The sequence below is a fragment of the Monodelphis domestica genome, chromosome 3 (assembly GCF_027887165.1).
Source record: "Monodelphis domestica isolate mMonDom1 chromosome 3, mMonDom1.pri, whole genome shotgun sequence".
Taxonomy (NCBI): domain Eukaryota; kingdom Metazoa; phylum Chordata; class Mammalia; order Didelphimorphia; family Didelphidae; genus Monodelphis; species Monodelphis domestica.
The window spans coordinates 335924011-335996099 of NC_077229.1; the positions used below are offsets into that span (position 1 = coordinate 335924011).

Sequence of the window (72089 nt, forward strand, 5' to 3'; positions counted from 1 at the left end):
TCTATCCATGGGCAGCTACCTTCCATTTCATCCCTATTTCTTTTAGTTATACCATCTTTTATGATATATTCTCAGAATAAGGTATAAGAATGGTGAGTATTGTGAAGATTTATGGTGGGTAGGTTTGTGTTGGCACAATAAAATTCCCTTTTCTAGTAACAGTGAAACCACATTGAGGGCTTCCTTTATAACTTTTTTGACTCCTCTTCCCCACATAACTATCGCAGCCAATAAATGCACTACCATGTGCCAGGAAATGCCTGTGGCCAGATAAATGTGATCACTGAGCAGTCAAACTTCTAGTAATCAGCATCTCCTTAGATGAAAGACATATCTCCCATTGCTGGCCATTTACTCTGAGATTTTCCACCTTGGTAGAACCTCCCAGGGCTTGTACTTTGTAAAACAGCCTATGAAAATCCTCGGGGGAAATAATACTACGAACGACATAAAAGTATAGTTCTATTGGTTGGAGAAATGACCAATGAAATCATGGACTTTTGAAGGATATGTGAAATGTGACTCTCTCCCTCAAGGAGCTTATAGAATAGGATCTCATTTTACACAACCAATACATTCCAAGACCTTTCTTGTAAGATACAAATCATGCTTAATAGCTAACCCCATTCTTTAATGTATACATGCAAACCTAGTTATTTTATGGCTTTTCTTAGACTTATCGGAGCTGCCAGCACCTCTACTCTTGTCCTCTGGAACCATCTGTAATAATAACTAGCTTTAATGAAACATAGAGAAGCATTGCTCTGATAAAGATACAATTTATTACAAGTAGGAATTCAAAAGACTGATGCAGGAGCTGATGTTTGGTGCAAAGCAATATATTGACTCACAGTAACACTTCTCAGAGAGAGAATGAGTAAACTGCTGGGAAACTTTATGCTGCTTGGGAAAATGGCACAGACTTAACATGTTAACTAAAATTTTTTTATTTTACATATTTTTATGCCTATATTATTTTTAAGGGCAATTGTATACACATAGTTTTGTGTGTGTTAAGGACACATAAAATGAGGTCCTACTGCATTCTAAGTGAAATGTTAGGTTATTATGTGGTTAGGTAGAGTAGCTTGGAGTTAGGAAGATCTGAGTTCAAATCCAGAATTACTTAGTAGCTTTGTGACCATAGGCAAGTCATTTAACTCTATTTGCCTCCATTTCATCATCTATAATCTTCTTCATCATCATAAAATTAGTTTAAGTTTAGGTAGTGGCAAACCACTCTAGTATCTTTGCCAAGAATAGGATCACAGAGTCAGACACAACTAAAATGACTAAACAACAACAGCAATAGGATAATCATTAAATCCATGAGAGCTTCCAGAGAGTATGTACTTATGTAAGAGGAGAAGAATAAGAGGCCACAAAAGAAAGCATTCATTTTTACATGTAATTGGTCATTTTAATTTATAATCATATGTCCTATTATTACTGGTCAGTGAAGATATAATTTGTTGCTCTTTTGAGAATCTGGATATTAATTTTCTCATGGAACTCAAGAACTCAAAGCTAATTTGAGTCATAAACTCAAAAGTATTGTTGTATATAGATTTTAAGTGAAAATTATACCTTAATTTAAATTTTGAAAAATTAGTAAAGTAACACCAGGGAAATATATTCCAACAAGTCTCTCTGAGGTATGGATATATGGTTCTGTGATGTGTAGAGAAAAGATTATCACTCTATGTCTCTCTCTGACTATCTACCTTATATTAGTCAGGTTTAGTCTTTCCTAGACACTCTCTTGCCTCTTCTTTTTCAGGGACTGGTATTCACTTTCAACCAGCTGAAGGGGAAATAGTGTAATGGGAAAGAGAAGCATTCAAAATCCCACATCTTCCAATAATCTCAGCTTGTCAGAGCCTCCTCTAACCAAAGTTACTAATTCATTTGTCTAGAAATATCTGGGTCTAAAATTTACTCTTTTCTCTAGAAAGTTGTAAAGTTGAATTCACATTTCTTCTTTGTTACCTCCAAGTCACATGCCAGGAAATACTTTGACAGTTGTAGTTCTTTCTTTTTTCTCCCACTGCATGACTTCTTTATTCTCTCTTTCCCACATTTATGCAAGGACAAACAAAATTTTAAGAAATGGAAATTCAAGGAATAGGTTCCTATTTCCTGGGGAGACAAAGGAAGGGAGAAGGGAATGAACAATCATCAAAACTGTGTCTATTCCTTTAAAAAAAAAAATTTTAGACACATGATTGGAGAGGGTTGAGAGTGAAAGAATTTTGGTGATAATTGGTGAAGAAAGTAGTATAATTTTGTTGAAGATAAATCCATTTAGGAGTAGAGAAGAGCAATCTATCTTTCTATATTCCAGTTGTTTAACTTCATACCCTTTGGGGACAATCCATGCCCCTCCCTGCTCAAGTCTTAAGTTTCTGCTTTGGATGTGCTATTCTAAGAGAATGTTGGAAATCATGCCTGAGTGGTTTTAGGAAATCAGAAATAATTACTTTACAATTTCAAAACACAAATTAAACTGAAAATTGAAAATATATATATACTCTGGCACATAGTTTGGTACACACACACACACACACACACACACACACACACACACAAATATACATCACAATGCCTAGTCAAGAAATTTCACAAAAAAAAGAAGATTGAACTCTCAAGCCAGGGAATGATATAATGGGTAATCCAAGGTAGAGAGACTAGGGCAGCATTGGTGAACCTTTTCAAGTTTGAGTACCCAAACTACAATTTCAAGCTGTCTGTGAGCCCCTTGCATTATTACCCCAGGGAGTGGAGGAAGGAAGTGCTCACCTTGGGTGACTGGACAGAGAGATAGGGCATGCAAAAAGTGTCCTCTGTAAAAAATAGACTCGAATACAGGACTACAATCCCCACGAGACTTTGCTCTACTTCCCCAGAATGCCTTGTAATCTCACCTGCGCCGAGATCGAGAAGGGATTTAAGGTGATTCAAAGGCTTTTGAAGGGCTCTCTTAGCTCTTTTTGGACTTCTGTTTTGGAGCAGGCGGCCTCTTGCGTGATGTGAGGTTATTTTGTCTAGGCCTCTGGCCTAGGCACATGTTTCTTACTTGTATATTCTTTAATCTTTAACCTTTAATAAACCTCTAAAAAATATAATACTCCTTGCAGAGAGAAACTAATTTCTACCTGCCTCAGTCTCCCCATCTCCCCTAAATTTTAATCTTTACACCTCTGGCACTGGAAAAATGGAAAACAGGGAAGTGCTCCATACTGGCCAATATTTCACCAACTCTGGAGTAGGGTAAAGGAAGTAAATTTTCACCTTTACAAGTCTTACCTTTACCACCAGGAGTACTCAAGCAATTCCCAAGACACTTCACAAAGAGCAGGAACTGTCTTTTGCCTCTTTTTGCAAACTTTACATTTATAAGAATACCTGGGACATAGTAGGCATTTAAAAAGTATTTATTGATTGATGTTATAAGTTTGCTCATTTTCTAAGAATCAATTTCAATACTTGTAGGAATTTTTAATTTATGTTTAAAGAAAGGCATTCTACTGACTTCATGTAATTATTTTTTTACCCTTAAAGATTTTCTGCCATTCATCAAGTTGACTATGATCCTGTTTTTGCAGGTTCTAAAAGGAAAGTTTAAATGGATTAGTTTTGTGCCTTGTCAGCACCTATTCAGGAAATAATATAAAGTATTATTTTAAATGGCTAGTTTTTGTTTAATTATCTCTTTAAAACACACAAAGAGTTATCCTCTAAACTTTCAAGTTGATGCTAGACAAATCATTCTATGAAACTGGCTGAGTAACACTCATGTAGTTGTTACTGGATACATTCAAAAAGCTTTTAAGTAAATAGAAAAGGCTGCCTTGTGAAATAAGCTTTGTGATACTCATAAAATATTGGAAAAGCTAGGTTACCTTTGAGACCTGGAATTCTATTTATGGCTAGCTTATTAGAACTTCACCAAGTTCTGCTTTAATGGAAATTTATTTAATTAAAGGAGAGAGAGAGAGAGAGAGAGAGAGAGAGAGAGAGAGAGAGAGAGAGAGAGAGAGAGAGAGAGAGAGAGAGAAGAAAACAAGGAGAGAGAGAAAAAATTTAAGCCAAAAATTTCATCCTTTAAAGTATATCAGCACCCACTTCCCTTCAATCCCACTCCCTGTTCCCCATATACTTTCTAGGTAACTTCTTGCCAAGAGGCAACATGCCATAGTGGTTAGTACAGTTCTTCTGTGAACCCCAGAAACCTGGATTCACATCCCACCTCTGATGATCACCTTCTTGAGCCTCAGCTTTCTCATTTGTAAAATTAAAGGGTTAGATTAGATGACTTTCACAGCCCTTTGGAGCTCAGCATCTGTGTTCCCGTGCTATTGTTGGATTTTGTTTATTTGTTGGGGCGAGTTGGTTACTGTTATTGAGTAGCAGTTCATGAAACCATGATCATAGAATCCTCTGCTACTCTTTCCAGTAGCTCATACTGTTTCTCTTAAAGGCTTAGATGGATGGGGATAAAAGATTAATACAGAAATCAGTTGGAAAATGACTGCTACGTGAACAAGCTTCAAGACTAGGGAGACATAGACCAGATACCAGTGAGAGTCTTCTGCTGGGGCTTGGATGTGAGCTCAGCCTAGCACATTAGACTACAAATATTTTCACCCCCCCTGAAATTCAGAATCTTGGGGTACAGTTCTGCATGTGGTTCTCCTAACTATAGATTCAAGGGGAGAAGAGAAAGATTAGTGTGAGGTAGAGCTGTCAGAGTGAACTTTGTACAGAGGACAAGGCTTAAGCTGAGCCTTGGAAGAGAGCTGGGGACAGGTAGCTTGGAGGGGATAAAAAGGTTGCTGTGGAATCAAGAAAACCTGAGTTCAAGTGCCACCTCTGACACATAATGTCTCAGAGAAGAGGGTGAAGTCATTTAGATTCCTGATGTTGTAGGCAACTCTCTAAGCAGAAAAATGTAAGTGAAACGAGTACCAGACTACACTGGTGGAAGAAATGTCCTCAGAGGGATTTATAATCCTCATTCTCTCTCTCTGTCTGTCTCTGTCTTTGTCTCTTTCTCTGAAAACCATTAACTACTGTCTTAGTATTGATTCTAAAAAGGAAGAGTGGCAAGGGCTAGGCAACTGGGGCTAAATGACTTGCCCAGGGTAACAAAGCTGATAAGGGTCTGAAACAAGATTTGAATCTACTCCACACCTGGCACTCTACACTGTGCAAATGACTGCCCTTGAGATTCTTTTTCTCAATAGCCTCAAAAAGAAAAATTCTTTTTATTAAAAAACAGAATTAAGCAAATAGCAGCAGATAAAAAGATGCAAGAATGAAATAGTGAGGAAATGGTTTTGTACAACATTGAAGAAGCTGGAATTGGAGTATCTTTCTAAAGAGGCAATTAATTATCTCAGTGGATAGAGGACCAGGCCTGCAATCTGAAAGACTTGAGTTCAAATGAGGTCTCAGATACTAATTTTGTGACCCTGGTCAAGTCACTTCACCCAGTTTGCCTCAGTCTCTTCATTTATGGAAGAGACAAGGGCAAACCATTTCAGTTTCTTTGCCAAGAAAACTGAAAATAGGATCATAAAGTGTTAGACATGACTGAAATGACTGGACAACATGTGGTTAATGTGGCTAGAGGAGTAAGATGGTGGTAGGGACAGTAGGAGGATACAGTAAAAGTAGCTGAAGTTTGGAGAACCCAGGGTCAAATCCCAAATGCCCCTTAGTACTGTGAGGTAAACTGATTAATCTCTACATATCAGTTTCCTCTTCTGTAAAAAGAGATAATTAGAACAGAAGTCCTTTTAAGTCCCTTCTGATTCTGAAGTTATGATCCTAGGAAATAGTTGTTGCAAACTCTTGAGTAGTGTTACAAGGGAATCACTTTAAAAGACTGATATATATTAATTTAAGGTCGCCAAGGAATCAGCTATGTAATTCCTAAATGAAAAACTCAAGTCAGCCGTCAGCCTTTTTTGGAGTTTAATTACAATAGGAGCAAGAAAGGAATTAGAGATATATATAGAGAGAGAAAGGGGAGAGAAGGGAATAGGGCTTAAATACCCCTTCTGTTTAGGCTGGGCCAAAAGGCCCAAGCCCTTAGATAGCTGGGGCAAAGAAAAGAGATCAGTCCCTTTCACTCACGTGTCCAAAATGGAGAAACAGTCTCAGAGGCCCCCACCTTCAGCTTCCTTCAGAGCAAGCTTCCTCAGAACCCAGGAACCACACCGACCAAAAACTCAATCCTCCCTCAAGTCTCCAGACCCTCCTATCTTTAAGGAAACCATCCAAGTTGCCTCCCCTCAGTCCTCACATCTACCAATCACTCTTCATCAATTTCCCTGTCAATGGAGGCTCTCGCTTAACCCAGGACCGCCCAGAGGTTTCTGGCTTTTGCACATGTCTGTTGAAGGTCATATTTTTCAAATGATTAAATCTTTACTCTTTTGTTACAGCCCTTTCTAAATCCTGTTAACTTGAGTATGGTAGAGATTGGAATAATTAAATTTTGATCTAGGCTGCAGCCCTTACTCAATCCTATTAGGACTGAATAGGGTGGAGATTTATTCCAAGTATCTCCATTGTATCAATTCTAAAATCAATCAAGACTCAAAGAAATTCCTGTTCTATGCTTAAGCATAGGTCAAAGTCCTTTCCATTGTTCAGCAAAGGGTTTCTGTCCTAAAGTAATCTTAAGAAGGGAAGAGAAGGAACCTCCCATGCCAATGGAGTTCCCATTCCAATAGACTATCAGTAAGAAATTTTCCAAGTATGAAATATCCCAATGGTGAAATTTCCAACATTTATAAGTCTAAGGAATTTTGAGGTTTACAGTAGCCACGATTTGATGAAAACAGTTTTCCAGGCAGATCATCTTGGCAATGACAAAGAGGATGGGCAGATGTAGGAAGGAGTCCATTGGTACTTATAGTCAGAGAATTATGAGAGAACCTACATTGGGTGGGTGAGGCTGTTGCGAAGGGAGTGAAACATTCTTACACACACACACATACATCCACACATGCACACATATACATATATATATATATATACACAAATACACATCCAGACACATATGCACACAACCATGGCACTCCATGTTGAATGGAGTAGGAAAAGAAGAGCTTAAAATAACTCCAAGGTTTCTAGGTTGGGAGGCTGGACCTCCACCCAGATATCACAGTATGGTATGAATTTGATACATAGTTAAAGCTAAATCCAAAGGTATTTGTTGTGTCGCCAGAAAACCACCAGTTTTCAACAGAATTCAGCTGCATGTTATCTTCTAATTAATCTTTGTGGCTAGACCCACCTGAGAATCTCATTCTTCACTTTTTGACATCTCACCTATCAGAATAGAAACGATTATCCATCATGCCCAGCCCTAAGGAAAGTTTATCCCTTCAAGTCTTTAATTAACGTCAGAAAGAAAAGGGTGTGGCAGTAGGTAAATCTCCTTTGGGAAGCCCGTTGAAACTGAACAATGCTAGACCTGACTTGGCATCTTAGCAAAGAAACATTTTTTTCCTCTTCTGCTTTTGAGTTCTGATTCAGCTCATCACCAGCTTCTCATTATAACTCTTTCAGGGTCACAGAATTGTGCAACATTTCATATGATTGTGCATTGACTGCTTACATTTAATTTTATTTTATCTGCTTCTAATAAAGTCTGATTGAAAGCCAGATGCAAAAATGTCAAGATCTGGGTACTTTCCTAACAAACTCCAAATGAAAGCTTTGGGAAATGTGTCTCTAGAACCCATTCCCACATATCAACCTCTACACTGTGTTTTCATGAATGCAGTATCCACACATGGAATACATGTGAAAACTTTATGAACTAAAATATCATAGAATTAGATCCAAAAGGGATATTAGAGACCACCAAGCATTTGTTTTACAGATGAGGAAACTGAGGCACAGGGAAGTTAAATAACTTCTATAGTTTCACACAATTAATAAGTATCTGAGGCCAGATTTAAGCCTGACTAGGTCTTTTTGACTCCAAGACATTTAACCTGTGCAAAGAGAAACATAATTTCTGAGTAACAGGCTTATGTCCATGGTATGAGTGTGCTTCTCAGATACAGCTGCAAGAAGAAAACATCTTTGCAGAGAGAGTCATTAATTTGGACCCATCGGCATTACATCCTCCTCCTCCTCTTCCTCCTACTCCAGATTGGAACTCAGAGACCTGATTCCAAAATGTAGAATATTTTGGTTCATAGAGCAGACATCCACCTCAACTCTGAGACAAAGCCCAGTTATCATTAATAACCTGATCTCCTGGGCATCATTTATGGGGATAAGACTATTCCTGAAGAAAGTATTACCTTTAAGATATAAATGATGTTTGGAATGATAGTCAAAACATCTGAGATCATATTTTCACCATTTCTAAGGCATTGTCCTCATAGAGGGAACCCCTAGGCCTTCAGAGTAAATATCTTAGATTTGTTATAGTTTGTTTTTCCACAGTATTTTGGACTAAGTAGAATATAGGATGAGTAGAAGAGTTTTGAGCTTGAGGAAAAAATATTACCTTATTTATTTATTTGTTTAACCCTTACTTTCTATCTTAATATTGACTCTAAGAAAGAAAAGCTTCAAAGGTTTGGCAATTGGGGTTAAGTAACTTGCCCAGGGTCACAGAGATAGAAAGTATCTGAGGCTGGATTTGAACCATGATCCTTCCAACTCTAGGCCTGACACTATATCTACTGTACTAGCTGTGTCAAAAAATATTACTTTAGAGTTATGCGGTACCTATGCCCATGTGATAAGATATAAAACTAACAGCATGCATGATTTCATGAAACAGCATGATTTAATGGTTGAACTGTATTAAGAATTGGGATAGAGGAATTCTATTTCTAGTTGGGCCCCTAAGTTTTTGTATAATGTTATTTCGATATTTCCATGATGAAAAACATAGTCTGGATTAAAATGAAAGAGACCAAAAACTTTTTGATTTCCCAGAAGCCCCATATTAGTAGATCATGAATATTTCTTCAAGAAGAGAGAATCTGTGGGACAGCCTCTCCATCCATGCTGTCCTCCCAAGGAACTGCTCCCCATCTTGCTGTTCCACCTTGCTATCCCTCTGGCCACTTTCAACATTACTTTCTAAATTAATAAATCTCTTTTTGTTTTTAAGCTAAAAAAAAAAAAGAAGAGAGAATCTAGACAAAGAAAGCACTTGGAACACCACACACACACACACACACACACACACACACACACACACAATTTAGCTATATCTTAACAGGCAGGAAATGACTAGGATTCTGTGGTTACCAACATAGAAGTCACTTCCAAATCCAGTAGCTGTCCATGTACAGTCAGACCTTTGGTGAGTTAAAAGTTCAAATCAACATCAAATTAAGAAAAAGGAGAAATATGAGAAGACATTGTACAATCTGAAATTTCATGAAGAAAGTAACCAAAATGTCCCTACATTTTGACTATATATACTTCAAGGAGGTCAAAGACAGAAAGCAAAGCCTCTATTATACTCACATTTATAGCAGCACTTCCAGCAGTAGTAATTAATTACAAATAATTACTTGTTCATTAAGTAGGGAATGGCTAACAAATTATTATAAATGTATGTAATGGAATATTATTGAGCCATGGATGGCATCAGTGGTGATGTCTTTTGATTCAAGCAGAAATTGGATTTAAATGAGGTAGAGTCGGAAAGAATTGTCAGCCTTACTCTCTCTTCCAAAGCCTTTGGAGTCCAGTGGCAGGACAAAAGTCAAGATGATTAGTGATGGCCTGGGACACAGGGACAACGTTAGGATTTTTAATGTCCAAACAGGCTTTTAGCACTCTAAAGCTGGTACGTCAACTGCCTTCATGTTCATAGGAACAAATTCTTCTCATGCACCCATTCTGCCAGGGGATCTTCACATGCCAGGGATAGACAACCTCCCTAAGTCACTGATGGGTTTGAAGCCTGCATTAAGTTACCCTGAACCTGGTTTAGTCCACCTACTGAGATGAGAACCAAGAAACAGCCAATGCTTCATCTCTTCAATAATCAATCAATATACAAGAATTTGTTAAGGACATATAATGTGTCCTATACTCTATAAGATAATCACAACCTGAGTCAAAATCTTTCCTCAGATACTTCTATCTGTGTGTCCCTGTCCAAGTCACTTAACCTCTATGGTTTAGCCCTCACTCCTCTTTTGCCTCAAAATGAATAATTAATTTCTATTCTGAGATAGAAGATAAGGGGTTAAAAATCAATCAAGTTGTTCCTGCCCTCAAAGAGCTTACATTCTATGGAAAGAGATAACACCTTTGCAACATATCATTCAGATAGATAGATAGATAGATAGATGGATGGATGGATAGACAGTTCTATATACATATATATGAAAAACATATGTATTATATACACACTGATGAAAATTCACACACATTATTATTCAAAGCTAATACAAGACTAAAAAATCTAGATTATCTCCAAAAAGATTTGATTATGATAAAGTTGTTTTGTATAGCATATCCAGATGGCATTTAAAGTTTGCTACATTAGCTCACATCCAACTGAACACCCACTGGTATTAATCAGCCAGCTAAGTTTTCCTTGATTCCCTGTCTCCATGTTTTAAACCCAAAGAAATCTGTAAATAATTCATAATTCTTTTGATACATATACCCCAATCCCCATAGACCTTAATCTTGTATCTTTACTCAATGTATTTCCAAAATGATAAATTTATTTGCCATATATGATAAAATGTATTTACTATAGTGAAAATGGCATTGAAATGTAACATAGATCATCTCTCCCAGCTCCATATAAGCTACATCTTTTCCTTAGGATTCTCAGGTGCCTTGAGGGAGACTGAGTCTCATTTTTCTATTCCATTTGCTCAACCCCCTTCCTCCCAACTTGGTTATATTCTCAACCTTGTTGGGAGGGGCAGTGACTAACACTCCAATTCTATCTAACCACTTAGATCCATTTTTACAAAAAAGATATGTACTTCAAAGATATAGCCAGAAAAATCTTAGAAATATTTTCCCCAACACTTCTCTGGCATATTCTTCTCTATACCATCATTCTCTTCCAGCTTTTATAGATGGAGGATACTCCTTGCTTCTCAGGCCATCAGTCCTGGGGGCACTGAAACATTTTGCCTGAGTTTTGATTCCCAAATTCCTGGAGCTTGCTCTTTAAGTCTTTTGAAAATTCTAGAGTCAGAGACTCAATTCTTCTCACTAGACATAATGAGTAAAGACATAATCAAGATCCCCAAGAAGCTATTAAGGCAAAGAGGAGATACCTCCATAACTGATCAAAAAAATTTCCTCTACAACTTATGACTAGCTGACTAGAACCAGTACAGAATGTCTACACATGTTTCACAATCTTCCCAGGGAACTTCCCTTACACCATTGATTCTTCTAGAAGAGAGCTTCCCAAGTTCACCTTAAAGAGAAACATAATGGCAGATGATCTGCACATACACCACTCATATTACAAAACTATCCCGACGTTTACATCTAAGTAGTTTTAGTCAAATTGTTCATATTTTGGTAGAGTCAAAATTGTCAGTTTCTGAGGGCAGCTGGGTGGCCCAGTGGATTGAGAGCCAGACCCACAGATGGGAAGTCCTGGGTTCAAATCTGACCTCAGACACTACCCAGCTGTGTGACCCCGGACAAGTCACTTGATCCCCTTTGTCTAGCCCTTACCATTCTTCTGCCTTACATAGTAGTGATTCTAAGACAGAAGATAAGAGTTTAAAAAAAGAACTGTCAGTTTCTTCTACCCTATATTTGTATGGAGCAGATGTATCCAAAGTTTGCTTTATTGAGAATTCTTGAGCTCATAATCAAAATGGAAAACATCTCATGAAGTCTCACTGACTGCTCAGCTTTTGTCTCTAATTCTCCTTCTTGTATCTCAGCTGTACTCCTTGGAAACCAGAGAAACAACCATTTGAAACTTCTGTGAGCAGCCCAAGGGAAATTCTCAACAGGGAGAAGGGAGCCAGTTTTAGGGTTGCCAGAAAAGAAAAAAAGTAAGGTCATTGAAGTATTTTTTATAAATTCATAGAAGAGGAAGGCCATAAGAAAACAGAGAAAAATAGGACATCTTTGAAAGTCATATGATGAATTTTTGTAAACATAAAAGGAAAAGTAAACTATACAGATTCATAGTTTTATATACAGATCATCCTTTTCTGCTCTGCTTTGTGAATGGAAATGCTCTTTTATTTTTTCTTTGTTAAATTCAGAATAAGACAACAACATAAAATTGGATGGAAAATAAAGAAGTCTCGCCTGGGAATTCCATGTCCAGGTCTTCTCCCAGCCTTGCAGCTGCACACCAGGAATATGACCCAATCAGTAACATAAAACTTAAAAAATATATTTTAAAAGTTCCTCTACAGCATGTGACACCAGCACAATCTCTGACAAATACCCTTTGCCACAGTCCCTCATAGGTTACTCAACCCCATACAATCATTTCTCTTTGGTGCCCAAGATACAGAAAATTTTAGGAGAAAAAAGATACCAGCTGCCAGTTGAGAAGATACTCCAGCAAAGCCACAGGTAAAATTGGATACAGAAGGTATTGCAGGATGTGGCAACTGTTTGGTTGAATAGGATGAAGGAGAAGAAAGACCCAAAGATGACCTAAAATTATGAGACTTGGTGATGAGGAAAGTGGTAAGATTTTAGAAAGATTGGCAGCTAAGTGGTGTAGTGGATAGAGCTCTGGGCTTAAAATCAGGAAATCCTACATTCAAATTCAGTCTCAGGCATTAGCTATCTGGCCTTGGACAAGTCACTTATCTTCTGTCACTGGAGATGGAAATAGCAAATCACACTCCAGTATCTTTGCCAAGAAAATCCCATGGACCTCTGTTGTGTCACAAAGAAACAGACACAACTGAAATAACTGAAAAACAATAGGACTTTAAAAAGATGAGAGGCAGATTTGTGAGAGAAGATTTTTAATGCAAATTTAGACACTTTTGAGACAATCACAGAAGAGGTACAAGAGAAGATCAAGACTAGGAGGGCCACCTCCTTCTCTAAAACTGAAGTAAAGAAAGTAATGCAAAATGGAGGGTGAATACATAGAATGAATTATACTAGAAAGGGGGAATATGAAGAATTCATACCAAATGATTTCCATTTAAAAAAATAAACTGAAAGGAAGCCTGAGGTAGGCAGGGGGCTAATGCAACATTGCTTTGCTCTCTTCTGTTCTATTCTCTAAGGATATTTCTTACTGTCTATTAGAAGTACAGGCAATGAGTAAGAAACCACCTGAAATATATGTGAGGTAACAAGAATTTCCAGTTAGAAAATGTGATTTTTATTCCAAGAAATGACTAAGAAAGTGGAGCCATAAAGAGATTAACAGTAGCAGTAAAGGCACAGAACCAATCAAATGCCCCTTATTCAGCATAAATAATGAAGGTAATAATAGTAACTGTCATCATTTCCACTAATGTAGCACATTTTTGTGAAGTGGCTCTAGGGTTAAAAGGATTAACTGCACTTGGGATTTTTGTTTTAGTCAAATAATTTAAATGCTATGCATTGTTATTTATTAGTTAAGCAATAAAAGATATAGATGAGATGCAAAATGTTGTGGTTTTTTTAAAGTGTGTGTATATTCATATATTCATACACACATACATAAACATTGTAATCATCACAGAAATAGCTAAAAATTCATAAATGCAAAAGACGTTATAAAAAGCTTATTTTCTTGAATTTAGGGTGTTCTGGTAGTAACAGTTTTTCACTTTATACTGTTAGAAAATATTTCCCATCCATCTGTCTGATATGCTACTTCTGCCACACCTAGCTGGGGATATGTTTATAGCAGGACAAGGAAGAATTACCCATTCTTTTTTCTGCTCGATCTAAATCAGGATTGTTTTGTCCACCTTGAGCAGAGGGCTACATTCCAGTTTGAGTCCCCAAGGTATCATTCTCACATGTATCTGGAAAAGCCATCATGTAAGTCACATTGGTGTGGCGTCAGGACATCCGTGTTTTCAAAACTCTCCTCTGCTCCCAGACCCAGAAGCTTGGGATATTGTTTGCCAATTTTCTTGTCCCTTTTGTGTGCTGACCCTTTTCCTAAATATTGAAGAAAACACTTTGGATGCTGTACAAAAAGGAAAAAAACTCATTCCCAAACCTTCTCAGTAATTTCCTGCATTGCAAAATAAACTTAACTTTCACCCTAAAATTCCTGAAGCCTAATCCAAATGATGAAATTTATCATTTATTTCAAAATGGTCTTGTTGGACCACTAGTAGGTGAGCTGCCAATAACTGGTATGTTCAGTCTTGTAGGGCCATTTTGAACAAGGTGTGACTGTGCCCAGGTGTGGAACTTTTATCTTTGCCCTTGATTGGTATACAGATTTGCATGGTGGGGCATGTCCCTGTAGAGGAAAGGATTGAGAAGTACATGATAGAGTGTTGATGGGCTAGCAATGTGATTCTGTCATTTAAGAAAGGTTTCTGTTGGTGGATAAAATCTGACCTTGCATCCCTTGCTTTTAAACAGAACAAAGAGCTGCATTTTCCAATGAGTTTTGCTTTGAGTAGAATAGTATATGGGCAAATGTGATTTTTTGAAATGAGAAGTCTTATAGTATAGTAAAAGAGTGTTGCATTTAAATTCAAAGGACCTGAGTTCAAAACCTCTCCCTGCTGTTTACTGTTTATGAGCCTAAAGTCCCATAACCTTTCTGGACCTCAGTTTTCCTGTTAGCAAAATGAAGGAGTTGGACTAGATGGGCCCCTCTACCTCTAAATCTATTATTCTGTGAGTTTCTCAAGTCATAGTTGGCTAATTTGAGGGGCACATTAGAATAGAAGGAATGTATCCCTGAACACTTTCCAGAGATACTGATAATAGATGACAACTCTAACACATCAACTACTTGTTGAATGCCCTGGCATAATATGACCTAACTCTATTAGTTATGATCCTAAAAGAAAATATCTTCCTTATTAATCTCCAACTAGTCACTGACTCAGTGGCCTCCCTTCACAGTTCTGAAGGCTGGAAAGTGTTCATCATCAACCAGTTACTTAAATTAACTATAAAGCAAAATCACAGAATTTTAGCTTTAGAAGGAAACTAAGAGACAACCCAATGCAACCTTGAGGAAAACAGGAATTTCCCTTCAATATCCATTGGATTGTGAGCTCCTCAAAGGCAGGGACTGTCTTTTGCCTATCTGTTTGTCTCCAGAGCTTAACACACTACCTGGCACATAATATATTTATTGATGATAAATATTTATTGACTGATTGACATCTCTGATACCTTATCATCTTCCCTCAACTTGCAGAAGTCCTATGACTGGGAACTCCTACAGTCTGAGGCAACCCCATTATATTGTGTTGTTGTTCAGTACTTTTGTCCTGCTCTTTGTGATCCTGTTTGGGATTTTCTTGGCAAAGATCCTAGAGTGGTCTACCATTTCCTTCTCCAGATCATTTTACAGATGAAGGGCTGAGGCAAAGAGGATTAAGTGATTTGTTTAGGGCACATAGCTATTGTCTGAGACCAGATTTGAACTCGGGAAACTCATCATCCTGATTCTAGGTTTCACATAGTGCCATCTAGCTGCTCCCTCTCCACCATTTTATTTTACTACAGCTCTAATCATTAGGTAGTAGTTCTTTCATGGAGCTGAAATCTACTTCTCTGTAACTTCTATTCATTGCTACTGTACTCATTTTGCCTTCTGGGCAAGGAGAAAACAAATCTAAATCCTCTTCTATATGACACCTTTGAACTCTTAAAGACATCTAATAGGTACGTTCCTGCCCCCTTTATTCTTTTTATTCTAAGTACTTCCATTTCCTTCAACTGATTCCTAAATGGTGTTTTCTCCAATCGCGTCTCCATGCTGGTTACTTTCCTCCACATATGCTTCTGCTTGATATCTTTCCCCAAATGCACCACCCATAAGTAAATACAGTATTCCAGATGTGGTTCAGAGAGGACAGGGTGATCATTACTTCTTTCTTCCTAGGCACCATGTCATTTGATGAAGGCAAAGATAACAGCAAAACTATATGATGAAGGCAAAGATAACAGCAAAACTATATAAAATATGAAGCAATTTAATGAGCCAAAGCCACTTTCTGATAAAGAATCTCTATACAAATTTTATTCCAACTAATGCTATATGGCTGCAAGTTCTGGAAAAATCAATCATTCAAAACAATTATGTGCTTGGTCCAAAAAAAGGGACAGCCCCTACCCTCAAGAAGCTTCAAGTTGAATGGAGGAGGCAACATGTAAATAATAGATCCAGTACTAATAGAAAGCCATGAAGGGAGGAGTTCAGAACACATTGTCACGTGTGAGATATAGCAAGTAAAGATAAGACTCTAGGTTGTGAAAATCTTAAATGCCAAATAAAGGAATTTATATTTGATTCCTGGGGTAATAGGGCACCAATGGAGTTTACTGAGTAAGGGGTAAAATGTTCAGAACTGTTCTTTTGGAAAATCATTTTGGCAACTCTGTGGATGATGGATTGGAGTAGGGACGGATTAGAGGAAACCAGACCAATTAGAAGACTAGTGCAATAATCCAAGAGTGAGACTAAGAGAACCAATGTCAGTGTTGTGGCTGTGGGAACAGAAGGAAGTGAATGTATCCTAGATGTGTTATAGAGAAAGAAACAATGCAGTTTGGCAACTGAGTGGCTATGCGGACTGACTGAGAGGGGAGCAAAGAGGAGGGGAGGGGAGGAAGGTCTGGATTAGCCTCTATGATGAAAGAGATAGAAAACTGATTAAAGGGAATAAAAAGATTTCCTTGCTGCTGTGAGGACCCAGTCAAAATTACTTGGCTGGGTTAAATAACTTCTCTAGTGACAATGAGAAGCCCTGAGCCCCCCAAAAACAGGTTCGTGACTGAGGAGTCCACATTACATAGACCATTGCTACACTTTGTAGGCTTATAGCTAGCTCTATTGGTAAAACCTAAAGCCAAGTCACATATGGAAATGCAGCTGCCCTCTAATTTTACTGAATGTCATTTGAATTAATTATGTATATTACTGGATAAAATGGAGAGAAAAATCTTCCTTCCAAACCTTAATTCTCTTCTGCATTTTTAGGAATGGCAAAGACTTGGGGTAAATGTATTTAGTGACAAGGCCCAAATTGACTCAGTGGTACAGTGGAGAGTATCAGGCCTGGAGTGAGGAAGACTCATTTCTGTGACTACAAATCCAGTTTCAGACACTTTCTAGCTGTGTCATCTTGGCCAAGTCACTTAACTGTCTGCATGTGATCTATAAAATGAGCTGGAGAAGGAAATGGCAAACCACTCCAGTATCTTTGCCAAGAAAACCCCAAATGGGGTGGAGAGTCAGATGAAACTGAATAGCGACAGCCAGAATGACTGGCAGACCAGCAGTTTTTCTATTTGTATCCACTGTTCTTAGCCCACTGTTTTGCACATAGTAATCACCTAAAAAATATTGATTCATTCATTGATTCAGGCTCAGTCAGTGGTCATGGGAGTCTTTTTGCCTAGCTTGTAGAATAATTCTGAGGGAGCCAACTAGTTTAGTACTTGAAGAGAGCTAGCACTTGTACAATGGTGATATCCTTGACCCTAGGTCCAGGGAACAAAAGTCCCCTCATTGTTCAGGTGTCTTCATCTCCACCTCCAATCCCAGGTAGATCTGTGGAAATATAATTATATGCTCATGTCTTAGGTTAGGATAAGTAGAAAGAATAGAACTTATTAACTTCTAGGGCATTGGGGGGAGTGACATCAGTGAAGTATAATAATAATAATAAAAACAGTTAACTACTAAATAATCACTAATTAAGATGTATGGCATTTTATAGTTTCCAAAGTGCTATACAGGTATTATTTTATTCAGTCCTTACAATATCAAGAAGCCTTTCCCTACTCCTCTAAATTCTAGTGCCCTCCCTCTGTTGAAGCTCTCAAATTTAGCCAGTATACAATTTGATTGTACATAATTGTTCACGTCTCCTCCATTAACTCCTTGAAAGCAAGGACTGTCTTTTACCTTTCTTTGCATCCCCAGTACAGTGCCTGCACATAATAGGAGCTTAATAGATGTGTATTGATTGATTGACAGTAACCCTGTGAAGTAGGTGCTATTATCATCCTCATTTTACAGATGGGGAAACTGAGCCTGAAAGAAGTAAAATACCTTACCCAGAATCATAGTGCTGGCAAGTGTCTGAGGCAGTGTTGAACTCAGGTCTGTCTGATTCCAATTCCAGGACTCTCTCCTCTCTGTGACCTGACTCACTGTCAAAGAGGGACAGCATACCTACCTTCCCACAGTACCCTGGCACTTGACAACTGGAATGTGAAACATGAATGAATGGCTATGTTAGAGTTAGAGGCTATATCTGAGGCCATCTATTCCAATACACACCAGATTAAGAAATCCCACTAAAAGAGCCCTGATGAGTGGGCATCTAGCCCTTGCTTGAATCTTCCAGTGAGGTGGATCCCAGCACCTGCTATGTATGGAAATTGGGTATTCCTGGACAAAACAGGAGCAGGATGAATGCCCGATACATCATTAACTTGTTTGAAGGAATCTGGTGCTTGTTCCTATGTTGTTGGTTATCTGAAAATCAAATGGCTTTTGTAACTGGCCATTTGTCACGGTGATTGACTCGACACTGGAAGCATTTCATGACAGAATAAAGGAAACTAGCTTTGGAGACTTCCAGCTTTGAGCGTGATCTCTTACCTTCATGTTGTCAACTAGAGCAATTTGGCTTCAAAACGGGACAACTTGTTCTCTGCCAACTGGGAACTAAACCAAGAAGGATCAGATCATTTGCGCATGTGACTTTATGACTGTTTAAGCTGTGTCCTCCAGGGGACCCTAGTATGACCTGCTTTAACAGGAGATCAGAAGCTTTGTCCTTGTCATTCACATTTAGCTCCTGGTATCTTTACACAGATTTTTGGTAGGCTGCCACAGTTTTATGTATTGTTCAAAATAATTTCCCATATTTTTTAGATTGTTTCTTGATTTTGTTGATTTATAGCTACTTAAAACACCAGAGAATACCAGAACTTCTGGTATGAGGGCTTACTGAGCTCTTTTCAAGGCTGCTTCTTCCTTTGATGATCACCTGCCACCCAGCTCTCATTTGTAGACCCAGGAAACTGTTGAATGTGTCCTGGCCATACCCCAGGAATGAAATGAGAAGCATCACCTCAGTGCTACAGTTCCAATTCTAATTTGTAATCATACTACTATAGTTATTCACCCTAATTCAATAAGTTGCTTTTAAGCAATATTGAGATAAAAAACTTTGCTGAAGCAACCTTAGTAATCAAAAGAATCCAATCCTATGGAAATGCATTGAACCTATGAAAAGTATATTGATGTGACTTTTTAAGAGACTTTCAAGGGATCCGCTGGGTGGCTCAGTGGATTGAGAGCCAGGCCTAGGGAGGTCCTAGGTTCAAATCTGACCTTAGATACTTCCCAGCTATATGACCCTAGAAAAGTCACTTAACCCCCATTGCCTAGCCCTTACCATTATTCTGCCTTGGAACTAATACATAGTATTGATTCTAAGACAGAAGTTAAGGGTTTAAATAAAGGGGAAAAAATCAAATTGAGTGCTCTGTTGCCACACCAAATTAATTTATTTGAATCCTCCTCCATCTCTGACACTTCATAGCTTTGTGAAAATGTACAAGTCCCTGAAGCTCAACAAACTTTAGTTTTCTTATCTGTAAAGTACAAGATTCAAAAGGCAGCATAGCATAGTAGAAAGAAGACTGACTTTGGAGTAGGAAAGATCTGAGATCAAATCTTCCCTCTGATACATACTAATTGTTTTACCTGAGCAAGCAATTTATCCTTTAAATTGTATTCCCCCATATAAATAGTGGTACACTGGGAAATGTTTAATAACCAGCTTTCCCAAAAATAATGCAGGACACACTTTTAAGTTTAATCTACATTAACATTTCTCCTTCACTTTCTCAAGTCTAGACAGTCAACAGAGCGATAAATCACACCCTGATTTGTATTCTGTCCTAACTTCCAGGTTATAAGTACTCATACTGAAAATCTAACAATTGGCTCTCATGAGTCAGTAGGCTCCAGCACACCCCTGATTTTAAACTATAGACAAATTGCAAATTAACATTAGCTTGAGAGTAGTGAAGGAGTTTCCATATTGGTAGTTACCTGTACTAAAGAAATTACAAGTACAGACTAAAAACCAAAGTAAAAAAAAAAATAGGCTGACAATATGGGAGTAAGTTCTACCTCAAAGAACCATAGAATTTTAAAAAAGGATTTAAATATCATCATGTTGCCATGGGAAAAAAAAACACTGAATTTGCTGTCATGAGACCAAGGTTCTAATCTAAGTTCCCCTACTTACAAACTTTGAGATTTAGGGCAAGTCAATTAAATTTTCTGGGACTGAATTATTTTAATCTTGGTTCCTGAAATACAAGTCCTAAGCTTTCTTAATGTACAGATCCCATTACATCACTCCCTGGCTTGAAAATCTTGAGTTCCACAATTCCTATTACCTCTCAGTTGAAACTGAGTCTTTACAATCCAGTCACATTGCTCCTCTCTCCTTTTTCCCATCTGGAATACTTTGAATGGCCCCAAGGGAAGGTAAAAGTAGCAAGAGTATGATTGACAGGCCTGGCTTCCAAGAGCCACTGGGTCAGGATTCTAAGCTGTTGAAAGAAGCAGGTTTCCAGCTATCAGTCTGGAGCTTAAAGTGAAGCCTGAAAGGTGAAGATCTGGTATCTCCTGGACCCTCCTGGGCATCTAGCAAGCAGCATCTCTGAATACCATCAAATAAGGGTGAGAGGAAATTCCCCACACCCTCTGGTGGACAGAGTGGAAACTTGGAGGAGCCTCTCTTTCCTGGGACATCTGAGGACTTAGCTGGATTCCTGTAGCTGACCCCCCAAGGACTCTCTGTGTGTGAGAAATCTGGTTCCCTGTTGGACTTACCCTTAGGAAACTTAGGTATTTAGTTAGGGTAGTTAGATAGTGGGTTTAATAACTGGGATAAGAGTCAGATGCAAAACCCCTTTCCCCTTATCCTCCCTTACCTTTCCCTTCTTTGTTAATAAATTCATTTTATTTATATATGCCTTCTTTCCTTGTGTATAACCTTCCTCTCCCCTTTCCTTAAAATCAAAATAACACCTTTTAGCCCATCTGTGCACTTGTTCAAGATAGAAGTAAGGTTCTTCCTCTGATGAAATCTTCCCTCTTTCCTTCAATCACTAAGAGAAATCTGTTGGACCTCTCCTATGTACCAGTCTAATTTGTATTATAACTTTATGATACTATGTCTTTGTTCCTTTCATCCCATCAACAGATTGGCAAGGAAACCCTGTTAGAGAAGGAACCTGTCTGTAGTCATCTTCATATCCTCTATCTATTATTGTCCTTTGGACCTCATGAGTGCTTAATAAGGGCTTGTTAAATTGAATTAAAGGAGCATCTAGGTGGCACAGGAGATTAGAGCACCAGCCTTGAATGGTGCTCTAGGAAGATGAATCTTCCTAAGTTCAAACAGCCTCAGACACTTACTAGCTCTATGACATTGGGAATGTCACTTAAACCTGTATGCTGCCACTGCTTCTTCTGTAAAATGAACTGGAAAAGGAAACGGCCAACTGCTCCAGTATCTTTACCAAGAAAACCCCAATGAAGTCACAAAGAGTCAGACATGACTGATACAACTAAACAGTAATAAAAATGGAATATGGAATTCCAAAAATTGCTTTGGTCTCTCTTTCTTTGAGGGCTGAATGCCAACAGAAAAAAAAAAAAGCTGAATTCGCTCTTGACCTTTAGTTGCTTCCTAGGCTAACGTGCTTTTAGACAAAAACCATCAGAACTTTGCTGACTGTGAAAGTCTTACTTTTGTTTTGCCAAAATTAGGAAGTGACAAACGTAAATTTCTAATCAGTGGGAAGTTTTTAACATGTACTAATATTACTAACTGATGGGACTAAACTGATTCATTCGTTGCTTAGATCAGAATGCCAACCTTAGTGGATAATCTTAGTATGTAACAATGAATTTATTAATGGTGGATAAAATGTCCAGGGCATACTTAAGTACTCCAACAGGGTTCCTTTTCCTTCATATGGTGGAGTCAGGTGGGCATCTTTTGGCAGGCACATCCTAGGGAATATAGCACAGTTCTAACTTAGGTCAGTCAGTTTATATATTTCCTTGATCACAGGCACCTGGCAAGAAATGCAGGCCTTTGTGGTTTAGCTCTTCCATTCTGTTAAAGTTATAGATAGGAGTTATCCAGAGGGGAAACAAGTCAGCTTTTTTCTGCCTTCTCAAATTATTTTCTTTTTAAATTATGAACAGTAAAAAAATTAACAAGCAAGCATTTCAATATATAAAGAAGGAATATATGTGAAACTCTGAACTTCTGTTCTAATGTCTTCTGATAATATCATTGCAGGACCAACCGTCTCTTCAAAATATGACATTGCATTCCCGGGAGCTGTTCCCCTCTGGATATGGTGCATCCAACAGAATGCAGTGATCTGCTAGCCCTGGGACTCTTCTGGTAGCCTTTTGACATGGTGACATCTGCAGTACATTGCATTACTGGCAATACAGCCAGCATTTCTCTGCTGGCTTCAGGTCACCTCCTGGTGGCTGATGGTTGCTAGGCAATACTGGGCATGGCTCCTTGAAACATGCTTTTGGACTCCTTGTTTAAGGGACATCTGCAGGTCATCATGGCTTCCATCTGTTAAGGTATTATGACTACAACATCTCCCTGAAAATGGATTAAGAGCTTTGTAGTCATAGATACACCAATTGACAAAATGCCAGAGAGAATACCCTAAGGTAAAGGGTATGAGCTTTTTTATTTTTTTAACCCTTATCTTCCATCTTAGAATCAATAGTTTATTGGTTCTAAGGCAGAAGAATGGTAAGGGCTAAGCAATGGGGGTTAACTGACTTGCCCAGGGTCACACAGGTAGGAAGTGTCTGAGACCAAATTTGAACCCAGGACCTTCTAGTTCTGGGCCTGGTTCTCAATTCATTGAACCACTCAGCTTCCCCCTATTTCCTTTCTTAACTCTCTCTTGAGCATGAATGTCATTTCATTTCCAAATAGATATCTCCCCATTCCTCTCTGCTTTAGCATATACTAAACAACACAAGAAGTCATTGCTCTCCTCTCACATTACTGCTGTTTTCCTGTCTTTATTGTGCATGCATGTATGTTAAAAGTAAAACCCAAACTACTTTAGTACCATATTTTGAACAGGAAAAACCCTACTTATCTATTTATATCTAAATAAGGTCACTTAATAGTCATGTGACCAATCATGGGGATTAAATAAAAGGATTGTTCTAAGTGGCTTTAGGGTTCATTCCAGAACTTCATTTTTTAAAAATAAAGTGTGTGTGAAAGTTGTTCAGCAAAGCTTAAAGCATTGTTAGCAATTCTAAGAAATTTCACAGTTTCTTTTCATAAACTACAAAATGTAAGGAATTTTGCTGTCTTTATAGAACCAGACTTGCAAGAAAGACAAATGGAAAGGTCCATAGGGGACTCCGAGAGACAGCCCCAGAAAGCTAGAACCCAGATCTTCTGATTTCCTCTGATGCCAAATGAAGTGCTATTTCCATTATATTCCTCTGTTTCCTAACAATCACCCATTAATTTAGCTTTTTAAATTTTTTAAAATCAGAATAAGTTTGGATTTGCTTAAAGCCAGTCATACTTGAATTTCAACGGAGCTTGGAATTTGCTTAGAACCTAGTAATATATAATAAATGGACAATCCCTAGGCTATGCTTACTTGTCTCTACCAAAAACTAATGCCAAGAGCTGCTTTCTTTTCTTCCACTACCTTTCCTTCTACCCTATAAATGGGTGAGCAAGATAAGATGAGACCCATTCTCGAGCATGATCTGAGCTTTGGCCTTGGTATCACAGCCCTGGCAATCATAATGCCAATAAGGATGCTGACTCTTTAATGCTAGGACAGATGCCATATATTCTAGGGTTTCCTAATTTCTGTTCTTACTCACTTTGCCTCTCAGGAAATTTTCCTAATCCCTCTTTTCATTATGAAGTGAAATAAATTATAGTGCTTGGAATGTATATGCACATAAGAAATAAGATAGATTAATTCATTTAAATAGGACAATACAGTCTTAAAAAAAAATACTGTATTTTGGTTCCAAGAGAGAAAAGTAGTAATGGTTAGACAATGGGGGTTGAGTGACTGCCCAGGGTCACACAGCTAGAAAGTGTCTGAGGTATAATATTTATTGGGAAAAGATGTGGGTGGATAAATGGGAGATAATGGAAGGCTTGTAGCAGGGTATGGAGGAGTTGAGGGGAGAGAGGGAATATTGCTCAGTGAGGCAAAGGAGAGAGATGCCCCCTGCAGAGAGGAAGCAGCAGGGGTCCGAAAAGGACTGTTTGTCGTTGAATGACTGAATTGATGTTCAGATCCCTCTATGCCCCAGAAAAGATAATCCACTCATCTGACTGAGAATTCAAATAAGATAAAGTTTAATAACCAGTTTGGATTTTAGAGGTATCAAGAAAGAGGGGTGAGGGATGTCCCTAAATAAGGTTGGAGTCTTCCTCAGCTTGGAGCTAAGGCCAGGCCTCACAGGCTGGTGGAGGGTTTCTCCCACTCCCATCCTCTGTACTAGTTTTGTCAATTTCAGAATCTTAGCAGTAGACAGAAAGCAACAAGAACAGTTCTAATCTTCAGAGATGATTGGGCCTAAATCTTCGGGCTGGAGTAAGTAGAGGTACTCCACTCCAAACTGGGATGCACAACCTCCTCCCACTTCCAACACCAGAAAGGAAGTCCTCCCTGGCAGGCAGGAAGTGCTAGTCATAAGACCCAACTGCCACTCCCATTTGCACCTTCCCCCACCAACTGTCAGTCTTGACAATTTCTTCTCTCTTGATATTCCCACTGTTGCTTATTTCAACACAGTGACAGAATGTTCAGAACTTATTTCTAGTTTCCTTTCCACAGAGGCCAGATTTGAACTTAGTACCTCCCATATCTAGGCCTAGTTCTCAATCCATTGAGCTACCCAGCTGCCCCCAACAATATAGTTTTTGTTTTTAATCGCCCATAGTTGGCCTGACAAACTTGTCCATAGTTTCCTGACAAACTTTTATTTCCTTCTAATTGTATGTGTACCCCAAGTTGAGATTCCCATCCCTAGTCACTTCACATAAAGCAAAATTGTGCCACATTCACCAAATTATAAATATTTCCAGAATTCCAAACTAGAAATTTAAGAACTGAAAATTTTGTATTTCAGGGCTGATTTTCTAAGTCATTCTCTCTCGTAAGTACATTTTTGTTTGTTTAGTTTTTAAAATGAACAGTATGGGAAAGAGACACCCGAATATGAGTCTTATCCTAAAATTACAAAACTATTTTATTTGATTTTCCAAATCCAACATTAGTATAATTTATGGTAGGCCTGGCTTTGGTAGAATTTATATTTTTGAATTTCATTTTCCCTATTAGTCTACATTTTGTTATTTTTAAAACCTCATTTCCCCATCTGTTGGGCTATGGCTAGCAGCCAATTTTGATGCCTGTCATAGAAACAGTAAGGATATGTAGTAATGAGCTACTTCCCTAACAGAGCCCTGATTGCATCTCTGCTCCTGGCTAGGGCTAGGTGCTTCTGGTGGCACTGACATTTGATTTCAGGACAAGAACACTCGGTTCCTTTTTACTCAGATGACCTCTCATTAGTTGACCACAAGGAAGAAAATGACACTGATCATGACCCTCATCACAATTTTTTTGATGCAAGAAGGCTTCTGGCCAGAGGAAATCATACTAATCATGTTAGTAGCAAAGAACTTTTTGAAATAATAAAATTAAGTGATCCTCAAATAAAAAACAACAGTTATTACAAGGAAGGGTGGGATCCTCCTTAATAAAGTTTAGGGTGTGTAGAGCATGTTGAAGAGAGCAAAAAAGGTTGGGAGTTGAGACCTTTGTTCTAATTCCTAACATACCACCAACTAGATTAGGAACTTTGGGTCCTTCCCTAGACCTCAGTTTCTTCATTCATAAAATGAAAGGATATAGATTATGCAATGATCTATAAATTGAGATTCCCATACTTATTTATTTCACATAAAGCAAAATTGTGCTACATTCACCAAATTACAAATATTTCCAGAATTCCAACCTAGAAATTTGAGAACTAAAAATTTTGCATTTCATTCAGTATCCAGCTATAAAATTCTGTGATTAGCAACATAACAAGGGAAAATTAGGATGGCTGTTATGATAACAGCGATGGCTGGCTGTTAAATAAATAAACTCTAGAATTAAAGTTTTAGACTATCCAGCACAAGTCTAAAATCCTTCTTGTGATGCTTTTACTTGACTTATCTTGGAAAGGTCACTTAACCTCCTTGGGTTTCAAGTTTCTCTATCCATAACATGGGAGTTAGACTAGATATTCTCCAAAGATCCTTCCAGGTCTAAAACTATGTTTCTAGGAGGCAGTTTGGCAGAGTGGATAGATCAGTGGACTCAGAGTCAGACAAAACTTGGTTGAAATTCCTCTTTTGACACTTACTAGCTATGAGGCTCTGAACAAGTCAAATTATCTCTCTCAGACTCGGTTTCCTAATCTGTAAAATGGAGATAATTCTCAACTGGTTGTTGAGAGAATCAAATGAGATAATCTATGAAAAGGTTTGTTGTTGTTTTTGCAAAATTTAAAGTGCTGTATAAATGTTAGCTGTTTTTAATAGCTGTGTTCTTGTGACATCTTTTCTTCTTATCTTGGAAGGACAGTTGGATTACAATGTGAAGAATACTGAAAGCAGATTTAGGAGTGACTTTGGATTGAATCCTTACTTTGATCTTTTGTAGGTAGAATTCCTCCATAGTTCATCCATCTCTCTCAGCCCCAGTTTTCCTTATCTGGTGAATGGGCTTAATAGCATCTACTTCATAAGACTTATGATGAGGATTATATGTAATGTACTTTGCAAACCTTAAAACTCTCTAGAGTGTAAATGATAGCTGTCATTATTATCCTGATCTCTACTTTTTAGAAGTTATCAGTGCTGAGATCTTGGGACTTGTTCCTCAGTCTGAGTTCTGATCAGACGATTGGCTTCAATTAATGAAACAAATTCTTAGACTTAGAACTTAGACTTAAAACTGGGTTCTAATCCTGAGTACACTCCTTACTAGTTGTTTTGATGTGGGCAATCCACTTAAACTCTTCAAATCTTCCCTATATTTAAAATGGAAAAATAATAATTCCAGAATTTCACAGGTTCTTATATAGATCGAATGAAATTAAGTATGCCAAAAGTTATTATCTTTGTCATCATGGTCACCACTGGACATTAGGGAGTTTAAAGTAAAGATGTCAGAGGAAAATTCAAATTTCAATAACATTTGTGAAATTTTTACTAAAAAATCATCCTAGAACATGTTATTTTCAATTTCTTTTTCTCCTGTTTTATATCTATAGTGAACAAATATCTAAATGTCTCTTTTGTATGTGTGTGTGTGCACATGCATGTATGGATATTTTTGCTGAAATTGAGCCATTTTTCTCCCTCCTCTTTTCTTTCCTTCCTTGCTTCCTTTCTTCCATTCTTCATTCCCACCTTCCTAAAAAAAATCTCTTTTCTTAAAGAACAAGATGTTTCACCTGTCTCGGTGACTTTTTCTGACCCTCATAATCTGTGCTGTTTCATTTTCCTGTTCTGAAGGGGAAAAAAAGTGGAGGATTTCCTATGACTTTTATGTTGAGTACATGAGCCAAAAGAATCCATAAAAGAGCAATGAATTTTATTAAGGAACAGAATTCCTAAAGTAGGAAATAATGATTACCCATCAGCCTCTGAAAATGGCAGTGTCATTTTTCATTCTCTCCCTTTAATGAGCTTATTTTGATAGAAACTAAAACCAAATAAGGTTAGTGACGCCACATTCTTGGCCTAATGTCCCAGTGGTAGCTGAAAACAACGGCCACAGAATTCTGAAAAAAAATTTTTTAATCCATGGATAGGTAGTTCTGATTAGATATGGGGGTTAATCCCTTAGGGCCTCAAGGGTAGGCCCTCTGTTCCTCTTTTTTGTGGTCAAAGAAGAACAAGATAGCAAGCTTTTGAAAGTGACTATTATTGCTTAGAAAGGAGAAATGCATTGCAGAGAATAGGACTGGAGGGGAAAATAAATGAGAAAGTAAAAATTGCCTATCTGCATATAAAACTAAGACATGACAAGGAACCTGTTTATAAGGGTCAGCTAAGATCTTTAACTGAAGCAATCTTGGAGAGGGGAGAAGAGACTGTATATTTTATTCCTCCATTAAAGAGGTCAACTTGGTTTCTCAAAACACAAGGTCTGAATTCTAAGAGGTTGCAAGGCTATGAGTGGGCTACGTGTGTCTATCTTCTGGAGAACCAACCTGCTTTAGATTTGAGATATCCAAAATGAAAAGGTTGGGGACCAGCCAATGAGTTCATTGACCAAAGAAGCTGCTAAATCAACTACTAAGGCTGGAGGGTACTGTAAGACTCCATTGCTAAAGAGAGCAATCACAATAATGAAATAACAGTATTTCGGAAGGTTTTAATTCTTTGTTAAAGACTTTCTGAATTCTAATGAACTTATTCAAGTTTCCCAACATAAGTTGGTTGGTCAAGGAAGCTAAAATTCAGATTAATTAAATACTATTAATTATATTATAATTTCATTGTACTGGAGAACTATTTACTGCAATAAAGTTCACTTGTTTAGGTGACAAAAACTTACAATCTCCATGGCCAGAGACAAATTGCATATTTTTAATTCTGTGATGGAACCACATTTATATGCTATCTAAACTGTTTTTTGTAATATAGACTGCCTTTTTTTTGAGATTCGAAAACTAAGATTGTTCTTTGAAGCTTCATAAGAGGAACTTGAATCTATAATGGTACCTAGTCTTCAAACCAACTGCTTGATCTTAACAGCTATAATTTAATTTGCAACTTGATTATTGGCATCATTTTCAATCTATCACAGAGATCACAGATAAGAGTAAGACTTTCCAAGTATATTAAGTGATATACTAAATTCTTTGAGCCAAACTAGTGCTTCCTGATTAAATGCAATGAAGATATAGACATAATGTGTTGCTTTGATCTTGGTGACCATGGCAGTTTAAATTAGTTACAATCCAGCTTTTAAATATATTTCCATAGTTTAGTCTTTTTCCTGATAGATGTGAATGAGAAGAGCAAAAAAGCAGCAGCAGCAGACTTGGAGGATTGATCCTGCCTGATTTTCCATGTTGACTTCCATCTGAGAGGATATGGAATGTCCTCATGCTTTCTCATAGATTCTAGTGCAAACAACTCCTTTCATCCTGCATTCCTAGAAGAAGAAAGATTGGCTGAGTCTTCAAAAGCCTGACTAAATCATAGATTGTTAGTAGCAAAATCTAGGCATTTTCAAACCCTGTGTTAAAAGTTAAATGGTAGTAAAGAGTCATTCTGTTTGGGGGCATCTCAGAGCAATCTGAGAACCAGGCCTAGAGGGAGGAGGTCTTGGGCTCAGCACTTGACCCCCATTGCCTAGCCCTTACCACTCTTTTGCCTTGGAACCAATAAATGGCACTGATTCTAAGACAGAACCTAAGGGTTTGGGGGGGTTTTAGGTGTCATTATTTCTGAAATCAGACATTTAGAATTATATAATATTTGACTGAGTTGCAACTTACTTTGGATTCATTCAGTCAGTCAATAAATATTTATTGAGCTCTCCTTTTTGCAAAGTACTCTGGTGGATGCTCTGGGGCATACACATATGAAAACAGTTCCCTACCGGGAGCTTAAAGTCTAGTGGGGAAACATAAGACAACAAAAGTATCAACAACAGAGAGTAGGATGTGGTGATGGTCATAAAAGAGGTACAAAAAATGCTGTAGGAGTTCCGAAGCATCATGGAAAAGTAGGAAAACTCTGGATTTAAAGTCAAAGCATCTGGATTCAAATCTGAGCTCCTTTACTTACTAGTCATGTAGCCTTGGGCAGGTCCCTAAACCTCCCTAGCCCTCATTTCCCTCACTTGTTTAAAAACAAAAGAGAGAAGTCTGGGGTAGTTGTGCTTTATTATCCTGAGAATACTATGTCCTATTTGGTAAAGAAAGGGCACTAGCAAAAAGTTTCTTCAGGCAGGTGGCAACTGAGCTGTGCCTTGAAAGACAGATGGAGTTCTGGTGGATTCATATAAGGAAAAGAGCATTGCAGAGGGGAAGAAAGAAAGCCTGAAGCCAGATTAGGAAAGATCTTAAAAATGATAAGCTAAGTAAGGAATGTGAAGTTGGCTTGGTAGGCTTTTGGGAGCCACTGAATGTTGGATCAGAGATATGGAATGGGAAGATCAGCATGTCAGCAATTGAGACCCAGAAAGGATCTGAGCTGCCCGAGGTCATGCATTCATCGAATAATTTAACAGAATCCATATTGACATTTTTTTAAACCCAGGGTCATAGAGGAGTTGGTCTGAGGGGAGAGAGAGACAGAAAGGCAGAGACAGAAAGAGCAAAAAGAGGAGATGAAAGAGGCCAAAAAATATAGGGAATTTACAAGGTAGGAAACAGAAGCAAAATCAAAAGGGAGACGTAAAACAGGTGGTTATAGAAGCAGAAATCAAATAAGTCGGTGCTATGGAAGTCAAGGGAGAAGAGAATCTCACAGAGGAAAGGGTGGCCCCGCCTAGTCCAATGCTATAGAATGTGCAAGAATGGGCAAGAAGGGCTGTGAACAGGCCTTGGGGATGGGGAGTAGAAAACTGTTGAAAAGGATTTCTAATTAAATGCACAAGATAAACAAGTTTCCCATATTTCATGTGATTAAAAGAACAAACAGAACACATTAACATCTGATATCTAAGATAATCTCAAATAATAAAACCATAGAATTTTACACTTGGATGAGACTGTGAATTTTCTAGTCTGGCCAATTTTGTTAGTCTTACCTAGTAATTAAAAAAAGATCACCACTGACCTCAACTGGTCAGCACTTTATTAGCCTCTAAAATAAAATGTGGGTTCTCTAGAAAGTGAAAGAAGCAGTTTCTTTTCAAATAGTCTACAATTCAAATGCTTTATTAATTCAGCCTCTCCTTCCCCTCCATGAGCCTAGATGAGTGAGGCTTATCTGTACTCACCTTACTTTGTAATAGGACTAAAGAATCAGAGAGGGGCAGTTAGGTGGCACAGGGGAGAGAGAACTGGGCCTGAAGTAAGGAAGATTCAGCCTCTTGAGTTTAAATCTGGCCTTAGATATTTCTTAGCTGTGTGATCCTGGGCATGTCACTTAATCTTGTTGGCCTCAGTTTCCTCATCTGTAAAATGAGCTGGAGAAGTAAATGGCAAACCATTCTTTGCCAAGAAGACTACACATAGGGCCACAGAGAATTGGATATGACTGAAAGTGACTGAAGAAGTAGAATCAGAGAATTTTTAATTTGGAAGGAAAACTGAGGCTACCTAGTCCTCTGTTTCTTTATTGAGATTCCTCTGTTTCTCATTCTTAAGAATTTATTAGGATAATGCTCCAGGAGCATGGTCTTAATGGTTTAAATATTCTAGTTGTATCCCTGACTAAGTCAACTATAATTTTGTCATCTAACTTAGTTCTCACCCATTTGCATTAGATCTTTCATTTTTATATTTCTAAGGAAAAGTGTACTTTGACAAATAAATGACTAAAAAAAGGATTTTATTTTATACTTATTTTGCAGTCAGGAAATAAGAGTTCAAATTGTGCCCTCTGACACTGTATGCAAGTCACCTGACCTCTTCAAGCACCAGGAAATTCTCTAAGATTTGCAAGTTTAGTGAGGCAATGATCTGATAGAATGGAAGGAAATTCTACCCATACAAAAGATCTTTGATGTCATATCACTAAAATTCATCATTTTTCACTTCTATGTTTTCGGTATTTAGAAATGAGAAAAGACTCTTACCACCACCATTTTTCCATCCACCAACTTTCTCTTTATTGTAGTCTCTTTGCCATCCCATTTCTGAACCTGATTCAGTGCTCCTCTGTCTAAGGTTATAATTGTCTGCAAAGACAAAGTCACACAATTGGATTGCTTGGAATTGAGCTAAATAAAAAAAAAAATTTAGTGGGGCAGCTAGGTGACTCAGAGGATAGGAAGAGCCAGGACTCTGGATTCAAATGTGACCTCAAACACTTTTCAGCTGGGTGACCCTAGGAAAATCACTTAACACTCATTGCCTAGAACTTACCACTCTTAGAACTAATACATAGAATTTATTCTAACATGAAAGGGAAGGGTTGTTTTTAAAAATGGGTAATTTATCTCATACTGAATCATTGCCATGAATAAGTCACTTGAGGCTTAGCAGTTTTGAGTATAAATAAAGACTTCCCTTTGGGTGCATTGTTAAGTAGTTAGTATAGACAATGGAAAGGAGACATGATCTTGCTACCTCTCCCTGGGTTGATAAGGGACACAGTAGAAAAAAGTTAGCCTCTCACCTTTGTTTTCCTGTTATCTGCTGTGGTTTCTTCAAATTGGTGACCCAGCTTAAAGGAAATTTCTGTGGTTTTAAAAGTACTCTCAGTTCGGATGGTGATAATATCACCCTTCATCCTGATGATCACACTGGGTTTGGCCAAATTTCCCAGTTTTCTGGTGGCTAAACCCACCCCTGAAAATCAGACAACATTAGAATTTTAAGGACTATCAGGAAAAATACTTGCTTTTTTCAAAAGAGAAGGCTGTTAGCCAGGCTCTCCTCTTATTTTGTGAATGTTTCCATGGTGACACAGGTATAGGTTGGACAGGAACCATAACCTTACCAAAGAAGAAATCTTCCTGTCAGTGTTTCATCTCCTAAAAAACATCATCTCTGTAGATTTCTTTTTCTCATACCCTCAGTAAAATCCAATTTTCAGGAATGAATTGAGCTTCCAAAAGCCTAGCATAAGATCTCTTGGTTTCAAAACCCTTACACACAAAAAGAAATACATTTCAGTAGAATAAGCATTCTAAATTTTAAAAAATTCTAGCTTACAGTCGCATTAATTACTTTTCTTCACCACCCTAAGACAGATTTATCCCCTCTGTGGGAATTACAAATGCCCAAAGAGAAAAAAAATGAGAGTGATAAATAAATCCAAGTAAAGGAATCAGTGCTAAAGCTTATTGTATGGATTAAAGCATTAAACATTACATTGATTCAACAACCCGTATTAAGTATCTACTGTGTACAAAGCACTGTCTCCAGTAAAGGATATAGGAATTAGAAGCCATGAGGCACATGGAGATGGATAAGTTAACCAAATTCAAAGGAATGTCTTGAGGAGGAGGAGAAGTGGATAGAATGCTCAATTTTAAATCAGGCAGATGAGAGTTCATATGCAGTCTCCAAAAACTCATTGCTTTGTGAGCTCCTTGACCCTCAGTTCTTTTGTATTTGTTTGTTTGTGTGCTTATTGTTTGTTTATTTTAAAACTCTTTCCTTCTGGCTTAGAACCAATTCTGTGTATTGGTTCCAAAGGAAGAGTGATAAGGGCTAGGCAATGGGGTTAAGTGACTTGCCCAAGGTCACTCAGCTGATGTCATATTTGAACCTAGGACCTCCCATCTCTAGGCCTAGCTCTCAATCCACTGAGCTACCCAGCTGCCCCCTGTATTTAAAATTATTTAAAAATATACATTTTGCATTAAAAATTTCTATCACCTACCTCATGTGACTATTAGTAAGATCAAACAAGATAACACAATATGAAGTGCTTGCAAATCTTAAAGAGCCAACCAAATATTATCTGTCAAACATTATTACTAATAAATATTAGTATTTCTCATGATATCTAGGACTATATAAAAGGACAATTAAGAAACTACACTAAAAAGTTTCATCCCTACAGCACACCTGGTATAGATTTATAGTAACACAATTGGAACACTACATAAACTTATACCTCTTTACTATAGTATCAAAATATAAGATTAAAACATGACCTTAATAAATAGCAAAGGTGGGAATAACCAGAAGGAAGTTCAAAGGGGGCAGTGGAAAGAATAAATTGGCTGGTGAAAAGAAAGGTAAAATAACCTAATATATGTTAAGAACCCAGAATGTTAGAGCTGGAAGGTATTAGAGACATCTTTTCAAACCCTCTCATTTCATAAATGAGGGAATTGGGACTCAGCCACTCATTAATCAGACTAGATTACTCAACTAATTGTAGAGTTATGAAAATTGATGAGTTTTTCAGAAGAGAGAATATAATAAACTGAGCATGGGAAAAATCACACAGTTAAAGAATAAGAGGTGAAATAAGAATTAGAGAAGATACAGACAGGAAGGAAGGAAAGAAGGAAGGAAGGAAGGAAGAAAGGAAGGAAGGAAGGAAGGAAGAAAGGAAGGAAGGAAGGAAGGAAGGAAGGAAGGAAGGAAGGAAGGAAGGAAGGAAGGAAGGAAGGAAGGAAGGAAGGAAGGAACAAAGAAAGGAGATTAAAAACATTACTACTTTGTTCTAAACACCTAGATAAGTATTGATGATTCAAATACAAAAGCAATGGAAAGAGTTCCTAGAAACAATAGGCACTGGAAAGTCAGGGTCAGAGAAGGGTTCTTTGGTACAGAAAGTGACAGAGATAGTGAGTGCAGATATGGTAGAACTTTGTCTTAGAAAAGTTAACTATAAGACTTTTAGTAAAGTAAATCTTACTCTTTCATTGATTTCTATTGTAAATTTGATGATGCACTGCCACAGAAAAGTTGGCAAGTAGTTTAGAAGTGCCCCAGACTGTGCCAAGATAGCCATTTTCAAATTCCAGCAACATTATATCAGCTGAAGTTAATAGCTAGCCACTATGTTGATAACATTTTTTAAAACTCTGAGACTCCTATGGCTACTATTCATCACCTTGCCATTATTACTCATGATCTCTGCCTTTATTAACATTTAATAGACTAACCAAAAGTTTGGGTGCCTTCAAGACCACATACATTATAAAGCAGGTAAAACAAAAAAGTTCTTTCAGAATTTGTAAAGTTACAATAAAGTGAACATTGACTAGTTGGTTTTCATCTCTAGTGTGACTGAAATGATACAGATGGTCTAAATGATCTATTAGGTCCCTTTTAGCTTTAAATTTATGATCCTATGAAGCAATTAGGGTTAGAAGTAAAAAAATCTTTTTGCATTAACCATCCCATAATGGATAAAAACTCCATCTTATTCTATCCCAAGTGAGAAGCAGATGTTGGCAGTTGTAGACAGGAACAATCAGAAGTCACAAAACATTCTGAAAACTCTGTTAAATCAGAGCAGATTCTCTCCTCTTCCTGGAGAGAAGATGGAGATAGCTAGTTGCATGACTTTATGGAGACAACAGATTTGGGCAGTCAAAAGGACTTATTTCTTAAAATTAAAGAATGAAAAGAAGCATAAGTTTATGACAGGTAGTGTACCTTGATTTTGCTTTACAATCCACTCTTAAAGAGAATATGGACATTGGAATCAATGAAGACAGATTCACTATTCCTTCAGTATTCTCTACACTTATATACCATCATTTCCATTCTTACTTCCTCTTACCTCTATCTTGTCTTCCTCTGAAAATAGCTAACCAAAGAATGACTCTTTTGGTTGTCCTTGCATAAACTGCTGAGATAATGATGTGGAACCCAGTGGTAGGGACAAAGAAGAGTAGTTTCTCCTAGGAATTGGTAATTATCTAGAATTCCCCTATACAAACAATTGCATTGCTGAATAAGAGGACAAGCAAAATCAATCTAACTCAGATAGTGAACATGCTATGCCTAGGCAAACAGCAAACTCTTCAATTTGGGGCCATTTAATATTATTTCCATTCCTTTTTTTCTGGAGTATGCTGGTCCCTAGAAATCCAAGTGGCAAATGAGAATAGATGAGTTGATTGACAAAGCTTCTAAATGTCTCCCCTTCATTTTAAGAATTTTGAAATAAAAGAAAGAGCAAAGAACCAAGGCAAGAAATCATTATGCGATGTTTGATGCATCCTACTTCAGCAACCTCCTTACATACAGATGCACTAATTTGTCCTAGAGAATGAGGAGATGAATGACTACTTTCTCAAGAAGACTCTCCTGAAACAAAATTTTTAAAAAACAGTGTTTCTCACCCAGAGCTTTCATGTAATCCTCGAAGTTTTCACTGGAGACCAGTTTCCAGGTTCCCACAAATCGGTTACACATGGTGCTGGATCTGTTGGGCACTAAATGGTGACCCTGGAAAAGAAAATCAGTCCCAGCTCTCAGTGGAAGGCAGAATAACTTGAATTGCAGCAGCTTCAATGGCATCTTTTCAAAGATGTTCTGGACATGTGACTATCACCAACATCCAATGGGGAAAGGCAGTGTCAGGGCAAGGCAATGAAAGAACCTCCACTTCATAGCACTGCTCATTCATTTATTTGGCACCGAAGAGGATCCCACCCACATTCTCATTTTTCTCCAAAATAGGGTTTGTGTTGTGTTTTTTTTTTTTAATGATAAAGGAGTCACCTAAGTGCTAAAGCAAAAGAAATTTTAAAGAAGAGGAAAAAAAAAGAAGAGGAAAGGGAAAAAGAAAGCTTTGTTGGACCCACTTTTAAATATTTTTTTGACCCATAGTAGTTTAGAAAAACTTATTCCTCCACATGTTTAATACAAGTATAAAATACAATTATTAGTAAAGGAGAAAATAATTGAAAATCCCTTCGGGACACCAGATCCTGACTCCCCACATTCAAGAATTTAGTCCAAGGGAAGAAGGAGGAAGCCGAATCCCTTTACATTGTGAGAACTCTACCCCTCACTGAAATATGCTGGGGTAGGGAAAGGTTGGTAAGTACTATAAGGATTATTCATTCATGAAGGAGGGAGTTGACATAACTCACATTTTCTAGGCAAGCAGAGTGGGCAGACAATGGAGGCACTAAGTATAGTATATGAGCTATGCTCCCATATGGGCAAAGAAGCATCCCCTATGACAGGGTCTAGCTACCACAAAGATTTTCATCTCACAGAAACAGGTATCCCTCATTTATATATTTGATCATATACCTTACAGCTTCCTACAAGTTTTGCTTCCTCATTTATATATTTGCAGACTACTAAATAGGAATGAAGAATGAAAAACTGGATGAAGTTACTGTTAAGTTATGAGGTGGATAAAGGGGATAGAGGGGGCTCACATTGGATGGCTTCAGTTTCAGTTAAATAGGAGTCTGCACCATTTGTCGTGAATTTGAGATTTGGTGGTTAAGCCAAGAGCTTGAGGAGGGTTAAGTTTTCAATAAGTAGGCATAACAATAACTAGTAGTTGTCTAACACTTTAAGGTTTGAAAAGGATTTGCAAAGAGTATGAATTTCTAGAGAAAAGAACAGAATAAGTAAAAGAACAGAGAATACAAGGTGTGCTTGTTGAAAGTGAAGTTCAAAGCTCAGAAACAATATGCTATATATGGGAAAAGCAGTGAAATTGGAAGTCAAGGGACCTGAGTACAAGTTCTGGCAGTCAGTTAAACTTTCTTAACTTTAGTTTCCTTATTGGTAAAATGATCAGATTCTCCATGAATTCTAACTCTTTTGTGGGCACATCCTTGACCATTTAGTGATTAATTTCTTTAAGTCTTTGGCACTCCTTACTAAGATAAGGGAGCTAGGTGGAGCAATAGATAGAACCATAGGCCTGGAGTCAGGAAGACCTAAATTCAAATCCTGTTACACAGTTACTAGCTATGTGACCCTGGACAAGTCATTTAACCCTATTTGCCTCAGTTTCTTCATCTACAAAATGAGCTGGAGAAGGAAATGGCAACCCACTCCTGGATCTTTGCCCAGGAAACACCAATGGGGTCTTGGAGAGTTAGACATAACTGGAAAATAACTGAACAACAACAAACACTAAAATCTCTTGTGCCTTGCCTTGGAGTTAGAATCACAGTATCCCAGGACTGGAAGAGCACTTTTGAGATCATTTACAGATGAGAAAATTGAAGCCCAAGAGATTTGTCCATAGTCACCTAGCTATTGAGTGCAGAGGGAAGAAGAGGCTGGAGAGTAACTGCTCCTACACTATCGCCTGAATTGCCTTGCACCAACTGTGTAAAATGGCAGTGCCCTCTCAGAGAGGGAGTGAGATACTTATATTGGGACACTTAAAGAAAAACCCAAGCCATAAAAGGAATTTTTTACTGTTCTCCCATTTCAATTCATAATCTCAACAAAAATGTCCTCCTACATAGCAGTTAAGCTATGGGGTTTCATTTTGGAAAAGAGTCCAATGGTCTGCTATCTGTTGTTGTTTGCTGTTCAATCATTTAAGTTATGTCTGACTCTGTGACCCTATTTTGGGTTTCCTTGGCAAAGATACTGGAGTGGATTGCCATTTCTTTCTCCAGCTCATTTTACAGATGAGGAAATGGGGACCAACAGGGTTAAATGACTTGTCCAGGAGCATATAGCTGGTGTCTGAGGCCAGATTTGAACTTAGGTCTTCTCAACTCCAAGTCCAGCACTCTATTCATAGATGCTATCAATAGAGTCTCATCTATTACCTAGTTTATGGTTACTTGTAACAGATCATCTCTACTACTATATGATAAAGCTCTTAAGTAATAAAACTTTATTTCCTACAGAGATTCTTGTGTAGAGGGAGGGGAGGAGAAAAGAAAGCATTACTTATTTCTGGAGGTCCCCAGGTAGAAGATAACTAATACCATAGGATTTAGATCTAAACAGAGATATCTCATCCAACAACTCATTTCACTATATGCCAGGTATGTGGTAGGCAGGATTCATGATTAGGGGACAGATGGGATTAGAAGACCTCAAAGGCCTCTTCCAACTCTAAGGTTCCATGAATACTTCTTTGTACCACCTCATCCTGCCTTGCAAACATGGCAGTAGGCAGTCAATTACATAATTGTTGAATGAATGAAACAATAAGGCAAAGATTGAAATAAACAACTAATCCTTTATAGTAAATCAAAGAAAAGTTGCTGACTCTCAGTCAAGGCTTCCTCAGAGGTTGGCAATGGCTGGGCCATAAAGGATCTGTGATTGTAGGCTAAAAACCTAGAAATCACATTTGTCCCAGAAAGCAATGCATTGCTCTGAGATGGAGAACACTAACTGAATTTTATAGTTAAGAATCTTAGCCATAAAAATCAACCTTTTCATTGAAATCCTGTAGTTGGAATTGTGTTGACTTCTGAAAAGTGTTTAAGGTTGGAGCTAAAGTAATTCTGATTGTATTGAAAAGTCTTTTGGGGCAATATGGAGGAGTAACTACAACAGCTCTATGTCATCATGCGAATCCTCTCTGACAAGATTAAAATAGGAGTGAAAGAATCAATAAGGAGACAGTATGAAACAACTTTCTAGAAAAGAAAAACCCAAAAGGTAGACAGAGACCATCTGGGGAACTGAGGTGAGAGGAGAGCAGAGCCAGCAAGAGGCTGTAGCAAGGAGGATAGAACAAACCAAGAACAAGACACACACACACACACACACACACACACACACACACACACACACACACCTGCTGTCCCGGGTTTTGAACCTAAGTACAATATAACATTCAAACTCTGAGATCCTGCCTGGGCAAATAGTGGTCCAAGCCAATCCACATCCCTTGAAATTTCAAACCTGTGAAGAAGTCCAGAGTCTGAGCCCAGGGCAGTCTGGGCTGAAGGGGACTGTGTGGGCCCAAAGAGAGGCCAAGATTTCCAAACTGGGCTTGGGATAAGAACATAGTACACAGTTTGGGGTGACTGATGGTAATAAGTACTGATCTTTCTGCCTAAAGCTTAGGGCAGATTCTAATTACACACACCCAAGCCTGAAGAAAGTCTTTAAGCTATCAGCATATCAAGGGTCAATTGAATCAGCAGGAGGTGGGGGAAGGGCTCCCAGAGCTCTCAGCCCTCAGACCCAGAAAATAAACTGAGAATAACTTCAAGCAATGACTGAAGAGGTACCCCAACTTCCCAGAAAACAGAACCTACCTATAAAAAGGTAGGAAAAATAAGCAAACAAAAAATAAGCAACTAACTCTAAAGAATTTTTATGGAGACAGACAAACACAGAAGAGAACAGTAAAGGAAACATATGCAAACTCCAAAAAAAAATGACTCATTTTAAGTCACTTGTCTATAGTCACAGAATGTCAGAGGCAGTATTCAAAACCCAAATATTTCTCACTTTATATCTAGCACTCACCCTACTACTTTTAGACTATTTCTGAATATATAATCTTTTTCTAAGAACTTTTATGAAATATGTTTATAAATGGAAATTAATGCTGCTAAAGATGTGAAAGTATATTGACTACCATTTCAAAAGACTGAGCATGGGAGCAACTGAGTGGCTCAGTAGATTGAAAGCCAGGCTTAAAGATGGGAGGTCCCAGATTAAAATCTAGCCTCAGACACTTCCCAGCTGTGTGACCCTGGGCAAGTCACTTAACCCCCATTGCCTACCCCTTACCTTTCTTCTGCCTTGAAACCCATACACAGTATTGATTCTAAGATGGAAGGTAAGGGTTTTTTTTTTTAAGAGTTTATTTATTTATTTGTTTTTCTTGTTTATGGTACCAGAAAGCCAAGTAAAATTATTTTTATTTTTTTTATTTTTTACCAATTACATGTAATAACAAACAAGTTTTCTGAAATTATATGATCCAAATTGTCTCTCTCCCTCCTCTCCCAGAACTCACAAGCAATTCAATCTGGGTTATACATATATTTCATACAAAACACATTTCAATATTATTCATTTTTGTAATTAATCATATAAAGCCCAAATCAAGAAACAAAACTGCAAATAAACAAGTAAGAAATTGCATATTTTTATCTGCATTCAACTCCAACAGTTCTTTTTATGGAGTTGGATAGTATTCTTTGTCATAAGTCCCTCAGCATTGCCCTGGATCACTGTCTTGCTGAGTGTAGAAAAGTTTCTCACAGTTGATTATTTCACTATATTGCTGTTACTGTGTAAAATATTCTCTTGTTTCTGCTTATTTCACTATGCTTCAGTTCATGTAGGTCTTTCCAGCTTTTTCTGAAACCCTCCTGTCATCATTTATAGCACAATAGTATTCTATCACCATCATATACCACAATTTGTTCAGCCATTCCCGAATTGATGGACATCTTTTCAATTTCTAACTCTTTGCCACCACAAAAAGAACAGGTATAAATATTTTTGTTCAAGCAGCTATACCATTAAGAGTTTGACATGGATGTAAATAGTCAAGAAAGGAGATTGAAAAAGATAGGTAGGAGGAGAACCAAGAGAAAATAATGAAAACCCTAAAAGGAGAGAGTATCCAGGAGGATAGCGTAATCAATCATATTAAATTCTACAGAGAGATCAAGAAAGTTGAAGACTGAGAAAAGACCATTTGATTTGGTCACTGAAAGATCATTAGCAATTTTTAAAATTAAATTTTATTTTTTTCCACTCAATGAAAATATATTTTTCTCCCTCCCTTGTTGAGAGAAAAAAAAAAAGCCTCTGCTACAATCACATAGAGCCAAGCAAAACAAATCTTCTTATTGATCAAGTGCAAGATATATATGATACATATAACTTCAGAAAATGTATATGGACATTTGTTATTGCATGCAATTGGTAAAATAAAATATTTTATAATAAAAAGACATATGTGAGTCATTCTACATCCTGAGTCTATCACCTCTATAAAAGGAGATGGGTAGCATGTTTCTTCTGGAGTCCTCTGGACTCCTACCTAGCTGGAAATTGTGTTGATCAGAGTTCCTAACTCTTTCAAAGTTGTTCATATTTATGATAATGTTGTTGTATAAATTGTTTTCCTGGTCCTGCCCTCTTTGTTCTGAGCCAATTCATACAAGTCTTCCCAGGTTTCTCTGAAATTGTCCCCTTCATCTTCCTTCTCTTCAACATAATGGTGTTCTGTAATATATCATAACTTTTCCAGCTATTTCTCAATTGGTTGGTATTAGTTTGTAATTCTTTGCCACAAAAAAAGAATTATCAGCTGTATTTTTGAACATATAGGTTCTTTTCTTCTTTTTTTTCATCTCTTTGTGATATAGGTCTATTAACAATGTCTCTGGGTCAAAAGGTATACATAGTTTAGTAGCTTAGGAGGAATAATTTCACAATGCTTTTCAGTATAACTGGACCAGTTCTCTGTTCCACCAGCAGCAAATGGCTGAACCTATTTTCCCACAACATCTCCAGCATTCGCCATTTTCCTTTTGGCAATTTTAGAGAGAGCAATTTCAGTTGAATGATGAAGTAAAAACAAAATTGCAGAAAGTTTTGAAGAAAGTGAGTGTTGAGGAAGTGGAGGAAATGAGTGTAGGTGGTTTTTTAAAGGAGTTTAGCTAAAAACAGGAGGGGAGATACAGAATGATAGCTGGCTGGGATTTTAGATACTTTTTTTAAGGGCAGATGAGACTTGAGTTGTCAGCTTCAGAGAAAGAACCAGTAGAGAAGGAATAGAAAGAACCATAAAAAAGGAAATTGGAACAAGAATGGGAAAAATCTGTTGGAGAAGGGAGAAGTCCCTGTAAAATTAAAAATTAATATCCAATGCTCCAAGTATTATATTTTATAAGATTTATTAATAATCACTTGAAGTAGAGGAAAGGGACAGCCTTCAGTAAATGCAGTTTCCCAGATAGCTCACATGGGAGAAGAGAGAGAGAGGGCGGAGCTACATAAACTTATCTTCAAAACATAAGGACTCAAGGAATGCTAGGAAATGTAGTTCAAATGGTACAAATTCTAATTACACATCCCTGAATCTTTTAATAAACTCAACTCAAGCTAGTTTACCAGAAGCAATTGCTAGATTTCCAGTGAGTATTTACATCTTTGAAAATGGCAAATACTGCAAATCAGGACTTGATTTGTTGTTTTATTGATGGTGTCTTAGGAAAGAGTTGGTGACAATGTTAATAATGCAGATTAAACAAAACTGTGTGGGGCACACATGTTTCCTCTCCCCCCCAAAAAAAGTCTACTGTTAAACATTCACCAGGACACTATAGCTTTTATGACACTTTTTGTACATAAGTCAATATTAGTGAATATATTGGAGCCTACTTGCACCTACCATATGTTTTCCTATGGCTCTGTGTTTAGCTTGCATTTTAATTCATCTGAGATTCTGGCATTTATGATTCACAGCTATCTAGCAACAGCCAAAGAATATTGGCATTAAAAATGTGTCTTGGCAACGGGAATTAGCTTGAGATCATTGCTAGTGCTACACTAATACACTGTTTATGGAACCTGAATTTGTCTAACCATTCTGCAAAGTGATTTGGAATTATATGCAGAAAGTTATTAAACTGTTGCTCACTCTGTATATCACTAGGTCTATTCTCGCAAAGACAAGAAAGAAAGAACTTAATGTGTACAAAAATAATTATAGCAGCTCTTTTTGCAGTGGCAAAGAATTGGAAATTGATAGAGGTGTCCATTAGTTGAGGGACAAACAAGTTTGCATATGTCTACCTACAGAGAAAGAACTGATAAAGAGAAATAAGTAAGACATGGCTTTATATACATATATCTCTTTTCATCAAGTGATGCCTTCTCTAACAGGGGAGAGGAAGGAGGGAGGAAGTTTAATGAATATTTTAATACAACAACCAAATTGATAAATTTTATAGATGTGATAGTCTATGGGAGGAGAATGCCATCAGAAGAATCAAATGTTGCAGAGATTGAGAATGAGTTTTGAACAGAAGTCATCAGATTTGGCAATGAAGACATCATTGACAACTTTAAAGAGAGTTTGATATGAATGCTGAAGTCAAGGTCAAATTATAAAGATTGAAAACGAATGTAGTGAAAGGGAAGTAAACATTACAAAACTGACAGAAAAATGTAGAAAGATCCTATTGTGCTCATTATTTTTCAATTATTTTTTTTAAGGCATTGAATTTGTTAGAACAAAATACTACCTTGAAGACTTTCTTCCAACAAGATATTTCTTGTACAAAAATGAAAATTATTAAATATTCCTTGAAAGATTAAATAACTTAGGGAAGCTCCCTAAGTGCACAGTATGATTTAGTGACAATAAACTACACCCATGAGATGAGATTAACTTCATTTGATCACCTTTGGGTGGTGTACAAAACAGGGGAATGTGTTCAACAAAGATGTCTGCCATTTTCACAGAGTGTACCTAGTACAGAATCCAAGTAGAAGAGAGATACCATATAGATAGTAAAGTCTTCTAGATTCTGTTGCTTTTACATGACATCATGCTATTCACATCAAGGTCCAAAATATTATAGAGCTTTTGGAAAAAAGTAATAATTAATCAAAAGAGTCTAATCTAATCATCCTCAAAGGAAAAATCAAGTGAATGAAGAATGCCTATTGTTCAGATTATGTTCTAAAGTTTGATAGACCACTTTAAACAGACAGTAGAAACAGACAATGAGATTAGACTCAATATTAAACAGCAGGAGGAAATGTAGTTTTATTGCCTATAGGAAATTGCAAAGCTTCTTTAAGGACCCTAAACTCCACCCAGAAACAGAGCTCCTATTGTTTATCTGTATGACCATGAGTCATGGAGCAATATATTTCTAAAACTGAATCACACAGAGGGCAATAGTGAGGGGCATGGTGGGAATGAGTAAACTGCAATATAAAGGAAATAAGAAACTTTGAAGAACATGAGTAAAAATATCATCAAAGATATGTATGATTACAAAAGAAGATGAGCTGGTCACATGATAAGCAAGAGGGGTATCCTGTGAACCCTTCTGGTACCTTCACACTGTCATTTGAAAGTGATGTTGATCACGAGCATGTTAGGGAGACAGTCTTTGATGAACTTGTGGTAGGCTATGAATAAGAGTCACTTGGACAAGCTGACATTGATGGGTTGCAAAATCAGTACTATTGGAGGGAAAAAAAACACATTGAAACCTTAGACCCATTTGAGTATTTGTGTATAGAAAGAAGAATGCTAAAGGGCAAAAAGAGCAGAAGTAAAATCAGATGCCAAGGCAGTATGCCAATATGAGATTTTCTAAGAAAATATCCTTGATCCAACTAGGAGAATTATGCTGAATCTCATTCATTCTAAACCTAAGACTTATTCTTTCTCACTTCTTTGTGGAATATTTGACTTTTCCTGAAATCCTTGCAGAATCTCAACTCATGGCAATGCTTTAGCTAATTAAAAGCAAAGAATGCTACAAATCATGGTTTTTCTGGGATGGCTTCATCTGTGACTCTAAATAGGAGTCAGCTGTGTAACTCACATAACTCAGTAGATAGACTAGTGGGTCTGGAGTCAGGAAGACCTGAGTTCAAATCCAGTCTTAGATATTTACTAGCTGTGTGACCCTGGGCAAGTCACTTAACCTTTATTTGCCTTAATCCTCTGGAGAAGAAAATGGCAGTCTACTCTAATACCTTGCCAAGAAAATTCTATGGACAGTTGGCCATAGGTTCATGAAGAATTGGACATGAGACTGAACTACTGAACACCAACAACAAATAACTATAAAATAAGGAGATTAGCCTCTGGAGGATCTTTGGAGGATTGCTAAGTGTCCTCTTTTATACTTCTGACACTGTAAAACTATATGATTTTGATGCTAGTTCCTGGGCAGAGTTTCAACTTAAAAAGGTGCCGTGAATATTACCTTCCTTTTCTACTCCATCCAACAATTACAATCAAGTGTGAATTCTTCAACTAGAAACAAATCTGGAACTTGATAAAAGCTCTCCAAATTAGTAACTTTGCCATGCTGTAATCTAAAGTGACTAAATCAATAATTCCCATGTGACAAAGAGGAACATTAAAGGTAATGATTAACAATACACTCACTAAGTGAAATACCATGGAGCAAATGTGTTTTGTGTTCCTGAACTGAAGTTTCTTTCCTAATTTGGGCCTAAGAAGCTAATAAATATAGTTGTAGGGGAAATGTTCTTAATAGCAATTTGAACATAAACCACATCTACCTGATATTTCCTACCAACATATTTGGAGCTATTTCAATTTATTCATAAATTGCAAGTGCTACCCAGTGTAGCAGTATCATGCAGGTTTGGAAAGCCTATATAAAACCAGGGCACTTGACCCAGCCCATTTAGCAAATCTGCTGAGGCACTGAGTTCAGCTTAATGGAAGATAGAGAGATCAGAAAAGAAGACTAAATTATAGCTCCAGCCAAACCTTGTTCTCAGTCTCTGTGAATTAATCAGAATCACAGAAACAGCATTTGAGAGTTTGAAGGGACTTCATTGGACATCCAGGTCACCCAATACACAAAAGGAATCCCTTCTACAAAAAATATGTCTCAATCTCTGCTGGAAGACTTCCAAGGAGAGCAAACCTACCACCAACTAGAAAGAGTATTTTGCCTTTGGATTATTCTCATCATCACAAAGTTTTTCCTGCCATTGAACCTAAACTTGCCTTTGCCATTTTGCTAATTGCTTCTGGTCCTGCCTTCTGGAGTCAAATGGAACAAGTTCTATCCCTCTTTTATGTGATAACCCTTCAAATATTTGAACAAGGCTATCAAGGTTCCACACACACACACACATACATACAATACACTTCTTTGTTCCAAGCTTAACATCCCCAATTACTTTAACTAAATTACAATTCACTTTATCTTCCAGAGGGAATACCTACCTACTGTTAAATTTATTTGTGGTTGAGACTGAAATATATTAATATGTGGTTACCAGGGATTTAATTTCTAAATCCTAAAATGAATTACTAAAGTAAAATGTAATTTATGGTAGTTTATTTTATAATAGAGGTTAGATTTTAAGGAAGCGAGGAAAGTGTAGAGAGGGAGAGAGAGATCTGGCTTCCTTAGAGCCAGATAGAAATTCTAAGGCCCTCCCTTTCTTGGAGGTGTAAACCTCCTAGAAAGGCAGGGTTACTAAGTTACTAAGTTAGCCTTTCACTCACCAATGGTGACTGTCTAAAAGGAAAGCAGTCTGAGGTCTCCTGCAGGGGTCCAGTTCCACAGCCAAGTCTGAGTGTCCATCTTCCAGTCTCTCCTCCGAGTGAGAGTACTTTGATCTAACTAGAATCAAATCGAATATTTCTTCTTCTGGCCTCTGGTTCTCTTTTTAAAGATCTTTTTCTCTTCTGTCACCTCCCCCAAATTTCATGTCTACCAATCACATCAGACACTCCTCTCCAGGACTGCCCACTCTTTAGTTCACACCTTCTTTGGTTAGATTATACCTTTTTTGGTTACTTAACACCTTTTTTGGTTAGTTCACCTTTTGTAGTTAGTTAACAACTTTTTGTAGTTAAAATGTGTACATATACTTCAAATACTGAGTTATCACCTTTTGGGGATTAGAATCTAAAAATAGATTGTGGATTACAATTCAATCTTCCCAATAAAGGAAGAGATAAGAACCTTCATTGTTACAATCAGGGGGTTACAATTTAATCTTCACAATAAAGGAAGAGCTAAGTATCTTCATTGTTATATCAGGGAATAGCTAAATCCAATCTTCACATTACCTATATTCCTTTAAAAAAAAAAAAGATCTTTCTTTCTGTCCCCATAACAACTCTAAAACAGAGGGAAAGACAGGCAAATGGAGTTAAGTGACTTGCCCAGGGTCACCTAGGTAGGAAGTATCTTGGGCCAGATTGGAACCCATCTCTAGAACTGGTTCTTAATCCACTGAGCCAACTCACTGTGCCCTTGAAGGAATATAAAGATTTCAAGAAACACAGGTGAGGATGGAAGTGTATTTCAGGCTTTCAATACAACCCGTGCAAAGGCACAGAAATGGAAAATGGAATGGAGAGTTGAGGAACAGAAAGTTGGCCATTTGGGCTAAAATTTAGAGTGTTTGAAGGAAAACTGTGAAATATAGAAGGAAAGCTAGGCTAGCATGATATCCACCCAGTTTCAGAGGATCATTGATCCTATCTGCACAACATCTCACAACTTCATTCACTGTGCCTCTACCAACACCCTTGCTAACTCTGGCCTAAACTATTTCAAGAGCCTTCTATTATTTGTCCTTCCTGGTTTCTGACTCATCCCTCTCCAATCCATTCTAATAAAGCTGAATATTGATATTTCTCAAACAGAGATCTGACCCCATTATTCAAGAATCATCAGTGTCTTTAGAATAAAACACAAAATCCTTCAACTGGCATTTAAAGCCCTCTACAAGCAATGACACATCTGTCATTTCCATCTTATTTCATATTACTTCACCTCAAATGCTCTCCTTTTCAGTCAGACTGATCTATTAGTTATTCTCTATGCGTGACATTCTACTTTTGTACCTCAGTATAAGGGGCTACCCTTTCCTACTCCACCTCTGTAAGCATTTGCTTCTAACTTCCCCTTCCCAGAATCCCTAACTTTCTTCAAAGTTTAGGTGTTATCTCCTGATACAAGACTTTTCCTGACAGCTCCTTTTGACCTGGAATTTATTATCATTCTCTTCCTCCTGAAATCACTTTTTATTACCATTTATATTTTATATTTACTTCTTTGAGAATATATTGAATTCCCTGAGTAAAATGTAAACTCATTAAGAGCAGGTAGCAAGTATCTTATAACAGTCGACATTTAATGTTTATTAAATAGGATTGAATTAGGAAGGATTTAAAATGTCAAGCTGAGAGGTTTGTATTTGTTCTCAAGGTAATAAGGGCCAGAAAAGATTACAAAAGAATGACATAGTATCCCCTGTGCTTCAGGATATTACTTTTTTCACTTCATGGAAGATGGATTGAAGAAGGAAAAGATTGACAGCCAAGACACAAAAAGCTATTAAAAACCATCAAAAGATCTAGGTGAGAGGTGATAATGACTTGGACTAGGGCTTTGAGAGTGAAGAGAAGAGGATGACTGTCTCAGATATTGTGGAAGTACAATTCATAAAGTTTGCCAACTGACTCAATCTAAGGGGTGAGAAAGTAGAAAGTTTGAATGAGGTTGAGACTGAGTTTTTGAGCTTGGATGACTGGAAGAATGTATGAGTTCTCAATAGGAATAGGGAAATATAAAAGTCCAGTTGCTTTGTGGAAAAGATTATGTAATGAGTTCTATTTTAAATATGTTGTTTAGGGCAAACCAATGGGATGTCCAATGGTAGCTGAATATTCAAGAGAAAGTCTGATGCTGAACATATAGATTTAAAAGTAATCTGAGTGGAGATGATAATTGTAGTTGAATCCATAGTAGTTGATGAGATTGTCCAGTGAGAAGACATGGAAAAGAGAGCACTGGGAAATTTCATAAATAATGATCTTAAAAAGGAGATTAAAAAGAAGTGGGAGAAGAAACAGGAGACAGTTCTACAAAAACACAGGGATGAAAAATTATCTAGGTGTTCAAGTAAAACATTGTAGAGAAGTTGGGAGGGATAAAGGCAAAGAAAGGGACACTGAGTTTAACATTTAAGAAATTGTTGATAACTTTGTAGAGAATAGTCTCAGGGATGTGGCAGGATCAGAAGCCAGATTGTCAAAGATTTAGAAGTAAGTGAAAAGTGAGGAAATAGAAGAAATGAAGGTGGGAAACTTTTTCTAAGAGTTTAGCTGTGAAAGAAAAAAGTACAGAATGAGAGTTTGAGGACATGGCAGCATAAATTGGAGGCTTTTGCTTTATTTATTTATTTGTTTGTTTGTTTGTTCATTTATTTATTTATTTTAAGAATGAAACAGACCTGTACATATTTCTAGGTAATAGAGAAGTAACTAATAAATTAGAAGGCATTTAAAGTGATTAAAAAATGATTGAAAGGATTCCCACATACTCACACAAACACACATATACACTGACTCTTTGGCTTAGAAAATAGGTTTAGTGACATATCCATCATTATAAAAAATGAAAATTATAAAGCTAATGAGCTGTTCATAATCAGGCAGTTTTTGAGGAACTTAAAAAAGAAAATTACAGGGCTTTTTTTTTTTTAAACCCTTACCTTCCGTCTTGGAGTCAATACTGTGTATTGGCTCCAAGGCAGAAGAGTGGTAAGGGTAGGCAATAGGGGTCAAATGACTTGCCCAGGGTCACACAGCTGGGAAGTGTCTGAGGCCAGATTTGAACCTAGAACCTCCCGTCTCTAGGACTGGCTCTCAATCCACTGAGATACCCAGCTGCCCCCCAGGGCTTTTTAATCATTTAGTGAGTAATGATTATGTTTCTTTCTCTCCAATCTCATCTACTGGATAATTCATCCTACATACACTGCTAGTTTATTTCTTTTTTTTTTTAGTTATTTAGTCTATCAACATACATTTATTAAATACCTATTATGCTCAAAGCAATGTGATAACTGGAACTCTGAAAATGCTTCCCTGGTAATAACCCTGAGTATCAGGATAATGTTTATAGAGCTAGAAGTGACATTAAAAACTACCTCTACATTGTCCAAATGAGGAAACTGAGGACAAAGGAAGTTGTGACTTGCCCAAAGTCACAGAGATAGTAAGTGGCAAAGTGGGGATTTGTACTGAGGTCCTCACATCAAAGTCAATTTTCTTTTCACTGTACCCCTCTATGTCCTTTTAATATGAACCTAAAGCATATTTGAGTCCCCTCTAATATAGTCTGGAGTCAGGAAAATCTAAATTCAAATCTGGCCTCATATATTTGCTAGCTATTTGTCTCTGGGCAACTCACTTAGACCTTTTTGCTTCAGTTCTTCATTTGTAAAATAATCTAGGAGAACTGTATCTTTGCCAATAAAACCCCAAATAGGGTCACAGAATCAGACATGACTGAAAAACAACTGGGGGGGGGGGGAGATGTGTCTAGATACAATCAAATTCCTTAGCCTTGTATCTGAGGCCTTTCAAAATGTTTTTATCCAATGTCACAACCAATGGTATTCCTCCCTCTGCTTTCCCTTACTCACAAGTAAGTTTTTCCTGGATGTTGGTCAGAGATCCAAGCTACTCGCTGGGTCATCACTCCTAAAACTATATAGCTCATGAGCCCCCACCCATGCATCCAAATATGTTCATATTCTTTAGCCTGGTACTCATGAGATTGCTTAATGTACTCTAGCATTATCTTATACTATTCATTAACACATATTCTACTCCCCATTTCTCCTCCAAATTCAATGAACTTTCCTGCCACCATACTTATGGTTATACTGTTGCCTTTCCCTGGAAAGCCTTCCACATTCAGTACTCAATACTACCTGAATACTGAAATTCTATGTAACTTTAAAGGTCTACCTTAAGTTTTACATCCTCCATTAATTTTTTCCCTGTCAACAATAATCTCTCTCTTCTCCAAAATTCTATATTGTTAATAATAAATAAAAACTTGAAATCACATGGAATTTTACAGAGGCTGTGTGGTCTGGTAAATGGAGTCTTGGGCTTGAAATCAGGAAGGCTTGGCATCAAATTCTAGGTCTAACAGTTAGTAGCTCTGTGACCCTAGGAAATTTATTTAATCTCTTTGTACCTTAAGCAACTCCTTAGAATTTAGCTAAGTCATAGAAGGGATGTGATATGTCTACATAGGGCTCATAATCAAAGTTATCCTCAAATACCTATAGGTATATGCAATAGGTCAGCTATCCACATGGATAAACCAGGTTTCCTGTGCACAAATGACTTATCAATGATAAACAGTCAACCACTGGATCAAGGCTAAATGTCTGTTTTTTGTTTGTTTCTTTCTGTTTTTTTTTTGTCAGAGATCTATCACTGTGAAATTTTGTAGTATACCATTTGGTCGTTTTTTTTTAATGCAACAAGACAACATTTCAGGCTTGGATTTTCCCCTCTTTCATTTATCTTTCATTTTTCTTTTCTTGGTTTTCCAACAAGCCAAGATTTTCAGTGTTCCATTTTTAAAAATCCTTTTAAGGTATGTCAGTAGATTTATTTTTCTTTCTTTTTTTAATTTTATTTTTATTGTCCTGCAAAGCACACTTCCATATTGGTCATTATTGTAAGAACAAACTCATAACCAAGACCCCAAAATAAAACTATAAATACACTGATGGGAAAGATGATTCCAACAGCTCTTTCTCTAGAGTTGGATAGGATTCCCTGTCCTCACTCTTTCAAGATTGCCCCACATCATTGCATTGCTGAGAGTAGCCAACTTTTCACAGATAATCATTGTACAATATTGCTGTTATTTCGTACAATGTTCTCCCAGTTCTGCTTATTTCACTCTGCATCAGTTCCTGCAGATCATTTCAGCTTTTTCTGAAATCATCTTGTTTATCATTTTTTATGGCGCAATAGTATTCCTTTGCCAACATGTACCACAGTTTTTTCAGCCATTTCCCACTTAATGGTCATTCCCTAAATTTCCAAAAAAGAGCTGTTATAGGGGGAAGCTGGGTGGCAGGTCCTAGGTTCGAATCTGGCCTCAGACACTTCCTAGCTGTGTGACCCTGGGCAAGTCACTTGACCCCCATTGCCTAGCCTTTACCACTCTTCTGCCTTGGAACCAATACACAGTATTGACTCCAAGATGGAAGGTAAGGGTTTAAAAAAAAAAAAAAGAGCTGTTATAAATATCTTTGTACAGGTATGCCCTTTCTATTTTTTTTTATTATTTTGGGGGGATACAGATCCATTAATGGTATTCCCAGATCAAAGGGTATGTCATGTCAATAGATTTTAAGACTTAGAGTTTATGTGAGATTTTGAAATAGTACAGTCCCAAATGAATTTTTTATATTTTCTTTGTCAATTGGCAGTGGAAAGATGGAACAAGTAATTCATGATTTTTTGTAATCATAGCAATTGACATTTGACTCTAAGGAATATTGCTACCTACCCCAAAACAATCTAAGATTTAGGAGAATTGCCTTTTATCAAACAGTTTGAACTGAAGTAACTCATTGATTGGGACAGAAACATAATATAATATTGAATGGATAGACTTCCTTTTGCTTTTTCGATCTTCCCTTCTTTTCTACCTTTTTTTCTGTTCTTTTTGTCTTCCTTCTGTGGAGTATTCATGAAATCAAATCAGTAAGAATTTATTACATACCTAACTTATGCCAGACACCATGCTAATTGCTGGAGATACAAAGACAAAAATACAAAAAAAGCAACAACAACAGCAGTTCCTTCTCTCAAGGAGCTCACAACTTTTAACGGGGAAGACAATCTGCAAACAACTAAATACAAACAAGATATATACAGAATACATTGGAGATTTAAAGAAAGAGAGAAGGTTCTATAATTGAAGAGGACCATGAAGGACTTCCTTCTGGTAGGACTTTTCTTCTCAAAGGAAGCTTAGGAAGCAAGAAGTAGAAAAGAGGAAGGAGAGAATTCCCTGCATGGAGGCCGGACAGTGAAATTTTATAGTTAGACAGTGAAGTGTCATGTGAAAGCAATAGCAACAAGTAGGTCAGTGTCACTAGGGGGGAAAAAATCAGTGTTGTGAGCAGCCAACATAAGACAATTCAGCACAACCCTCAGAAAACATGTTACCAGTTAGACCAGTATGAAAGGAGGGCAGTGAGATGACATAGTGAATACAGTGCTGGGCCTGAAATCAGGAAGACTCATCTGCCTGAATTCAAACCTGGCCGCAGACACTTACTAGCTTGATTGACTCTGGGCAAGTCATTTAACCTTGTTTTCCTCAGTTTCCTCACCTGTAAAATGAACTGGAGAAGGAAATGGCAAACCACTTCAGTGTCTTTCTGAAGAAACCCTCCATGACATCATGATGAATGCAAAACAACTGAAAAGACTGAACAAAAAGTGAAATGGCTTGACTCAATGCTTAGCAAGTTAGTTCCCACCAATCATATGAGAGCCTCAAACAGCAACTGGATAACCACTTATAAGAAATGACGAGGGGAATGTTGCCTAGGAATAGATTGTACTAGATGACCTCTGAGAGTTCTTCCAGTTCTAAGATTCCATGAGACCTATGGACAGAACTTCCAAGATTTCATTCACTGGTACCTTAATTATTGGGGCTCATGTTTTTATGAATTAGTGAAGAAAATTAGTCTATTCAATTAATTCCTCTGGAATTATTTGTTTTCAATTAGTAAGTATTTATTAAGAACCTACTATGTACAGGATATTGTGCCAGGCACTGAATTTTGTCCAAAAATTAAGTAGCACTGGCAATGTTCCAAGTTATTTATGGTCCATGAAATAGCTAAATAATGGTAGACAGAAAATATATGAACCTAGTCAAGATTTCTTTTTAAAAATATTAATGACAGCATTGTTGGTGGTGTTGTGAATTGATCCAACCATGCTGGAGGGCAATTTGGAACTATACCCAAAGGGCGATAAAAGACTGTCTGCCCTTTGATCCAGCCATAGCACTACTGGGTTTGTACCCCAAAGAGATAATAAGGAAAAAGACTTGTACAAGAATATTCATAGCTGAGCTCTTTGTGGTAGCAAAAAAAATTGGAAAACAAGGGGATGCCCATCAATTGGGGAATGGCTGAACAAACTGTGGTATATGTTGGTGATGGAATACTATTGTGCTAAAGGGAATAATAAAGTGGAGGAATGCCATGGAGACTGGAACAACCTCCAGGAAGTGATGCAGAACGAGAGGAGCAGAACCAGGAGAACATTGTACACAGAGACTGATACATTGTGGTACAATCGAATGAAATGGACTTCTCCATTAGTGGCAATGAAGTGATTCTGAATAACTTGGAGGAATCTAAGAGAAAAACCCTATCCACATCCAGAGGAAACACTGTGGGAGTAGAAATACCGAAGAAAAACAACTGCTTGAATACATGGATTGAAGGGATATGGTTGGGGATGTAGACTCTAAATGAACATCCTAGTGCAAACATCAACAACATGGAAATAGGTTCTGATCAAGGACACAAGTAATACACAATGACATTGTGCATTGGCTTCGGGAATGGTGGGTGGAGGGGAGGGAGGGAAATAATGTGATTATTGTAACCAAGGAATAATGTTCTCAACTGACTAAATAAACTAATTCAAATGGAAAAAAAATAAATAAATCATGTAAAAATATTAATGACAGCTAAATTCTAATATGAAATAAAGACTTATAACCTCTCCTATGTAATTTGAAATCTGCCTTACCAGGTTATACAAGATATCTTTACTCTAATGACATTTGCTTCCCTTGTCCAGCTTATAGAAATCAGTCATTATTGTTTTGTTATATCTTTTACGCTAAAGGCTTTTTGTTTCTACCCACCCCGCCCTTGAAGGCTGAAAAATAAAACCTTTGTATTACTTGAGTCACCATATTTTCTTCTCCAATCATGATTTCCATTTATAATTTCCCTCTCTGAACACTGTACAGCTCCCCAATTAGAATAATGTGTCATTTCCTTCAAGAGGAGTCAGCGTGATAGACTATGGCCCCATGCCAGGAAACCTTTTTTGGGCAAGTCATTATTACTTGAGAAAGAGACATTGTGAAACGTCTGAAGGGAGAACAGTTGTTTTGGCCCACAACCTTGATAGAGCCTGTCATTTGGAGTTAAACACTAAGGGATTAAATCAGTTTTGACAGTCATGGGGAGAGAGGAGGCCATGTGATTATGTCTAGAAATCCCTCTACTGCTAAACATGAAGAAGCAGCTTGTCTTAGGCACAATTTATTTGAGTCAGCCTATGCTAGAAGCCTCATTTTTAGGTGCTGACTGGAGAGTAGAAGACAACAACCATTTATAACTCTTGATACAAGTGCATTATATCCTGTTAAAACCTGTTTGGGCTTTGATACATTATTACTTATAAAGACAGGAGCATTTTGAAATTTGGAAACTAGAGTTCTTCTCTTGACTAATTTAATTCAAGAAGAATTTATTAAGCACCAATTTCTTAGCTAGTTCCCTTCATCATTTGGAGTGACATGGTAGTTCTCCAGCAGTACTGAGCATGAAATTCTTGGCTATCTTCTCATTAACCATTTTACTATTCAAAGTTCTGGAAGGCTCAATCAACCCCTTTAAGCCCCAGAACTCCTGCCCTGTCATCTCTGAGACCCTGATTGGTGAGCACTTCACATGGGACACTATTTCTAGGCAAACTCCTTCCATTCTTTTTTTTTATCCTTACTTTTTGTCTTAGACTGAGTAATGGTTCCAAGGAAGAAGAGTGATGAGGGCTATGCAGTTGAGGTTAAGTGACTTTTCCAGACAACTAGGAAGTGTCTGAGGCCAGATTTGAACTGAGGACCTGTATTGAGTGAAAGGTTTGGTCTTCCAGTATAGAGAGAAAGAAAAAAAGTAGAGACCTCCCTTCTCAAAGTGGGGTTCATGGGAGACAGAAGATGTAATGGAGAAAAGGTTTTGGGGATTGTAAAGAGAACAGGATCTAGGAGAGGACAACTGATGTTTAGGGTTGGCTCAGAGAGAGGAGAGGAGGTTTTGAAGATTTTCCTCCTTCTGACTTCCCTCCTTAACTATGGTTGCTCTCCCAGATTTGCTCTTGTCCCTCTTGTCCCCTCTCCACTATTAGAGACCAATGGGCTTCTTCTTAGGAAGATGTCTCTCCCCTTGATCTATTCATTCACACTTGATTCACAGCTTGGAGGGGAAAATAACTATTGTAATGTCAACTCTATCAGGGTAATACAAAGGAATAACTGGCAGGGGAAGGAATGGGAAAAGATAGTGGGAAAAAGGGGGTCCCTGTCTCTATCTAAAACCCTTTTCCATCCTTCCTCAAGTCTGGGGGGAACTCAGGCTTTGGCAGCCTGAGCCCCCTGAGAGATAGTCAGGTTGGCTGACCCTGGGTTTGGCCCTTTGGCCACAGTTCAGGCGCAAGGCAACAGGAGCTGAGGTAAAGTATGACAGAGACTCAAAATACCTTTCTCGGGTTTCTCTTCAATAGTCTTTTTTCAATTGGGAAATGTTGGGGGGAAGGATTTCCAGTTATAAGCAGGAAAAATAGGTAAAAATCTGGAGAAAGTCTTATTCAACCTTCTCTCTTTGACTTCTCTCGACTGAGAAAGCAACTGCTCTTCCAACCAGAATCTTCTGCTCCTCAAGATTCTGATCTCCTTGGGCCCTTCCCCCATTGCAGTGATCAGTTCTACACACTCTTCAGCCTGGCACTTTTTCTTTAGTGCCAGCCTCTGTCATAGACCTCCCATCTACAGACCTGACTCTCTATCTACTGAGCCACCTAGCTGCCCCTGAACTCCTTCCATTCTTCACTTCACTTTACATCCATCCCTCTTCTTCTTTTTCTTTTTTTTAAACCCTTACCTTCCATCTTGGAGTCAATACTGTGTATTGGCTCCAAGGCAGAAGAGTGGTAAGGGCTAGGCAATGGGGGTTAAGTGATTTGGCCAGGGTCACACAGCTGAGAAGTGTCTGAGGCCAGATTTGAACCTAGGACCTCCCATCTCTAGGCCTGGTTCTCAATCCACTGAGCTACCCAGCTGCCCCCCCCCCATCCCTCTTCTTGCCAGATGCCTTCCTGACCAGAAAGAAGACTATCCTGGAGTACTTAATCCTTTCATTTCTATAATTCCCACACTGGGGTCCCTACTCACCCAACTGGTGTGTTCTTCATGAGGCCATGATATCCTGATCAAATCCAGCCATTCAGCCTTTAGTTTCCTAGTCATGCTTAAGCATGCTTACACTACAAGTATATTCTCTGTGTCATCCTCCACCTCTTAGCCTTACCTTTCCAATTCTGGAGCCATAATGAAATTAATACTACCATTACTCTTAATAAGGGTATGTTAGTCTATTTCTCCATAGAGCCACTCATCATCCCTGCAATTTTTCAAACCTTTTCTGATTAATTTAGTTCAATAAACATTTATAAAGCAATTTAGAGTGAAGTGGTTTTCCTTCAAGTAGTTTTGACCAATTCTTGGCCATTTTCTCATAAGTCACTTTGCCTCATAGACAAGGTGACTACTTCCCTTATGTTGTTACCTCCTCTCTCATAATTTATCCTTTCTGAAGGCATAAAGTGACTTCATTTTTTTATTTGAATCCATATCAGTAAGCACAGTGCTTAGCACCTACTAAACATTTAAATGCTTCTCTTCATTCATTCATTCATTCATTCATTCATACTTCAAATGCCTAAAACTAAGACCTCTATTTTCCCCTTAGCCATATTCCTTCTTCTGGATGATTGCCCAAGTCACCTCAACAATTTTCAGAGAGCCCTAGAATTACTGTCACCTCCAGGCGGCCTCTGGGAGATTCTCTTATGATTAAAGACATAGTCAAGCTAATTCTCCCCTCTAGGTATAAGAGAAGCTCTGTCAGAAGTTAGTAAGAAAGCTTTTATGTCTGCTGACAGAGAAACACTATTATTATAATATCATAAGTACCATGAATATAGGCTATAATTGTGTGTCCTTCATTTTCAAACAGGATCAATGACATCACAAGGGTGATATCTTGACTTCTACATGAATTGGATTTAAGGGAGGCAAAGTTTCACAAAGTTATCAGTCTCACTCTCTCCCATAGAGTCATCCAAATCCAGTGGCCAGACCAAAGTCAGGATGACTAGAGATAGCCCAGAATTCAATAGATGATCTTGGTGTCATCAATGTCTGATCAAGCTCCAAGCAATCCACAGTTGCCTTCATGGTCATTGGAACCAATTGTTCTCATCTCCCCCTCCACTCGAAGTCGTCACATGTTTTGGGGAGATACCTCCTAGCTCACCAACAGGTTTGTGGTCCAATGGTTGCCTTCAACTTAGGTTAGCCCATCTGCTGAGATGGTTTAGCAGGGTATGGTCACTGTACGTGCTCCAGCTTCTTGGAGCCACAAGTAAGAATTGAATTCCAGGTTTACACCAAAAGTGGACAAGCAGCCTTGAAAAGAGCTCAGCAATCCCTCACACCGGACTTGCAACTTTTCCTTGAGTATTCCACTGGCTATAATATAGACTATAATAGTATCTTGAACATAATAAGCATTTAATAAATTCTTGATAAATTTAAATTAATATTTATGTTTCAGGAATGTTAAGGTAATTGCCTGAACCCAGCTGAGGGGACAGTTCACATGGTATGAAAACCTCACAAGAACCATTACCCTCGTTTCACATATAAATTATGAGTGGACAGAACTTACATTTGAAACACTGGTCCTTATCAGATTAGGGAAGTAGGGTTTGGGGGAAGGGATGAGAGAATCAGGATGACTGGCTCTGGAACTGGCGTGCAAAATTCTGGAGTGAGAGTCTAGACACTCATGTTTTAAACCTGGCTCTGCTGCTTACTAGAAGTATGATATTAGGAAAGTTATTTCCAGTAGAATATAAGTGTTTTGAGGGTAAAGGCTACATTTGCTTTGTTTTGTTTTGCTTTATTTTTTTGTCTACAGCACTAAGTGCAGTGCCTTAGACATATTAGCTATTTGGTAAATGTTCATCGATAAGCTTCATTGATTTTTCTTTCAAGTTCCTTGTCTACAAAATGAAGCAAGTGGCTTAGATGATCTAAAATGTCCTTCTCATTGATAACAATCTGTGAGCCCATTGAGGAAGAACAGGAAATAACTCCAAATTTGGAATGAGGGTCTGAACTGAAACCCCAGTCCTGTCACTTACTAGCTGTGTGATCTTCGGAAAGTTACTTAGCCTTTCTGAGTTATGCTTTCCCATATATAAGATGAGGAAGTTGGACTAGGTGACATCTATGGCTCATTCTAGATCTCCATCCATGATGACATGAAACCTTCCACACCTCCACTTATACCTTTTTCTTTTTGTACCTTATCCTTCAATTTTATCTTCACGTGATTATATAGGACCAACATGACCGCCATTTTTTCTTTTCTTTTAATTAATAAGGAATTATTTTCTCTCTTTCCCAAACACTTTCCTTATTTGAAAAATAGAAAAAAAACAATCTATTTTTTCATCAAAAGAGGAAAACATAGATCATGACTATTTACTCCAAAAATGGCAGAAAATGATTATTTCTTAATGTATAAAATATGATACTTGGAGTCAAGAAGATCTGTTAGAATTCCATGTTAAACATGTACTATCTATGTGATCCTATGCAAGGAATGTACCTCTCTGGGCACACTGGCAAATATTTCACAGTAGACTGGTGGGGGGAGGGAAATTATATATATATATATATATATATATATATATATATATATATATATATATATATATACATTCCCTAAACACCTTTAAGTTTAGTCTGCTTCTCCATCACTTCCTTAAATCTCAGCGACCAACAAGACAACAACTAAAACTCTTATTTGTAATTTCTGGGATATAAATGATCACACTGAAAACTTATACAAGGAGGAATCTCTAGCACTCCCCTGCCCCTAGGGCTTTTTCTTCAGCTATAAAATGAAGGGGTTGTAATTGCTGCTATCTAAGACTCATTTCTAACCACAAATCTAGGATTCTATGATCTTATTAAATCTCCTTTTTTATTCCCTCCCCATCTTAAGCACTCTCTGTCTTTTCATGATTCGTATTTCAGCTTCACCTGTAGCATCCCAACCTCATCCAGCCTTGACGTAGGCCTGGGAAAACACACATCTGAAGCAGCAGGACTTGGGAGGCTTCTGAGGGAGTAGGTTTAGCTGTAACAATCAAATTCTTGTGAAACAATTATAAATTCAGGCCTGCCCCATAATGAAGTGCCTTTCTGTGAAGGCCTGGTTGTCACAGTGGTGACATTTACACTAGCTTCACTATTTTAAATAGTTGAAATTACAGACAAGCGAGACAATGATTGCTTTAAAAATACTTTTTTGGTAATAGCTCCATGGCAGTGTATAATGTCCTCACTCTCTTCTCATTGCCTTTTATACTATGGGCACTTTACCCAATCAATAACTGAATCTTCCACCATGAGTTTCAGCAGGGCCAGATCCCAGACAGAATTAAGAAGCAAGTTGAATTGATGATTGGTGTTGGTATCCCCTCTCTATTCTTCTCTTTCCTCTTCCCTTTCTCCTTTTCCTATTCTAACCCCATCCCTAATATTCGGTGTTCTGGATTCCTCAAGTAGAATTAATAGTTTTAATATGTTGCTGCTCTAGGGACATTTTTATTTTATTTTAACAAAGATAATGCCTTAAATGAATAAACTTTAGATTGGACCACTCAGACAAAACTTGGGATAAGGATATAAAAAAGCAATGGGGAACTAGGTGGCCAAGTGGTTAGAGAGCCAGGCCTGGAGATGAGAGAGGCTTCAAAACTAACATTAGATACTTTCTAGCTGTGTGACCCTAGGCAAGTCACTTAACTCCCCTGCCTAGCCCTTACTGCTTTGGAATCAATACTTGGTATCAATTCTAAGATAGAAGGTGAGGGTTTGTTTGTTTGTTTGCTCAAATGCACTGAGGCACTTGATCATAAAATGCAACAAAAATAATTTTACAAAAAAGATCCAATTCCAAAGGTTAAAAAGTCAGTATTTTATATAAAAAGATACTTGCCCTCCATCTTTACTATCACTATAGGGACTTTGCTAAAACTTATAACACCAACTTCACAAAGGAAGTTACACAGGAAGAGCTGACATGGGTAGGTGTACGATTTGCCTCCTTGGAGGAAATTCTTACATGCATGAGACATGCACACATTGGAGTACTGAAATGAGTAGGGAGATCCTTGAGAACACTGGAATCTTTCAATGATTCTCAAATCACAGCTTGAAAGTAGCTGCCTCTTTTACCTAGGGATGGTGTTGGCTCTAATCATGCCATCAGAACTCCTTCACATCCTGGCTCCACTCAGTTTTCTAGTCTCATAAAATATCACTCCCCTTCTAAATCTCTCTGGATCAAGAAAAGCTGGTCTTCTTGTCCATTATGTGTCTTGTATTTCATTTTCCCTTTCGGTAAGCCATCCATCAGGCCTGGAATTCACTCTCTTCCCCCATTTCTGCCTCTTAAAAGTTCATTTCAAAGGCTGTCTTGAACAGGAGATGTTTCCTTTTCATCTACTAGTGCTTCCTCCTTCCAAAAAATTTATTTGTACTATTTTATTGTATCTTATATATATTTGCATATAAGTGTTTTGGGTCCCCATATAGAATATTACTTTTGTGAGGGCAAAGATTGTTTCCTTTTTGTCTTTGTATTCTCTAGTGTCTGGAACATAGTAGGCACACAACACGTTTGTTGATTGATTTAAATCATACTTCATTTGGAAATTATTTACTGATTAAATTAATACTGAGTAAATCATTATTGTTATTACTGGGTAATGGCTGCTTCTTTTTTTCAAATTCAGGATGCAATTTTTCTCAAAATTTCTTTATATTTTCTCGTAGATTCTAGTGCTCACAACATTATTCATGCTGCATACCTAGAGGTAAAAACATTTGTTATTATTTGTGCATAGAATAGAGTTAAAAGATCTGATTTCGAGTCCTGGGCTCCAAGACTATCTGAGTGATTCTGAATGAGGCTCAGTTTCTTGACCTCAATTTCCCAGTCTCTAAAGCAGTTGGACCAGATGACTTCTAAGGTCCCTTCCATATTTAAAGCTAATGCAGTCCTAAAGTTGTCATTTAATCCCCAACCCAGAAAAAAAAAGTGCACTTCATAATATTCAAAGAAACTGGGAAATTTTCACAGAAAATTTCAGAATTAGGAGAGACCTCAGAGGTCATTCAGTGCAATCTGTATATGAGTAACCAATACCCAACCTTTGCTCAAAGACCTCTAATGAAGGGGAACATCCTACCTCCCAAGGTAACATTCTACTTTTAGATAATTCTCATAGTTAGCTTTTTCTTACATAGAAACAAATATTTTTTCTTTGCAGTACCCCTCACTGCTAGTTCAGCTTTCTGTGACCAAAGGAAATTAAGATTAAAGCCAACATTTAATGATTCTAGCCATTCATAAGAAACTTACCACCATCATTTTCCCATCCACAATTTTTCTTTTGATTGTAGTTTCCTTGCCTTGCCACTTCTGCACGTGGACCAGAGTGCCATTTTCCAATGTTATGATGCTCTAGAAATCCACAGATGGCTTACTTTTAGAAATCAACAGACTGATAACTTTATTTCAGCATTTCCAAATCTACTTATGACAAGTATCAATTTATCACACTTTAAGGCTATACTAGCATCAATTAAAAAAAAAAACACAAGGGTTCTTCAGGGGACCTTTTTAAGAAGAATTTATAGAAATGCAAAGGCAAAAATCACAGAGGTGGAGAGAGTAGGGAACTGATACAATCTAATCCCAGAGAGGGAGCATCTTCACTGAGATCTGTCAAAGCTCTGAAAGCTTTTCACAAATTTTTCCATGTCAAAATCTTAATTTAATACTTCAAATATTACTATTATAACCTGGGTTTTACTTCTGTAGACTCTCTAAGCAGCAGGGGCAGTACTAGAGAAGTAGCCTTGGAATTAGGAAGGCCCAGGTTGGTCTCATCTTTGACACATACTGACTCTATGCCCCTGGGCAAATGTCAGGTTCCCTATATGTCCTAAGACTAGAATTTGCAGAGCAGGCACCAATCCACAGTGGCAGAGAAAGTTCCTCATGAGCATGCACACAAAAGCCTAGCACTCTCTCCACTATACCAAATCATGTGGTACTACCAGTGTGCCAGTGTACACCACTATACTGCTCCATGTGGTGAGGTACCAAGGATAGCAATTAAAAAAAAAAAAAACAACCCTAGCTTGGGTTGAATAGCACTGATTTTTTTTTAATCTAATTTTTTTTTGGCCATTTTAAACCATTAAACCAATTAACGAAAGGAATAATTTTGTTTATTGTGCTGAAATTCATCCTCAACAGAGCTGAAAAATTAATTATAGCAAATGCTTTATTCTGTGGCATTCAGTCAGTATATACAGAGCTGCAAAACTGAGAAGTCTTCAGGTAAGAAGAGCTCTCAGCTTTCCTGGAAGCTTTTCCAGAAGCATTAGTGCTCACCTTCACTTCCCGGTTATCTGCTGTGGTCTCATCAAACTCCTCTCCCAGCTTAAAGGAGATCTCTGTGGTTCTGACCATGTTAGTTTTGATGGTGAACATCTCACCTTTAGCACTGATAGTTACAGTGGGCTTTGCTAACCCTCCAACATTCCTGGCCGCAAAGCTCATTCCTGCAAGTAAGACAAGTCAAGAAATCAGATGTGATTTCCCTTTTCTAGGGAAGCCAAGCACCTTAAGACTTCCATTTAAGTCAATAAACATTCATTAAGTATCTACTATCTGCCAGGTTAGTACCTACTCAAGTGCTGGGAATACAAAAAAAAGACAAAAGACAATCCTTGCCTTGAGGATTTTGTAATCTAATTCCAAGTTTAGAAACTTAAAGAAAAGGCTAAAATTAATCATTTTAAAAAGTTTTTTTTTAATTTAACACTATACATTTTTATAATAAATTGGAGCCTTTCTTTGCTTCCTCTTTGCAATTTGAACATCAAGCTATCTGTTCCCATGCTATCAACTACTCCAGGGAGGCTCTTTGGCAGTGTGGGAAGCTATAATTCATCTCTCAGACATTTGGGTTTTATTTACAAAAATCATTGCTTACTACCAGAGACCTGAAATAGGGAGATAACACTACTTCTCAAGATATTCTCAGATTCATGCTTCACAAAAATCTTGGTCATTAGGAAATTGTTTCATTTTATTTATTTGTTTGCTTGACTGTTTATTGACTTTCTTTTATTTTTTTAAATTATACAGAGTAAATTTTTTACAGTTTTTTTCCTGACATTTTGTATTTAAGATTCTCTTCTTCTCTCCTCCTCCACCCCTGAGGCAACAAATGGTCTCTATTGGGTTATACCAGTGCTTTCATGCAATACATATGCTAGGACATGACACATCACACATGCAATAAAAACTAAAAAAAGAAATAAAATGAGATCGCATTCTTTAATTTGTGTTCAGATTCCAACCGTTCCTTCTTGGGCTAGGAATAATAATTTTTATTACAAGTCCTTTGCAGTTATCATGGGACCTTGTTTTGCTGATAATAGTTTAATTCTTCACAGTTGATCCTCACAGATAATATTTGTTACTATCTATGCTGTATTCCTGATTCGGCTCACTTTGCTGCATCAGTTCCTATAAGTCTTTCCATGTTTTTCTAAACTCATCCTGTTCACCACCTCTTATGGCATAATTATATTCTATTATAACCCCATTAGGACTTTGATGAGAGGAAGCATTGCACAGTAGGTAGGGTGCTGGACCTGGAGTCAGACAGACCCAAGTTTACTTTGCCTAACATTAACTCTCTAACTATGGTCAAAGGCACTTAACATCTCTGTAAACTGGGGAAACTAATACCATACAGAACTATTGTGAGTAGAAATAGGTATCAAGTGATAACATTTGTACAACCCAGTGGAATTGTTTGTTGGCTCTAGGAGGGGGAAGGGAAGGAAAATAAATCATGTAACCATGGGAAAATATTTTCTAAATAAACAGATTTTTAAAAAGAACCATTGTGAGGTTGAAATATAAACTCTAAAGAGTTATCCAAATGAGTGCATCATAAACTTCCATTTATGTAGAACTACAATAAGTTCTACAAGTTATAGTAGAACTATAAAGTTTTTTTTTAAATAGTTACCTTCTCTGTTAGTAGCAATTCTAAGACAGAAAGGCAAAGGCGAGGCAATGGGGGTTAAGTGACTTGCCCAGGGTCACACAGTTAGGAAGTATATGAGTTTAGATTTGAATAGATTTGAGACCCAACTCCAGGTCTGGCTCTCTGTCCACTGTTCTACCTGGACCTAGAACTATAAGTTCTTCAAAACACTTTTTTTATAATCTCTGTAAGATTGGAGGGGTATATGTATGTGTGTGTGTGTGTGTAGATATATATATGTACATATATATGTGTGTATATATATGTATGTATGTATGCCAGGAAGTAAGAGGTATAGCTATATCTAAATAAGTATACCAGGGAGATAGTGGTAAATGTTGTGTAAGTGGCTCACCAGAAAAATGTTTATACATGGGAGCAGCTGAGTAGCTCAGTGGATTGAGAGCCAGGCCTAGAGATGGGAGGTCCTGTATTCAAATCTGCCTTCAGACACTTCCTAGCTAGGTGATCCTGGCCAAGTCACTTGACCCCCATTGCCTAGCCCTTATCGTTCTTCTGCCTTGGAACCAATACACAGTACTGATTCTCAGACTGAAGGTAAGAGTTAAAAAATTTTTTTAAAGAAAAATGTTTATACACTTACATTTAATCTGTATTATTCATATTTATTCAGTAATTTCCTTAAATCTATCCAATCAGCTAAAACACCAAGTCAAGCCCCAATTCATATTAATAATAACAACTAGGATTTATGTAGCATCTACTATGTGCTTGGCACCGTGCTAAGAACACTTTAGAAATATCACATTCCATCTTCACAACTCTACAAGGTAGATGCTATTATTATCCTCATTTTACTGTTGATAAAAATGAAGTTAAACAGATTAAGTGACTTGCTCAGGATCACAAAGCTAATAAATATCTAAGATTGAATTTGAACTCAGGTCTTTCTGACTGTAAGCTCAGCACTGCTGATTTGGAGTATTTACCTATTTCGGAGGTATGAATGTTTATACTGAAATTTTAACAATTAGCTTTTACAAACTGGTTTGTGCTGGTGGGGAACCTGAAGCTTGGGGGGGGGGGGAAACAAACTTCCTAACAGTGTTAAAAAATGGGGTTGATCATTAGTTCCCTGTTCCATAAAGCCTTTGTGGAGAGGCTGGGTATCTCCATGTTGGAAAGGTCATAAAGGAGATTCCAGGTCCAGCTTGGGGTCCATGCAGACTCTGAGATCATATGATTCTATATTTGGAAAGTATTACATGACTTAGAGATAGTGCCAGAGTTAGGAATGGTGCCTATTAGAGTGAAAGTTCCTTGAGGGCAGGGTCTATCTTTTGTCCCTTTATGTATTCCCAGCATTTAGCATAGTATCTGGCAAATAGGAGGCAACTAAAGAATCTTTGTTGATTGATTAACTGCCTAGAATCTAACTCTGACTTCTTTTGCTCACATTCCATCATACTACCTGCTTTCATCATATGATTTAAATTCTTTGGTCATGGCAGGATTAACCCAACATGTAGCATCAATGGGCTAAAAACATATTTGGGAAGGAGAGGGATGGAGAAGGTGCAGACCTACTATTACATCAGTACAGGAAAACTTCCAATGTGCAAACTCCCTTTACTGATACAGATAAATAGATCATTTGTAATTTAGTCTAAAAATCACCTGGGGCATTTGGGGGGACAAGTTGTTAGTCTATGTCAGAAAAGGGACCTGAACTCAGCTCTTTCTGCCTCTAAAGACAGTCTTGTAACCATTATACCATCTTTTCTGTATGTACAGATTCAGGAGAAGAAATATTTGAGCTAAAGTTGCATCTTGTCTATATCTGCTGTTTTTTTCTTAATGCATCTGTTTCATTAATCCAAGAAAGTCAATCAGCAGTAGCCCCAGCAAAATACAAACCTAAAGAGTAGCCCTCTGGTTGAAAGTAACTCTGGCATTAGCCTGTTCTAGTGCTTTGGGGTTAAAGCATCACATCCAAAATATCATGAACTGTTGCAAAATGAGGTGAGCAGAACCTGGCGAACATTGTACTCAGTAACAGCAATATTATATGAAGAACATTTATGAATGGCTTAGTTATTCCTAGCAATACACTGATCCAAGAAAATCTTCAAGGGTTCATGATGAAAAATGACATCTGCATCCAGAGAAAGAATGATAGCATCTGAATGCAGAACGAGACAAACTATATTTCAATTTATTTCTTCATTTTTGTTTGTTTGAGTTCTTTTTCACAAAAGGAATACTATAGAAAGATGTTTTACACTATTACATGTAAATTCTATCAATGGTTGATGTCTCAGTGAGGGGGATGGAGAGGGAGAGAGAGGGAGAATTTGGCTCAAACTTTTAAAAATGAAAATGAAAATTGTTTTTATGTAATTGAGGAAAAAATGAAGTATTGCTTTTGTAAAAAGAAAACAAAAATCCACCTATTCACACAGATTTATTTCAGTACAGTTCTGAGCAAATGAGACATTGAATGTTCTAGACCATAGGGAACTACTGGGAGATCAGACCCGAATATGATGGCTAAGCTCCAAAAGAGGTGTGTCTCTACTCACTTCTCAGCTTCTGGCAACCTGCTTTCTAACTCCACTATGCTACTAAAACTAGTCTCACAAAGGTTACCAATGATGTCTCCTTTTTTTTTTAATCCTTAACTTCCTTCTTAGAGTTAATACTATGTACTGATTCTAAGGGAGAAGAGTGGTAAGGGCTAGGAAATGGGGGTTAAGTAACTTGCCCAGGGTCACAGAGCTGGGAAGTGTCTGAGGTCATATTTGAACCCAAAACCTCTTGTCACCAGACCTCTCTATCCCCTGAGCCACTTGGCTGCTCCTAACCAGTGATGCCTTAATTGCCAAATCACCTATCATTTTCTTGCCATCTCTGCAATTTTGGCAAGCCCCTCATCCCTACCCAATGCTCTAGAGCATTACTCTCTCTTGGTTCACCTCCTTCCTGTCTGACCAATCCTTCTCAGTCGCCTTTCCTAGATTATCATTTCAATCTTCTATTACCTAAATATGGTATTTCTCCAAGTGTGGTGCTAGATTCTCTTCCCTTTTCTCTTTTCACATGTTTTTCCTTGATTATCTCTACTTGAAAAAATTCTGTGATCCTCTCTATGTAGCTGACTCCTGGTCTACATCCAACTCTAAATCTTCCTCCTGAACTCTAATCTCCATTTTCCTACTAGACACCTCCACCTGGATGTCCTCAAACTCAATATGTCCAAAATGGAATTCATGATTGTCTACTCTAACCTCACCCTTCTTGCATACTTTCCTCTTTCTGATGAGGGCCCCACCATTCTCCCAGATTCATAAGTGTGGAGTCACTTTTTGACTCTTCTTTCTCCCTTTCCCCCCATACCATCAGTTGCCAAGTTCTATTTATTCTTCCATTATGATCTTTCTCAAATTCATCTTTTTTTTCCATTTGCTTTGCCACCATTATAATTCATTCACTTATTAATCCTTACCTGAACATTTAATACTAGCTTCTACAGCATAATTCACATTTGTACCTTCTCTCCATTTGATTAACCACCTGCTTAATTAGGATTCTCATTACCTCATCCCTGGGCTAGTTTAATACATCTAGGTCCAATTAGCATAAATAATGAATCCCTTCAAGTGGTTAATGTACTTGGATTCACAGTATTTACAGTTATAATTATGTAAAATGTGGTCATCAGTTCCAGCTGATTGGAAATATGCAGTGTGAATTCAAATAATACAACCACTTTATGAGAGATTCAATCTAGATGTAGTCTCCTAACTAGTCTTCCTGCTTGCAATATCTTCTGTCTCCAATCTATCCTCCTCAGAGCTAGCAGACCAATCTTTGTAAGACTTAAGTCTGACAATATCTCCATCTAGCTTAAAAACATTCAACACCTATTTATTGCTTAGGATAAAATACAATCTCCTTAGCTTGGTTTGTAAGGTTCTCTACGATCTGGCACTAGCTTCTGGTGGAGAATCAAGACTGTCAAATCTGGAGGCCGAGACCCTGAATTAAAGTCCCAACATTGCCATGTGACTTTGGTCAAATCATTTAAATTATCTGGACCTCAGTTTCCAGGCCTTGCTATATATAAAATCTTCAAGGTAGAGAAGGGGGAAAATAATTTGAAGGTGGAGAAATAGAGATACTATGATTGATACAAACAAATAACAGTTGGTGGACATGAGTGTTTTCTTCTCTTACCAGAAAATTTAGAACTATATATTTATTAAATGTTCACTGATCTTTTTCCCAAAACTTTGACTCCACCCTCACATCTGAAAATACTGAACCCTATGGGAAGTTGCCTCCACTATTAACTAAAGAATCTTTGTATAACATCTGAGTATAGATTATTATAATCCACATCAATTTTCAGCATATAGAAAATATTTCTCATCTCCCTGCCTCCCCCAGTTTAAAGCAATGTCATTCAGATTGCAATATATATTAAATAATAGCTTTTTTTCAGTACAATATGGTATCACCTGGAAACCCAGAAGATAGAAGAAAGAAGCTGTCATTCCCTCCTTTCAAAAAGACACTATTCGCTCCCACACTACAAAATGGCGCACCTTACCTAATTCCTTCAAGTAATTATCGAAGTTTTCACTAGAAACAAGCTTCCAGGTTCCCAAGAAAGGATCCAGCATCTTGGATAGTTCAGTGGAACGAGTAGTTCAAGCTAGAAGACCAAAGAATGGTATTAACTGCAGGGCCACCACAATGACCTTTTAAAAGACATCATTACCATGTGACTCCTTTGACATCGCCAATAACAACAAGGCCGGTGACTCCCATTACCAACACTTAACTAATTTTTCTCACCACCAAATTAGGAATTTGAAATAACATGTAAAATTTGGTTTAGGTCAGTGATTATAGCTTCTAATTCTGTGACATACCCAGAGGACAAGGGATAAATATTACTTTGATAATAGTGGAGGCAATGTCCAATAGGAATGAGCCTTTTTATAAGTGAGTGCTGAGTCAGATTTGGGCAAAGAAACTGATGAACATCTAACGATGAGACAACTCAGTTTTCTGGCAACAGAAGAGAACACCCTTGTGTGCCTTATGTCCATCAGCTCTTTGTTTAGACAAGTCACATTGCCTCTATTTCTTCATCTTCAAATTATGTCTCCCCTTCCCTACCTTACAGGGATGATGTGTAGTTCAGATACTATCTAGAAAATGCTTACAGTTTCTTAGAGTGTTAGGCATGGTATTATTACTCCTAGTAATATTACTAGGAGTAATAATTATCATTCTTCATCAACTTTAATTGGGGGTGAACAGCAAAGGAAATAGTCTTTGTGAGAAGATCACACTATGAGTTCCAAGAAGAGCATAGTGGTCAGGGAATGAACATTTATCATGGATGGAAAGACCATTACTGATGATTTACTGAAGATTTTACAGAAAAGTTGAGTAAATAGAGAATTACAGTGATCTAAAGGAGAAGAGAGTGAATTATGTAACCATGGAAAATATTCTAAATAAATAATTTTTTTAAAATAAAGTGATTTGTTTTATATATATATATATATATATATATACACATACATTCATACATACATCTATATTTTCAAGGATACAATAGTCTTTAAAAATTGTGTTTCTCCTTTCTCCCTGATTTAGTAACAGTCTTCCAGAAAGTGACCTGGGATACAATTGATTCTCCCCTCTTCAGCGTAGTATATCAGGTATAATAGCATCTTGAAAGTATATTGGTATATTGATATTGTATCTTATGTGTTCATATACCAGACTCATAGTCATGTTACTTTTTTATTATTGTATTTCCAAATCTTCAGTCCAAAGGACAAAAGAATTCCTGAGCAGGACATTATTTGCCACAGGGTCCTAGCTACCACCTTGTTAGACCACATTCCATACCAAGTCACATGTTCGATATAACCTCCTCCTCTTTGATTACGTGATTGTCAATTGAACCAATGTTAAAACCTATGTCATGTCACATTTTCATTAGCTACCTCCTACTCCACATTCCTAAACTCTCCAATAAAATTTCGGGGACACATGCAAATCACTCTCTTTGAGAAGCATCACCAGAGCTGGCTGAATCCCTCGTGTTTTAACTCTTTGTCTCTGAGTCTTTGTTCCTTTGTCTGTCTCTCTCTATCTCTATAACCTCTTCATCCATTTTCACTCAGTCTCCATTCTCCTTCTCAGGTGTCCACCCACAAAGAAATTAAGTAGGAACTGCAGGCAATTCCAACATTCAGAGATTGTAGAAATTGGGAAGAAGCATAGAATTATATTTCACAGTAACATAATCATTCTTGTCCCTTTTAGTCAATGGCTGATAAGTGTGAATGGTGAGGTCCACTGAACACCATTTAATAAATAAAATAAACTTTGCTCAAGAGAGTGGAAAAAATTATAATAACAGCGTGCCAGTACATGAACCCT

The 72089-nt window shown here is 37.5% G+C and overlaps 2 protein-coding genes across 2 annotated transcripts; both read right to left on the minus strand.

Moving 5' to 3' along the window:
• Nucleotides 1–24575: 24575 nt before the first annotated feature.
• Nucleotides 24576–57084, minus strand: LOC100019538 (myelin P2 protein). Its single transcript, XM_007486905.2, has 5 exons — nucleotides 56925–57084; nucleotides 36247–36352; nucleotides 32607–32779; nucleotides 32065–32166; nucleotides 24576–29466 (listed from the first exon to the last, which is right to left on the minus strand). The coding sequence occupies exons 2-5, from the start codon at nucleotides 36317–36319 to the stop codon at nucleotides 29416–29418; spliced, it is 399 nt and encodes a 132-aa protein (XP_007486967.1). The 5' UTR covers nucleotides 36320–36352; nucleotides 56925–57084; the 3' UTR covers nucleotides 24576–29415.
• Nucleotides 57085–62188: 5104 nt separating this feature from the next.
• On the minus strand, nucleotides 62189–70349 carry LOC100019499 (fatty acid-binding protein 9). Its single transcript, XM_001367113.4, has 4 exons — nucleotides 70234–70349; nucleotides 63989–64158; nucleotides 62948–63049; nucleotides 62189–62393 (listed from the first exon to the last, which is right to left on the minus strand). The coding sequence occupies exons 1-4, from the start codon at nucleotides 70304–70306 to the stop codon at nucleotides 62343–62345; spliced, it is 396 nt and encodes a 131-aa protein (XP_001367150.1). The 5' UTR covers nucleotides 70307–70349; the 3' UTR covers nucleotides 62189–62342.
• Nucleotides 70350–72089: the final 1740 nt, after the last annotated feature.

Bases quoted from the DNA above. Each gene is read 5' to 3' on its own strand.
- LOC100019499 (XM_001367113.4), bottom strand. From the start codon at position 70,306: ATGCTGGATCCTTTCTTGGGAACCTGGAAGCTTGTTTCTAGTGAAAAC. The intron at 64,159-70,233 runs GTAAGGTGCGCC...TCTTACTTGCAG, and splicing joins TAATTACTTGAAGGAATTAG to GAATGAGCTTTGCGGCCAGG. The intron at 63,050-63,988 runs GTGAGCACTAAT...GTGGATTTCTAG, and splicing joins CAGATAACCGGGAAGTGAAG to AGCATCATAACATTGGAAAA.
- LOC100019538 (XM_007486905.2), bottom strand. From the start codon at position 36,319: ATGTGTAACCGATTTGTGGGAACCTGGAAACTGGTCTCCAGTGAAAAC. The intron at 32,780-36,246 runs GTGAGAAACACT...TCTGATTTTCAG, and splicing joins GGATTACATGAAAGCTCTGG to GGGTGGGTTTAGCCACCAGA. The intron at 29,467-32,064 runs GTAAGAGTCTTT...TTCTTCTTCTAG, and splicing joins TGGATGGAAAAATGGTGGTG to GAATGCAGGATGAAAGGAGT.